The sequence below is a fragment of the Glycine soja genome, chromosome 2, assembly GCF_004193775.1.
Source record: "Glycine soja cultivar W05 chromosome 2, ASM419377v2, whole genome shotgun sequence".
In the NCBI taxonomy this organism is placed as follows: Eukaryota; Viridiplantae; Streptophyta; class Magnoliopsida; order Fabales; family Fabaceae; genus Glycine; species Glycine soja.
Genome location: NC_041003.1, coordinates 6,959,358 through 7,023,428, shown reverse-complemented (window position 1 = coordinate 7,023,428; position 64,071 = coordinate 6,959,358). Strand labels below are relative to the sequence as shown.

Below are 64,071 nucleotides of genomic sequence, written 5' to 3'. Positions count from 1 at the left end.
TAAATGTGTATAAATTAATCTGGGTTACTCAACATTATAGATAAATCTGAATACTTTTTTGACAGAATGTTTATCAAATTTTTTACGATGCTAATAATTGCAACACAAACAATAATTTCAATACTATTATTCTATTAGAGTTAGGTCTCCGAGAAAGCAAAACGGTGCTCTCATATAAATTGCTATGACTCCTCTTTATGCTTTTTTTTTTTATTTGGTTAAATTTATTTGTTTGTAACGTAATCATTGTCTTGAGAAATGCATATGCGGCAAAGGGTTGAACAAATGGTCCTTACAAGGAGAATTTAAGAAATGGTTAATCACACTGGCAAGAAAGGAAATGTCTACTTGTGTAACTGTGAGCTAGTTTAATTAATTTACAACTTAGTTCAATTAATAATTGGAATGTTAAACGTTGTTTAGCCTCCGCTAACCTCTTGTGCCTAAAAAATGTAGTTTAATTAATTTACTCTCGAATACTTATCATTTTTCATGAGAGTCAAAACTCATTCATAATGTGTTATCTCACATTATAAAATATGATTAGTGTTTTGAGAAGTACTAACAACATACTTTTACATAATCATCTTAAAACACATTTGGTTGTTGAAATTTATTAGAAATTATAAAATGATTAAATAAGATGTGGGATTCAATTTTTTTTTTTTTTTTGGTAATTTCCAACAATTTTTAACCAATAAAAAAATTATGTTCAAAAGAGTATATAATTAGCATTTCTCACGTGTTTATATATATTCGTGCGGTATATGATATGCATCACAATTCTTTAATTTAGTTCTTTAACTATAATATCTATCTATCATTAATCATTATATATATATATATATATATATATATATATATAATAAAATTTCTTACTAAAACTATCACACAATTTTTTTTGTTTTTTATTTTTAAAATTCTTCCAATTTCACTCTCTTTATTTTTTAATATCTGATCATTTTATTTGAAGTGGCTAGCTGGTTCCTCGATTTTTTTGTAATTTCTACTTTTCCAAATTTTCATTTCTTTCATTAATTTATCAACTTAGAATTTTTTTAAACTAAGAAGTAAAGGGGAAATTCAAATATCCATTTATAAATGAGTGGAAAATAATAAATAATGAGTATTAATTGAATAAGTATCGTTTGTTTTTTCTTTTAAGATTAGTCTACATGAGTAAATATTTTTCTAACTTATTAAACATAATTATTTTAAATTTTATCATTTAAAAATTTAACAAATAACTAAAAATTTCAAAATTAAAATTTGAAATTAAAGATTGGAAACATGAAAGGGATAAAGAAACATATACATACAATTGACTAGTTAATAAAAAAAAAGTAATTGGATTGTAAAACATATAAAAATAAAAGTCTAATAAAATACTATAATGTAGTGTTAATTTGAGTGGAAACACTTTAATGATGTGTACATAGATTTAGATAGATAAATCGATTCCTTTCAAATTTATTCATGGTCTCGTAAATTCCTTTTCTTCGCATTAAATTTAAATTGATTAATATCAAGCTATCATTCGAAGTGGATTTTCTGGGAGAAAAAATGCACAGGACCTAGAGGTACGGGTTGTAGAGAATAGAGAAGACATTTAGCCATTTAGGTGGAACACAATTATCTTTTCTTTCATTGTCACATAGCCACAGGTCAAAATATTCGGGTGGCTCCAGAAATTCCGGGTTTAATCACTTTTTAGGAAAAAGTCAATCAACACTTGATATGTTGCCACTTGGTATGCATTAGAGATTAAGAAATTGATTAACTTTTGATGACTTAGTTATTATACATGTAAACTGTCAATTAAAGGAAAATCGACCTAACGATGACACGTAACCACACGCATGCCATTGAGTTTGACATATATATATATATATATATATATATATATATATATATATATATATATATATATTATATGAGAAAATAGTATATGCAGTGATAAATTAAATTTTGGTGGGATCTTCAATCTCCAAATCTGCATCCGGTCACCTTCCACCTTTAAATGTTCATTGTCCAACATATTCTCCATAAGGTGATGATAAGCACTACGGACTGAGTAATCTCCATTGCTGCCAAGCCTCCAAAAGATTTTATCTTGTCCAACAATGTTGACTAAAGACATTTGTTGTATCTCTTTGCTATCTTCTTCATTGAATATATGTTCGAGAATTTCACTTCTCCAGCCATTAAAATCTTGAGTTGTTGAGGCCATTTGATGGGATAATATGAAGGTCTAGAACTGATTGTAGAAGAGCAAATCCTTGGTTGATTCCAAACAGAAATTGATTCGCCATAAAGAGAAATATTATTCAATAACAAAAAGAAGAGGAAGAACTTGTGAATTTGCATGCATATAAGTTGTGTCTTGTGAAAACTGGAAATAAGCATACACATGTGTCCTTATATATAAAAGGTAGAGATAACATGCTATCCTAATATGCAACTTCAATTGGTAAAAGAGAAGGAGAAAATTATTGAGAATAACTATGAAATCATATTGACTTTCATTTCATTAGCACTTGCACATACAAGGTCATTTTAGGTTGATGAATGCTTAATTATTTTGACTTTTTATGCAACATTTACATAAATAGATAATATAGATAATATTATTGCATATTGTATAATTATATTTGTTGATTATTACTAATATAGATAATATTGTAATTATAAATATAGCTTTTCATATTATATAATTATATTTATTGATTATTAGTAATATAGATAATATTGTAATTATAAATATTGATTTTCATATTATATAATAATATTGTAAATATAAATATTGATTATTAATAAACCTAAAATTTAATTGCAGGTTATTCAATATTTAACATCGATTCTGACATAAACAATATAGAAATATTCAGCATTCAACATCGGTGCTTACGTCAACACCGATGTTGAAACACATATTTATTACATCGTTCAAAAGCTAACACTGATGTAGAAAATGCAAGTTACTACATCGTGCTTGACATCACCATCGATGTAGAAAACACGTTTTCAAAGTCGTTGCTGACATCATCCTCGTATTCGAAAGGCACCCTTCTACATTGGTGGTTTGGTTGACACTGATGTAGAAATCAGTGTAATTCTACAACGGGCGATTGTTGATCGTTGTTGAAAGTTTTTACTTTCAACTATGTTAGTATCAACAACGGTTGAGCACCAATGTAGAATACCCATTTCGACCGATGTAGAATAACAGTTTTCTAGTAGTGACTCTCTGTTACATTCCCTCTTTGACCAATACCTGGGAAGCATGGATGCTACGTCAAACAAAACTAGGATTATGGCCGCACTCCATGACCAACATTGCACCTTCACGTCATACCACTGTCATCAACGGAACCATCACGCCACATCAAATCCACAATTGCACCACATCATCCACAAATGTAATACAGATTGAATAGTCCGTAACATATTTGTGTTACAAATTACTTAATTTGTAATGTATTTTTTTGTATTATGGATTGTTGAATCCTAATACAAGTAAAATGCATTACGTGTTGTGTGGAGGTCAAGTGCGGTGACCATGGAGGTTTGGAGGAGAGGCATTGCTTGGGAGAAGAAGGGCAAGAAGGGGATTTTGGAAAATGAGGGATGAATCAAGCAAAAAAATGGCGTGCGATAAGTAATTGTCCTTTGAACGAATATATTTATACTAGCTGGATAAATGGACTGATTAAGGTGGGTGTATAGTGGCCCAAAACAATATATAAATGACCTTGTCTAAAAATTGTGCAGTCAATCTTCTTTATCGATCCACTGTAACAATAGAAAAGTCCAATATTATTTACTTTGTCCCTGGTTGTTCGTTGTGCAATAGGATGGCACGTCAACGTTTTCAACCTCCCCATCGGTGATCAATAATGAACTTATTGATCCAGAGAACTCCAATATACATAATTGCTTTGTTCAAAAGTCAACACAGATGAGCATATAGAATCTTGTAATAAAATGGCATTATTTTCTGAACATACAGCATTCCTAACAGTGGACCCAGATGGTTGCTCTTGTAAAATTGTCATTTTGGGGCTACTGGACTGGATAGCTAGGAAGAAGGGGTGATATATATATATATATATATATATATATATATATACATTTACCTAAATTTCGTGTCCCACCACTTATTGGTTTCACATGTATTATTATTATTATTATTATTTTATATTTTTTGAAAGAAAAATATTATATATTGTTAAAGTTATATTTTTTTTATAAAACTAAAATTGTAAATTTAATTACAATTGGTTAGATCGCGATATGATTAGCAACATTCGACCATTAAGCTTTAAATCATTATTTTCAATGGTGTAATAAGGAAAGATAAACTTACACCAAATTTTTTAGATTTATTTCACATTCTTATCATCTCATTTTATTATAATCTAATTATTATAATAAATAAATAAATTTAACTCCCATGTGTTATGTCACATGAGATTCATTACTCTAACCAATGAATGACATATTATATGAGAAAAATCATTTTAAAAAAATGTGACACAAAAGTAGGTAGTTTAACTACTTAGTCACTTCACTTTGATAGTCATGTGATATGAAATTTACTAGTCAAACTAACTAATTTCACTTTGATCATATAAAATGATATAGAATTAACTAATTGGCTTAAGAGTTTGACTTTAATGACTTACATGGTATGAATCTCGTTACTATGACTAATGTGTTAACATAGTTATAATAGTCCAAACAACTCCATATATATAGACATTATGTTTCACAATAACCATATTTTAATTTTTTTTTAATGACAAATTTTATCACTTATTATTATTTCACAGATTACCTCTCATGTTTCCTTTTTGCGTATTTTACATCATGTTTTTAATTTTTGCATTTTAGTTTTACCATCCAAGAAATTTTTTTTCGTGTATTTTACAACATGTTTTTCATGAATTTTCTTGCATTTTATGATTATGTTGCTAACAACAATTTCGTTTTGTAAAAATGGTGACAAAATGATATTATTTTTTAGGAGCATGTCAATACATTATAATGCATTTATCAAATCAATAAAATATTCGAAAATTAAAAAACATGATGATAAAATTTGTAAAATAATGATAGTCAAAAGATAAAATATGTAATGAAATCTTTATTATTTAGTTTTTAAGAGTGCTTAAGTTTTGTAAATTAACGGCAGACAGGAGTACCAGATTTTAGCTTCATTCTAATTCATTGTAACAATTTACTTTCATCTATAAACAACTTTGGAGTGAGTTTAGCTAAAAGACAAACAAATTTTGTGGCTCATCATAAATTTATTAGGGCATCAAGATATTATGATGACCCTCATGATTATGATTGCATTCCCTTACATGAAATGAAATAATCTTATTTCCTTAAAAAAAAGTTTGGTAAATTAACTGCCTTACTACAATTGCATACGCGCGAGATTGGTATAATATTAGATAGGACGTGGTGTGCAAAAATGTTTTGTCTTTCAGCATAATTTAGGTTAGATATTTCATGTTAGTACAATATTTTTAAATGCATGAGAAAGATAAACATTAATAAATGTTAATTATATATCATGTAAATTAAATACAGTCTCAATTATTTAAAATAATAAAAACTGTCTTAACAACATGTGAAGTCAATGGTGGAAAATTAACCAAGTTTTCCCTTGTCATAAAACAACTCTCACGCAACTAAAGCCTCCAAAAACACAGGAAAAATTGAAAGTACAACAGGGTGATTATGTGAGAGCTCCCATCGCCAGCACAGGTGTAGACATAGCAAAAGGAAAATTACAATATTAGCTTGAATGCATGCATGTGACATTAATTTTATGTATTATAGATTTCTCTCTATCATCATGGCCGTTACAATTTATATTTTACCAATAATTCATGAATAGTGCTGATTTCACTTAAACATCTCATAATTTAATATAAAATATAAAAGGATAAAAAGAGAAAAACAAAATATAAAATAAAACAAGGAATGTAATTAAAAGAGATGAAAATTGAAAAGTAGTTAAAAAAATGTGATAAACAATTATTTTGATTCTTAAAAGTGTAACTCAATATGGCTTAGGTTCTTAAAAATATTAAAATTTCAAAAAATCCCTGAAAGTCAAATTTATTTATCATTTTAGTCATTATTAAAAGATTTTTATTAAAATTAACATTTGTGTTTATTTTAAGATGTTATTTATCTACTTGACAATGTACATGTAAATAATATGTGACAATAAATAATGTATATGTGAATAACAAATAATCATTCAATTACTATCATTTTAATTTCTAAATTATATTTTCACATAACAGTGTCACTTGTCATGTATACATTAAATTATCCTATCTTAATCATGAATGTATCATCAATGCATAGATGTCTACACATAGTGTGTCATATAGATGTAAACACTAACAACTTGATCTAACAAAAAGTTTTTTTTTTAACAAGATTAAAATGATAGAAAAATAACACTTTTAAGTTTTTTTTTTTTAAATTTTAATACTTTCATAAACCTAAGTGCTAGTAAATTATATTGTTGAGTATCAAATTACAAGTTCACCCATCAAAAGTTTGTAAGAATTAAAAAAAAAAAACATTATTGGTAATTTATCAGTCCGAAACACATTGTACACCCCACTATAGCTGCTTTGCTGGCCCATGTGGCTGTTTTTGGAGTTAGGCCTCTGAATATAGTTCATGGCGGCAGAAATCTGACCCACTACCCCAATCATCACCTTTTAAGATACCCCATGCTCAGAAAAAGTCTCTCCTCAGATAGGGTATGTTATGTGCAGCCACAGAAGCCCCATACTTTTAGATAGGTCATGAATCATGATTAAAGAATTGAATTTTCTGGCGCAGGTGTTTGTGCCATGTCTTTAATGTCAACAATTTATGACAATTTTTTTTTGCAGGTGTTACAACTTACGACCCCATAAGAAAAATAAAAATTGAATGACTATACTATACCCAACAATTGTTTTCCTTAAGAAATAATCACATTTTGAAGTTTAATAAAATGATAAAAAAAATAAAGGACTATTTTTTTCCGAAATAAGTAAAAGTAAATTAAGCACACACGTAAATTTTTCTCCATTCAGAAAATTCCTTATCTTGTCTACTTCAACGGTGTCCACTGAAGCACGTTTAATTATTTGTCGCAATCTCACACGGGTTTGGTCCTGCATCTTCCACACTATCTCCATCTTCTTCAATATTATCATCATCACCACCATTTTCTTCTACTTCTTCTTCTTTTTCTTGATTATATTCTTCACTTGCATTATCCTTCCCTATACCCTCTTCCAATGATTGAGGTGGAGGCCTCCATTGTTGCTCCGGTTGCACCATCAATGGCTCCATCATCATCGTCTCATTTGGCGTCATATTCTGAAACATGCCAAAGGGGTTCTGAGATTTTCCCTTTTCTTTGTATAGAGCTTCAAGCTCGTGGAAATAGGGACATGTCTTGCTATCTTCACGCCTTTCTTTGCTACTCTCCCTAACTTTCTTGAAGTACTTGTTGATGTTCTCCCATTTTTCCTTGCATCTCTTTGCACTCCGGTTGTACCCAAGCCTTTGCATTGCAATTGATATATCTTCCCACAATGGAGCCTTTGGTCCATTCTCTTGATACTTGATTTCAAGACTTGTCCTTAACCTTATCAAATCATGAACTTCGGCCTTTGGCCACCGAGAAGAAGAAGAAGAACTCACCGGAGAAGTAGTAGTAGTAGTAGTACTTGTAGCACTGTGACCATTATTCATTTTCTTGACCTCAAAATTATTGTTTGGCATTAATATTGGAGGCTGTGATTGTGGCATTGTTTGCTTCTGTTGCTGTGGTGGCTCTACTTCAACATGTTGTGTGGGGTTTTGCTGGCCGTACATCTTTTGCAATAATGCAATGACTGCAGCATCTTTGGCTGATGCTGTTGATCTCTCTTGAACAAGAATCTCATGTTCCCTATTGATCCTTGCCATTTCTTGCATCCTCCAATTGTCTTGTTGTGCCACCCTTTCCCTCTCCCTTTGGTCCATGGCTTCCAAGAACTTCTTTTGCATCTCCTCTTGCTTCGACAAGACCTTCCTAGTGAGCCTCCTGAAGTAGTCCTTCCACTTTCTCTTCCTCCTATACCTCTCTTCCAAGTCTTCATCTGATGCTGTGGAGGAAGAGGTGGAGGTGGTGGTGGTTAAGAAAGGAGCGTTCATGTTTGGCAAAGAATGTGGGACACTATTGTTGTTGTTGTTGGTTTGTGGTGGTGATGAGTCTCTAGGGTCGGTAGTGGATGTTGTTGTTGTGGTGGTAGTGGTGTTGGTGTTGGTTTGTGGAGAAGGTGGAATGAGAGTAGGGTTTGTTGAAGGAAAAGGTGTGACATAAGAGATAACTTTGTTACCATGATCACTTGTCAATGTGTTTGTTGTAGTCAAAGTAGAAGTAGGTTGTGGTTTTGGCGGGTAAGAGACTGTGAATTGGTTCTCGAGGGCTTGTAATTGATCAAAGAATTTATAGGCTTTTCCATGTGATTTGCCACTTTTGTTCTCTTTGGTTCTCTTGTTGTACTTGTACACGTTCTCAAATTTTTCCTTGCACTTCTTTGCACTCCTTTGATATCCAAGCTCTGCCAATTTCCTGCGTGGCAAGATTTATGCATAAAATTAGAGATATTCAGATGTAGAAAGGGAGGGAGAGAGAGAAAGATCAAATTTCAACATTATCCAATAGAAAAATGAGTTGAGAAAAAAATTATAAATAAAAATGAGCTAATGCTTTCACATAACCAAGGCTAAAAAATCCCAGACAACTTAATGTACTTGCCTTGATGTACTAAATTAACAACAGAAGAGATGGTTCATATGCTTAAAAGAGTTAACAGATAAGACAAATAAAAAAAAAACAATGAAAACGATATGAAAGGCAACAAAGAAGAGAGGTTCAAAAATTAAGAGCAAATCAATAGAAAACCGAAAAACTCACGGATGATTCATTTCAAACATGGGTCCATTTTATATATGCCTTGTTTATAAACGGCTGACACTTAAATATAAAAATTTGAGTTAATTAAAATAAAGTTCGTATTGAATATGTATTATCTCAGACTGGAAGAATAAGATTCGCTGATTTCAAAAGTTGATGGTGCATGTAATTAATTAAGAAAAAAAAAACAGCTCTTAACGGCTCGAATATACATGAAGGAAAATGATTTTTAATTGTCTGAACTGGAAATTGAAAACCAATTCATAGATCTCCATGCACGATCTAGAATTGGAGCTTGAAGTTTTTATATATATATATATACTTTCTTCAAACCCACAAAAAGAAAAAGATATTGAAGTGACTCCAAAAAGAAAAAAAAATGAAAAGAGATGAGTTGAGAGATTAGATTTAGATGTATCGAAATTGAATTATATAAATTATATTTATTTATTTATATACCTTGAAACTTCTTCCCAAAGTGGACCTTTAAGACTTGAATCTCGAAAAACTGCATCCATATCCAACCTTATCTTCAAGAGAGCCAAAGTTTCTTGACGGGGCCACCGGTTCCCTCCAAAGCTCATCTTGTTACCTTCATTTCCTTCACCTGAATTTGCATCCAAATCCATCCCAATCATCTCATCACTACCACCACCACCACCACTGTTGTGGCCGCCTTCATGTGGTGCTTCTTCTGGTGGCGACACCACCGCCATCTCGGGCTCGGTATGGGAGGAGATCTCCAACACACTTGAGTCTCCTAGCTGCATATAGCTATAGAGATGTTGTTTCCCTATGCAATTACAGCTAGAGGGGGGAAAATGAATAATAGAAGACAAGGTGAATACTATATAAGGGTTTTAATGCGCAGGGTGTGCTTGAGGTTATTATATATTTTTATTTATTTATTGGGTGGAGTTTAAATTCTGTCTATTTTATCATAGAAAAAAAAGGGATGATAATAAAGAGACTTTAATGAAGCTGAAGCAGCTTTCACTCCGAGTGCTGTAAATTGTTGTTGTTTATTTTTTTATTTTATGGTGATTTTAATTTATTAAAAAATTTAAAGAGATATTACATAATATATAACTACTTTATCTTATCTATTATTATAATGTATAAAGACAAAAAAAGTTTAACTCAATTAGTTGAATAAATACTTTGAATTATTGATAACTCACTTTGATTTTTAGGAGAAAAAGAAATATATATAATGTATAAAGTAAACTCACATTAAAATGTACATGTAAAAATATTTTACATTTTTACGCATTATGATAAATAAATTAAACTCTTTCATTATTAGGGTATGAATTCTTCATTTTTTAATTGGGTTTTAATTGGGTTGAAAAAAAAACGAAGACAGAAAGTCGCTTTGGTTCTCATATCTTTGTGTCACATGTAAGTGCCGGAAAAGAAAAATGAAAGCAATAAAATATAAAATATAATATATACCACTAAAGGAAAAATAATGACAAGTGAAAATATTAGATATAAAAGATTTTTTATTTTTTATTTATGCAATTATTATTTTAGAAAAATTTCACAGTTGTAGTGGGAACAGGCCGCAGATGCGACGATGAAGATAATAACTTGTGGCCCATTTTTGTAGGTCAGCTTTTGCGTTTGGGAGTTTTGGATTTCAGTGGCCGTTTTCACAATTGGCGAAGATTGAAATTACTAATTTGACCCTAAAGATGGATATCATTGACCTCTGATAAAATCGTGATACTCATTCCGTCAAGGAAACTCATACTGTTAGGGACTTTTTCCCAATGTGTGACTGGAAAAAACGTAGATTGATCCTAACTTTTTTTTCTTTTTCTTTTATCATGAAGTACTTATTAATTTTGGGCGAATATAGAATATCATATCATTTATAGTAGAATTTCTCTTTGTAATTACTCTTATTTTATTAACAATATTTGAAACCTAAAATCTTCAAACTCAATTCTATTTAAACCAACTTAAAATCTCAAAATTCAATTCTATGTGGACCAACTTAATATTACTTAAGTAATCCTAAACTAACGCATTAAACTGATTTTAAAGTTACTGTAATATTTTTTGCATTATTACTTAATTATTTGAAAGAGAGACACGAAGTGTCTCTATCTTTATTTTAAAAAATAAACAGAAAAAAGAAAAAGAAATTAAAAAAATAGTGATAATAGATTTTTTTAGAAAAAATGACAATAGTTATATTTTAAAAGTTTATAAAAGAAATAAAAGTATATATATATATTAAATGTTAGTTTAAGAATAAGAAATATGTACACCAAAACAGTAATTATCTTTATTAATAGTTATAGATTATTTGTACTATATTGTTAAAAACAAATTTTAATTCAATATCAATGCTTCAAAAATACATTTGGAACAAATTTTATCATTTTAAATACTTTTGACATAAATTAATTCTTTAAAACTTCAAAAGTTTCATTAAATTAATTTTTGTAAGATTTATATTACAAAAAGTTATGCATTTTTGTGTTAATTGGAATTTTGGAAGACTAATTTAATGTTTAAATGTTTGGAAAGCTAAAGTTTATATTTGGATTACTAATATATTAGTTTAGTACTAAAAATATATAAAAATTAATTATATTTGGATTATCTAGAATATACAAAAGTTGCCATAATATAATGGTTAAATGTTTCTAATATAAACTGAAATTAGATCCCTTACTTTCATAATAAATTGAAGGAAATTTAGGTGATCATGCGGCCACGTGGGCAGGTGTAGATCACCGTGGTTTGACAAAGTTTAGTTTGAAGCTTGGTTAAGAAAAATAATAATTTTAACCTAATTTGTTGATAATGATGAATTAATGGTTTTTTGGTTAGATATAGGTCACTGTGTAAAGGCAAAGTCTATTTATGAAATGGAAGTAACCGGTGACAAATTCAGTTATATTCGACCTAACATAATAAATAGAATGAATATTTTGATGGCTAACAACCTTCTAACGCTTTATGATCACCAATTATTTGAATTTTTATTAGGGACCATTTGCAACAGTGTGGGTAATGAAGCGTCTTGCCGATGAATAATACATTAGTATTGGTTAATTCAAAAGATTGATGTAATAGTATAAGTTTTATTATGTATATATGTGTGAAAATCATCAACAGAATAATTTATATTCAATTTTCATTATGTATAAAATTTCTTAGACAAATAACTGTCACATATTATAAGTAAAATTAGTCTAAATAAATTAAAAGTCACTCATAATCTCTTAACTATCAAAAAAAAAAATACTATTACTAGTTAGATAGAGTTATTGAGTCAGTTTTTCTGTTTTTATTTCTCATTGTAAATAATAAATAGTTTTCCAATTATATGTGAAAGAGGAAAAAGTGATAAAGTTGGCTTTCATTTTTCTTATTTTGTACTCTGAATTCAATAAATCCATTAATTTGTAGTGACCCCACAACGTGCTTCAACGTGCTGGACTTTATCAACCAATAATATTGAATATGGCCTTTACCAGAGAAAAAGGATACAATATATGGCTTTGAGAATTTTGATCCGAGTTTAATTTATAGATTTTACTGTACATAATTCACAACCTTTCATCACTGATATTTCTTTTTTATTTTATATACTTTTTTCTTTTCATTTTATCCATTTTATTTGGCATCAATAATGACCAAGGTGCTTCACTTGAGTTATGTTTTACATTCCAATTATTTCTCATTTGAACTGAAATCTTAGAGACTATTTTGTAGTTATCTATTCTGACAATAAAAAGACTTAGGTTAATTTCTTGCAAAATGAATTTATTTAGAAGCAAATTAACCAAGCACAAGATGTGCCTCATTTGGAAGCAAATTAAACAAGTACATAAATCTTTCCCAAATACAATCAGCAAACCCAGACCCAAGAATAAAACACTTCGAAACGTTTATATATATATATATATATATATATATATATTGAAAACATTTCAAAACTTTCAAAGATTGTTTTCAGTCTAGAAGAGAGTTCAACGGCTGGCTCCTGCTAGTTCATTTGCTCCATCCCATTTTTCTATAAGAAAAGGACAAAATAATAATAATAAATACAGTTTTTTCAGTGTGTTTTTTATATTATTTATTAATTAAAATTTGTTGTTGTTATGGACAATGACCAAGTCGACCCACTTATACTCAAGTCACTTGGTGCTTAGTTGTTTGAGGCTCTAGACTGAATTTCATATTATTATCTCTCCTCCACTTATCAGGTCCCTATTGGAGTTAATCAAGACATGAAAATATTCATCTTATTCTACTCAAGTCATATATATATATATATATAAAAATATAAAAAACTTCGTACCCCATTGCCCAGAGGCATGTTGTACGCAGCCTTACCTTTGCATATGCAAAGAGGCTGTTTCTGGATTCGAACCCATGACCAACAAGTCACCAAGGCACAACTTTACCGCTGCACCAGGGCTCTAACACAATAAAATTTGTGTTAAAGATCAATATAAATTACTATAATAAAATTTTAATGCCAAATATAAATTACATTTAAGTTTTATCCATATGAAAAAAGTATAAACTTGAACTTATAGAATTGGAATGCAGGTGCAGTGAGTACAATTATGTGATACATGTCAAACTCTAATGTCATCCTAACAAATTAGCAATCTGGTATAGGATTTGCCAAGAATATTCTGAAAAGAAACATAGGATGTGAGGATGTGACATCACTGGGTGGACCTTTAGATTCGATCACACCCATGACAAATAACTTGGGATAATTTTGACCTTGGTGTAAATGGCTAAACTTGGCCCAACGAGGTTAAGCTTTTGTTGGGTTTCTCGTTATTAGATCCGGAACAATAGCCATGTAGTGCATATGAAATGATTTTTTATTTTTATTTTTATATAGCTATGGAATGAAATATTATATAATTGATAGTAAGAGGGAAAAAAGGCCATCAAGCTTTCTGTTGTTTATGTGTATTTTGGGCCTCTCCGAAGCATCTTATTTGCTGGTTTGTTCCAAATTGTCGACACTAGCTCTCGTGCGTTTGCTTGCCCAATCCTCATAATTTTAACTTCAAAAACTGCAAAAACGATATGTCTTTGCTTCTCCTCTTTTCTCGCGCATATACCAATCATGAATTGCTTTCCATCCCAAAGTTCTTTTTATTCTTTTATTCAAAGTAAATTCATTATTTACATTGCTTGCGTAATGTGCATGCAAATGGATCAAACGAGGATAACATATTAATATTGTAAAGCTTGTCAGCCAATTAAAATTATGCATAATGAACCCACCGAAATAAGTAAGAATTTGGATAGACAAGTTTCAGTCGCATGTTTCATAACATTTAATTAGCATCTATTTCAAATACTTACATGAAACCTCACAGGTATTGCTGTAATTTACTCGTTTTTCTTTTACAGCTTTCTAGCATCATTGATGAGATCAAATTGCTTTAAGCTTCGATCTAGTTTAAAAGTGAGATTAAATTCCAGTTCTTTAATTAATTACTATGTGCTGACAAGGACAATTTTTTAGTTGCATGGCTATTTTTTTAGTTGATTTAGAGTATTTTTTTGTTCTCATCATTATGTTTTTTATAATCTCCACGGTTTCATATCATTACTAGACATTTATATATAATTTTACTCCAACTGTAAGAAGAAATTTTAAGAAACTTACTTTTTATATATTTTTTAATTTTTACTTAATTATAATTTAATAATAGTGTTGTTATGTATTAGATAAATATTATTTTTTATTATTAAGAAATAGTTTCTTGTAATTTTTTTTACAGAAGATATAAATTTTATTTTTAAAAAATTCTTCCTATCATAGATTTACTCCAATAAAAAAAAAATTGTAAGAAACACTTAAGAAACTCATTAGAGATCCTCATATTACAGTTGGATGGCTAATATCAGTTAAGCGAATATAATTATATCATTTAGCCACGTTATGAATTATATTAGCTAGCTATAATTGATGCTTCCCTTCAATAACAAAAAGAAGCTATAAATGATGCTATTAAATTTTTCGAGTATGAAGTAGAAATTTTTCCACGTTATGGTTTTAAGAAGGGTGGACATAATTTAAACATCAACAGCGACAACATAGAATGAAACCAGCCACTTGTATAAAAGAACCGTATCGTTTAATATAAAAATATTAAAAATTAATTGTAATCGTTTAATTTTATGTAAATGATTAACATTAATCTAAGTAAATTTTTTTTATAATTTATGTATATTTATATCATCTATATTTTCACACTTCTCTCCTGTACGTATATATAGCTAGAGAGAGATGAAGTGTATCATGTATAAACTTGAAACTGTATAATTCAAATATATGGTTAAAATTAAAACTAACTAAAATAATTTTAATCATATATATGATTATATGTATAGAATTAACACTTTTTTTACTTCTCACTGACCCCACTCTCAACCGTCCTAGATATATCTCATATATGAAGGAAACATTTAAAGCGAGAATTCTTGATTATTATGAAAAACGAAGAACAATAAATATAAAGTACAAAATTATATTTAAATGATCATAATTTAGAAAGTCGGACATTATTTATTTAAGTTATTATATAAACACTAACTAGTTTTTGTAAATAGATAGATACATGTAACAGAGAGACAAGGAATCAAATTACATGTCATTTTTAAAATTACACTAAATTCTGACCGTTCATTCTATTATCATCTGACATTGGTAACGTGCTTATGACTGTAATTGTCTGTATTGCCCCTTAGAAGATCATGTAACAGCACAAATCCCTCCATTATATAGAATTCGTGCAAATTATTTTTTTAAGAAATCATGCGCTGCAACTATATAGAATTCCTCCATTATCTGTTCAAATCATAGAATACCCAAAAAATACCCATCGCTGCAATTAGCGATTGAAACCTGTGATTTCAATTGTTCCCAAAATCTTGAAATCACTGGACTTTTAATCCATTACATGGGTATTCGGTGATTGAATTGAAGGATGGACTTAAACGATTTTTTTTTTAAAAAGAAAATTAAGAAAAAAACAAAGAAAATCCAACCTGAATTTGTGTGAATGCAACACTGCAATTTTAATTCACCCAAAAAGTATGAATCTAGAAGTTTTGATCTTCTTAAGGGCAATATAGAAAATTTCAATCATAAGTTATGTGTTAATAATAGATAATATAGAAAATTTCAATCATAAGTTATGTGTTAATAATAGATACGTGTTTGGTTTTAGTAATTTTATTAGAGGGGTCGGGTGATAACAGAATGAACGATCACAATTTGGTGTAATATTTATTAAAAATATATCAATATAATTTGATTCATCCTATAAGCGCTCAAAGGGGTGTTGGTCCAGAAAAAAACAGAAAATTAAATTATTGTTATGGTGCAAATGCGTTCTCTCGCAAGTTGCATGCATCCACCAAATGTCATGAACATGTGAATATATATATGCATGCAATGTATACCTTGTAAATTACAGAGAACACACAAATTAACCCTGTATCATTTATTATTTTCACCTTCAATAGCGTGCTTGTGCTGATTTTTTCCCATTAATTTGTAAGACAACCATCAGCACCTCTTTTGCTGGTTTTGGTTTGTTATAATTAAATCAATAATATCTCTTGACTTTGAAAAAGAATAGCATGCTTATGTAGATGCTAAGATTTTTTTTAAGACATTTTTTAATAAGAAATAATTTACTTGAGTAAAAAAATTAGTTTTTCTTTTGACTATTTAATACAATTGTATCTTTAAAATTCAAATTCTAAATTAATAATTTAAATAGAACAATCATACACCAATTGATTTACACGTTTTTATTGATATACCCTTGTCATTCTACCTAGGGGTTACATAACCTCTTTCGCATGTTGCCCATTTCCTTCACTCAAAAATCACACAAGGATCACATTCATATAGCTAGTGGAATTGAATGTATATGGGTAGATCATGGGCAGCTTCAAGCACAATCATGAAAAGCTTGAAGGGACCATATATATGTTACTGTGCCTGGTTACCATTTGAAGGCAAGCCTGGGATATAGGTCATAGATAGGACCATCCGCATGATGAGGTTCGGTGGCTTATATTGTGTTGATGTGCCTCTTGAGTTGTCATATACCGAAATTGCATCTCTATTTGAGGAAGTAGTTTTCAACACCCCATGTGTGTTTTGCGCCATGGCACGTTGAGTATGCACAAACACCGCACATATATTCACTCGCGGATATACGGAAATTTAAAGCTTTTATCATGTGACAAAAGAGAAAATGTCACATTCCATCCTCGTTATAATATTTTTGATTGTGGACTTGTTAACCATACGCACCATACAATACTTCACATGATGAGACACTTAATAGTAAAATTCTTAAGTGATAAGTTATCAAAATATATATATATATATATATATATATATATATATATATATATATATATATGATTGTTATAAATAGTGTCAATTAATTTTTTAAGTCATTTTTAATTATATAGTTTCATATTTCTATAACCTTTTGATCTTTCTCATTCTAGTGTGATCATCTGAGGTATTACATTGATCTTGGTTCTATTTTTGAGTTAACTCTCACTAGGTCATGAAAATAAAGTTTTTTACATTATCTTGTTCAAGATGGTATAAAATAAATCATGCTAAAAAAGAAATACTTATATTGTGTGCGCTTATGGTCTATGATAGATATTAGTCAATATTTCTCATAATGAATATTTTGTATCAATATTATTGTTAGCAAAAAAAAAGATAAACCCATAAACTGAAATATTAATTTTGGGATCAACAAAAAATTCAAGTTTAATATGTACTCAAGTTCGAGGGTTTATGAGAGTATGAACTCGGGACTAGGTCAAAAAAATGAATCCCATTTATTCAATATTCTTGCCTAACCAAGTTCATCCTTGTCGTTTAATTTGTTGTCATCACCCTCCATTTCCAGTTTCTCTGTTCTAATATGTTTTAGTCTATGTCCCTATGTCATTTGCTATTGATTGTTAGCTATTGGATTACAATATGTGAACTTTTAAGTTTGGATGAAATTTATTTTGCAAATTGAATTTGCAAAAGAAAATCCTTCCTTTATTTCTATTTCAAATCGAGTTTCAAAACAAAATTGAAATAAAACTTGATTTAGAAAAAGGCTCAACTAAAAATCAAACAAAATTATTTTTCAGTCTTACTTTTTGAGCATACTTTTAGACTTCCAAATTGAAAACTAAACGATTTAATTACAAATTTAGTGGCCACTCATATTTATCTCAGCTCATCAATTTGATCGCCTGTAATTTAATTTATCAATTAAGTCTTTATTTTTCCACCAATTGAGTTCTTTATTTTTTTTCCAGTTATTTTAGTTTTCAACCCTAAAATTAAACGATGCTCGTTAATGGCTTATGTTCACCTTCAGATTTCTCAGTTTTATTGGACGTTATTTTTTTTTTATGTTCTCATCCTATCTCTTTCGTTTCCTCCTTTTTTTTTTCTTTTTCAGATCTGAATCCTTCGGTAACACCCACCCCACCATGCCAACGACCTTCCCTTTGCCATAATCAACCATGCCTTCCACCCCCGCTGTCCTTGCTCCACTTCACCCGCATCAAAACCCTCCCAACCTCATCTGCCATGCGAAATGGAGCATAAAAAAAGAGATCTTATGTTATATTTTTAGCGACAACGTGCGAAAGGGAGAAGAAATGTCATTTTTTTACATAAAAAACAGTGACCTTGGTTCTATGTTTGAATCGCATTTGGTTATCGACGTGTGAAAGGGAGGAAAAAATTGAGATCTTATGTTGTGGTTGGTTGATTTGTGTTTTATGTGAAAGGGAGAAATAAAATGAGATCTTGTTGGTGAAGATAGGTAATAAAAAAAGCCTTTGCTGTTTGATGTTGGTGTTTGTGTTGTTGGAGAAGGAAGGAGAAATAGGGGATAGTAGTGGCTGGGCTGCAACACGAAGCAAATAAAAAATAAAAACACAACAGGTGACGGTTAACATAATTAATTAACACTCAACTTTATTTTTAGGGTTACAGAAATCAAATTTATGAGTTAAAATAAATAGAGAAACTAAATTTACAAGTCAAAACTAAACATGCACTAAGTATTCATAACGAGAGCACACGTCGCATTCATGGAAGTTTAATTGATCATAGGGTCTTTTTTAATCGTTGAATATTTGGATGCATGTTTTGTCGTAGTATTTTACTGTTTTTTTTTCCATTAAATATTGATTACATGTGTAATACATATTAATTTCATGATAGGTTTTGTGCTCTCTTCCAGGGTTGAAATAAAAGTTGTGGACACTTTTTTATTATTATTTGGATTCATATTGAATAAAGAAATTTACATGTCATCCGTACGAGTAATATTCAACTCTAATACTAAAGATAATCAGTTAAATTTTTATCAAAAATTAATTATCAATAAAATTAGTAAATATTCATTGTAACAAAAAAAATATGAATAAAAAAACAAAATTATTATCCGTACCGATAATTCATGACATTTTGATTTGTTTGATATCTTTTATCTGGTCCAAATTTGACATATACACTTGTATATAAATGTAATGGATATTTAATAATAAGGCATATCAAAAGAATGATCACGCTTAACCCATCCATTCTGGCGTGACAAATTGTACACTTTAGGGCCGGGGAAAAAGAAATTATGAAAGTAGCATCACTCCATGCTTAATGGGTGCCAAAGCTAGGGGATGATTTTTTTTTTTCAATGAGTGACAGTAACACTGACGTAAATAGATAAGTTGACATTTGAATATATAATTGAGGTTAAATCTATTTTAAACTAAAATCGCAGATAAATTATTTATAAATTACAGCCTGACAATATATCGATAACTCGAAAGGATGAGGCTCAATAAGAAAAGGACTAAATAGGAATTGCATAAACCCAACGGAAGGTTGAAATGGGCATGAGCCTTGGACTGTAAAAGAGATTAGTGACAACATGATCCAATCAACATATTGTGGGCCTCGGTTGCTATTCCTACGCTATTTATTTGCTAAGTTCATTCCCAATATTTCCAAAATTTTAACAAAATAAACCTTCTCAGAAATGTGTTTCAATTGTTATAAGAGTGTGACTTTGCAATATACAAAAAGAAACACATTTTATTTGTGTATTGTGTCACAAAGCACAATGGAAATACATTTTCATTGTGTTAATTTTTTACAGAAAAATTAACACGATGAAAATATACAATAAAATCTTATTTACATTGTGTATTAATGATAGGCTCAAATTCTAAAGCTAATTTAATAGGCCAGAGCCTTCAGAATAGAGGAAGAAGGAGAAGAAGATAAGGAAGGAAGGAAAAGATAAGTATCGAAATTTTTCATTGCTTGCTTTCTTATTACATTGTTTATTTATAGTGCTTCCTAGTAACATAATTGTACTAATTGATTCCCTAGGAATATTACACTAATGGAATTTGTTAGGCTGTCCCCTGATAGTAGACAACACTAAGGCAAGCAAGGATCCTGAGCTTTTGTCCGTTTCTTCATACGTAGTCACTGAGGTATGCTGGTTTTGTGAGCTTCCTTTTGGGCTTGTCCTCTATTTGCACCTCCCTTTTTGTCTTTGTGGCTGTTGAGTCTGGTTCTGTATCAATTAAATTATAAGCTTAAATAAGCTTTAGGTCCCTATAAAATTAACGAAATTTTTTTGGGTCCTTAATAACTTTTTTATAGTGAGTTGAATTTGAAAACTTAATAGTTGTTGTGAGTTGAATTTCTAGTGATTCATTCCATGACAACTTTTAAAGTTTGTCAAGTTTAACGTTTGATTATTTTTAAGATTGATTATTGTTCCCACAAATGAGCACAAGGCCTTTTAACGTATTATGACCTCACTCACTCTCTTCTTATGAAACTTTTCAAGAAATCACTCATCTTATAATTATTTCAAGTCAAACATGCTTAATTGCAAAATTGTTAAGTGATGGACAGTCAAAAACTAGATACATCTTGTTGGTATATGTCATATTAATTAATTTTATTAAATCATTTTTAATTATACAATCTCATACATTTATAACCTTTAAATATCTCTCATTCTAGTGTGTATTTAATCCATTCAAGTGTCTCTTCCGATGAAAGCTAGATAGGAGTTGCTCCTTGTTTGTTCTCTTTTGCACCAGAGAGATCGCTCCTCGCCTCCATCAGGGCCGAGGATGTTACACCAAGAATGTTAATTTTGAAGATAGATCTATGCAGGATGCTTCTTGTATTTTTTTTTTTTGTTATTGTAGTACTTGTGCAACAATCTTTTCATCTTCCAGTTGCTTTGTTTACATCATTACCTAATGGTCCAAATCAGTTCTACTTTTGAACACTTGTCAATTTAGTTTTAAGCATGATACTTTTGATGTTGTAGCTTTTGAATACTATAAATTCAATATCCCATTCTTTATTCATTTCAGTATCTTTTAATAATTTCTTTTTATCATGTGTAGCTTCTTATATTATTATCCCTTGATAGAAGTTATCTTCCAATTGTATTTCTGATCATATACAACTTTTGATTTTGTGACACTTTGATCTTTTAAAAACAAGTTCACTTTGGTATGCTTTTGATCAATTTTCCTTTTGATAAAGCTATTTCTGATAAGCACACTTTATTTCTAAAGGATGACATGCTTTATATTCACTACTTAAAAATATACATTTTACTACACCCATTTTGCATCGGTTAAAAAAAACAATGTAAAAAAATATTATACAATGACAATTTTGCAAATAATTTGTATTAGTTGTTCATAAGCTTTATGCACACTTGTATTATTTGAGCATGTTAGATTTCTGTAGGCATAGATACAACTAAGCAATTAAGTAGTTTTTTTCTACTGCAATTTGCAAATGGAATTCATCAAAAGTAGTCGATGAATTCTTGGCTAAAGGAATTAAGTAGAAACATTAGAGAATGTAACTTAGAGAAGATAGTAACTTTGTAATTCTATATTAAGTAAAAAGGAGTCTATATGCAATGGACTTGGCGCTTGACATTTAGGCTCAGATCCAACAAGTGATCACTTGGTGGCAGGATTTATTTACAGCTGATAAGTTAGTCCACGACAATAAAATGAGTCTATCATAATGATATAAAATTTAAAATTTCAGAAATTAAAGTTAAAAACATCTGTCCACTGAAGGCATAACATTCAAAGTGATTCTATAAACTTATTTTTGAATATAATATATAATATAATAACTTTATGAATAGCTATTTCAATATTTCATATCATGAATGGTGATGAACATTAATAAGATTCCAGTCCAGGGGCATCCTTTGCCCTCACGAATGCTGTTTTTGTTCGTCAAACTTTGAGAAAGAATGGCATCTATTCTTTGACTGTAAACATGATCGTAACATTTGGCAAACAGAGGGAGTTATTTCATGTCTTTAGAACTTATTTCATCGAAAAGTTGAAGCAGCTAGGTTCATGATCTTCTTTTTTATTTGCTTAAGGATATACTAATGCATGTAACGATAAAAATATGTAATACAAATCTGTTACTTGCTTCATTTAAAATATTGTTTTTCGATTTTTTAAAAACACGAAATTATATATGATTGAACTATTAAAAGAAGGCTTTTGAATTATCGAGAATGACTTAATAACACGAGTCAATAGTTTTAATTTTAAAGAGCATTTCAAGTCTAAATATAATACATTTCATTTTAAATAATATATTTTATAGTCTGAACATGTTATATTTGAATTACCTTGTTTATGAAACTAGGTTCCTTATTGAATTACTCATTCATCCATGTACTCATGATTTGCATATGTTATGCAGGAAACGGCTTTTCAACATGATCAATGAACTGAAACAATTTTTTAAGTTGTTACTGATACAGCAAGAAGCAAGTTAAGGAGAAGTCTTCAGTTTAAAACCACAGTGGCAACAGGTCTAAGTCCAGTTCTAAGGGTTAGTAATAATACCTTCACACATGTCCCCCTGCATGACATATAAATATATTTTTCATTCATAAGACTTCCATTTTATAGGCTAATGCTTCACACATTTCTTGATGCTTCTAAATCAAGTCATGCCTTAGATATAAAACACATCTCAAAAGTTAAGTTCAAATAACTTATAATTTGTTTCTTGTTATTAAAAAATTGTTTTATGTTTTATGTTTTCAAAAAATATAAATAAATAATTCAACATAAAAAAATTAAATAAATGGATTTATATTAAAAAATGATATAGTAAATGGTCTAAATTTGTTTGTGTTAAGTCTATTTATAATCAATATAATTTTTTTATATAATTTACTTATTATTTTCACTCTTTTTTCCACTCATCTAAATAAATAAATAAATAATTTTATTTTTCTTTATTATTTTTATTCATCCAAATAATATAATACAAGTTTTCAATTTTCTTATATATATTTTTTGCACACTATTTCACTAATTCAAACTAGCAATCATTTTCGCTTCTCTTTGAGGGAGCGTATCAATATTTGGTACATGAGTTCTGCTAACAAAAGATAGAGCAGACTGACCCCGAAAACCTCAAAATGATTTTTTTTATTCATATAGCCCATGTACATTTTTTTATAGAATCATATTTTTGAGATATTCCACGCGACTCCATTTTCTGTCTAAGTGTCTAACATTTTTTATTTATTGATCGATGGAGATTTTTCCATGTCTAAATTGAAAGTAAAGGTTTACCTAAAGTGAGGACTGCACTTGAATTGAAAACTTGTGTATCTCAAGTTTTAATAGGAAACTTAAAGAGGCATATTTAATATCTTCACGATTTATTACACATGCATGTCTATCACTAACTATAACGGATAAATTCTGATTTTTGTAACGGTGCTTGACAAATTTTTTGGTTACTTTAAAACTTGATATATCAAAATTTTTGTTGAGTTCCTATAATTAATTAAATGATAATGTGATACTTTATAAATAGATGAAAGATCCAATGCAACAATTTTTTTTTTATTAGGGGCTTAAAACAAAAATTGGTCATTTATGAAATACCTAAAACATATTTTAACAAAATTTATAATAAATGTTTTAAATAGTATCCATTCACATTCTTCTAAAAAAAAGTAGCAATTCACATACATAAATTTTTATTTGCTTAAAATATTTTAAAAATTAAATTTTTTAAAAAGTTAATAAAAAGGTATTTTTTTCTGATATCTCATACAAACCAATTTTTTACTTCATTTTAACCAACATTTTGGTCCTTCAATTTCTTAAGTTTTCTAAGTCAGTTACTTTACCGATTTTTTTTATTTAACTAATCTGACTGACCAATCCAATTCAATTAGCACGTGTGTGTAGATAGAGAGGGGATATTCTCTCAAATTTAATAATTGCTTTTGAGAAATTGTATTTATACATTAAATATTTGAGGAGTATCCAAGTTTTGTATCATAACGAGATTTAATGAAAGACTGAAATAAGGAAAAAGAAAAGTGAGATATGAATATAAATGCTTAAATTCAAGAAAAAAAATAGTGTAAAAATTATTGTATAAACTAATTATATCAATAATATAATTTATTATTTTTTTCTACCAAACATTATAATTTGAGATTTTTACTCTCTAAATATACTGTTTCCTTTATATGAGTGAAATTCGAAAGGAAAACACAGTTTTAGTGCATATCGACTCAACTATCATAGTGCTTACTTAATAGTGCCAAAATTGATGGGATGGGTTTGTCCTTGCGAAGAAGAGTAATGCAACTCCTATTGGCATGCGATGCGGGAATTCGCCACTTAAAATCAAACATTTACTATAATCATTAATGGTAAGCACTACACCAAATTAAAATCTTTAGAATAAATAATAAATGCATGAAAGAATACATATAAAGATTTTCCTAAACAGTTATCTGATCACAGATGAAGATATATAATGGCAGTAAGATTCAGCATATATATAGTTAATAGATTGTTGAATTTTTCCAAATATATTATTAGGGAATATTTGATTTATCGTGTGTATGAAAAAAAAATTGTAATTAAAAAGAGACAAAACTCACGGTAGTTTAACATTCCGAACATCAATTAGCTAGGTTAGGGAGCGATCAATAGTGCAAAAGATATGAGACAAAAATAAGGAATAATTTCTAGTAGACTTTCAACAAGAGGGACATAATGAATGAAATATACACCATAATAAGATTTAAAGAATGTGCAAGTATAAATAAGATTATATCCGGTTAAAAATGACTTAAAAAAATTAATTAATATTATATTTTATTATTAGAATAAAATCACATAATTTAATAGTTTAATAAATTTTAATTTCACTAAATATTTTTTTTACTGATTTCACTAAATATGTTATGAAACGTGTTACTTTAGAAAATTTCACATTTAATATAAATTAATTTATCCTATTCCTGTATTTGTATAAAGTAAAACAAAAAAAAACATTTTTTTACAGAAAAAAATAACATTTTTTTAATCCCAATAAATTTTTTATTCACAATTTATTCAGAAATTTAATTACACTTTTAGTCATTTTAGTTTAGACTTTGTATGATTATAGTCTCCCAATTTTTTTCAAAGACATTAAATCTTTTTATTTTTAAAATCATACTGTACAATCTAGTTAATTATCTTCATTTCTCTCTTTTTTTTGTGTAAAATTAACCCTCAAAATCTTATATCTATTCAAATAGTTGGAATTTTTTTGTTAGTTTGGGATATAAAATAATTTAAGTAAAATATTTAGTGAAAAATATATGAATACCTTGTTATGAATAAATGAAAGTTTGAAATAATTTTGATATAAAATAATTTTTTTTTGCAATAATAAAAAATATATTTAAGTCTATTAATTTTATAATTTTGAAATAATGAATACCTTGTTAATTAGATAAAATGAGTAAGGGCAAAGGGAGGTAACCAGAACAGAGGGTGGAGAACATTAGATGGAAATCACCTATGCCTGGTTTTATTAAGATTAATACTGATGCTGCTGTTTGTTCTGTGGATGGCAAGGAAGCTAGTGGAGGTTTGGTGAGAGCTAGAGATCATAATTCTCAGTTAATTGTGAGATTCTCTGCAAATATTGTTTGCTCTGTGGTTGCTGCAGAATTATGAGTTCATAATGGCTTAACAATTGCTTGAGATAGAGGATTTATACGGATGGAAATTGCTGAGTTTTTTAACTTGGTGTGGCGTCTGATATTAAAGCTTTAGTTAGGATCAGGTCTCTATTAATTTTAAGCATATTTACAGAGAAGCTAATTAAGTAGCGGATGTCTTAGAGAGGTACGTATGTTCTTTCTACTTCAGTTGCCATGAGGTTATCTATTCTTTAGCCTGGTTTTATCTCTTTGTACTTGCTAGTAGATTCTGCGGGTTTAAGTTTTAATTGAGGTTTTTGAGTGGCCTTTAAGCCCTTTTGCGCATAAAAAAAATTGTTTTTTGTTTTCTTAAATAATTACTTCAGTACATTAGTTAATATTTTTGATCGATTAAATTTAGATTTAAATATATTTTTAATTCACAAAAATATGAAAGTTTTTATTTTAATTCCTACATTTAATATAAAGTACTACTAATATAATTTTAATTAGTCTCTTATGAAAGCTTATTGTGCCTATATGGTCGAGAACCCCTAGACCATATCCTAGGGAACCTTAGCTTGGCATTGGACTGAGCAGGTGTCGGTTCCCCGAATACTCTAAGGACACAACCTAAGATAGAGAATTTGGTTTATCTTAATTAAATTGTTACTAAGATATCACCTGCAGGTAAATATTAAGATAAGGTAAGATCCATGCACCATATATGTGATGATTTATTAGAACGTGTATAGAAAAGATTAAATTCTGGAGGTAAAGATATTGTACATTCTTATTTATTATTTGTCTCTCATATATTATTTGGAGTGATATCTTATTTGAGAATGTCAGAATGTCTTTACATGTATTCATCCTTTTGGTTTTGACAAAGAACAACATTGATTGACGAAACTTATCGTGAAGGATACACAAAGGAAAATTATCATCATATTTTTTAACAGGTACACTTATAAATTTTTGTAATTTTTAAAGAAGAAAAAATCATAAAGTAAAATTAAAAAAGTCATATTTTGGAGAAAATAAAAATATATTTAAACGTTAACTTTATGTGGGAGAAAAGTTAACTAATATTAAAAACTTAATAACTTCAACTGTTTTGGAACAGTTTATTCCTTACAATAAAGCCTGTTTAAGGATAAGATTCTCCCTTAATTAAACTTAATTTCAGCACAAACTAACATGGCTTTGTTCACGCTTTAAGCTCACATAACATGGTTTTGAGGGTCCTGTTAAGGATAAAAACAAATTATCGATCAAAGTACTCATAATAGTGAATGCATGATTGGTTTCATTAATATCTCTTTGTGGCATAGTACTAGTGCTTGCAAAAAGCTTCCTCTTAATTCTGCAAATAGTAAAAATAACAGTAACCGTGTTGCTTTCTTTGCTATGCAAAGGTACAATAATAATCTTAGCATGCGCCAGTGTGAGCCTTGCCCTTCTGCTGAAAACGATGCTAGTGCCTAGTGATATAACTTTTCAAATGTGTGGGCCTAATTCTTGCCACTTTGATATCAAAATATATAAAGCGCAAAGCCAATAAAGAAAAGCATAAAGCCAACAAGCCATATATTGAGTCCAAAATCTCTATATATTGAACAAGTTTCCTTGCTAGGGGGCCATTCAGAGGTAGCACACAAAAATGAAGAGTTTTTTGTTGGGGTGTGTGGCCACTGTGGAGAAAAATAGACCCTATTTTGCAATGTTGCTTATTCAGTTTATGTATGCTGGAATGGCCTTGTTGTCCAAGGCTGCAATTTCAAAGGGAATGAGCCCTTATGTGTTTGTTGTTTATAGACAAGCCTTTGCATCTGTTGCTCTATCTCCATTTGCTTTCTTTGACAGGTTCTAAAGAGTTATATTTTACACTTTACACTCAGCCCCTCTTAATTCTTACCATAAGTATGCTTAAAAAATATTAATATGTATGTTAATTTTGCAGCAAGCAATCAGCTCCTTTGTCATGCAGCTTGTTGTGCAAATTGTTTCTAGTTTCCCTTGTTGGGTATGATATGTCTCTTTCCTGACCCCATTACTTTGTTTAAAATTGTCAATTCAAAGATTTAAGTTGAAAATTCTAAATTATATACTCCTTGATAGTGACATGATGATATCCTAAGTTTTTTGTTTTTGTATGTGCTTTGATGTATAGGTTAACGGCGAGTTCAAACCTTTACTGTGTTTCAATCAACTACACCTCTGCAACATTTGCTGCAGCCGCCACAAACACTGTCCCTGCCATTACTTTCATCATGGCTGCTTTAATTAGGTAACATTAAAAATAACCATCCATTTTTCTGAAGCAGGGTCAAATCCTAGAGAGAGAAATCAAAATTTTGATATGGTGAAATTGGTTTTGGAAATTTCAGGGTGGAAAGCATTTCCATAAAACGTGTGCATGGATTGGCCAAGATTTTGGGGTCTGTTCTAAGCCTTGCTGGGGCAATTACATTTGCTTTAGTCAAAGGACCTTCCCTGGGTTTTATGAAATGGTATCCAGAAAATCAAAACCATAGTTCTCACCTATTAACAACGGTTCACTCCAAAGTCGATATAGTTAGAGGCTCTCTTATGATGCTCTCAGCAAACACTGCATGGTCCTTGTGGCTTATCTTGCAGGTAAGGTACCTTATTGCCCTTTCCCTCATTATATTAGTATCCAGTAAATTACAGTAATTACTCTTAAGATTTTGTGAAATTAGACAATTTTTTCCGGCTTTTATCTACTTTGACTTTAATTTTCTTTAATTTTTTAAAAATATACACTGACATTTTCTTATACATTACACTACTTTTCCTGATCGTTTAATAAACATTATACGAAACTCCTCTATAAGAGAGGTTACCATAAATGTTTAAAAAATTGTGAAAGTTTAAGTGATTTTATGAAACTTCAAGGGTAACTAATTAATGTAATTTACTTATTACAATAAAATAGTAGATTTATGATATGATTTATTTTCAAGTTACTATATTATTCTTACATGTACTCTTTAAAACATTTATTTTCCTTTTTTGATCACATCTCTCTTCTCTTGTTATGTCTCTTACTAATTATAAAAATAGTTGCACAATAAAAGATGTAGAAATATAATTTCTCTTCTTTTTTAATACGATAAGCATTTTGCTTCATCTAAATTTTTTCACTAATATATATACTTTTTTCAGGGATTTGTTGTGAAGCAGTACCCAGCAAAATTTCGCCTCACTGCTATACAATGCTTGTTTAGCTTCATGCAGTCTACTGTTGTGGCTGTAGCAGTAGAGAGGAATAATCCTTCAGCATGGAGGCTTGGATGGGATATTCATCTTCTTTCTGTGGCTTACTGTGTACGCGTTTATAATCTAATATTGCATGCATAGACTACACAGCAAATTAAATAGTAAGATTACAAATATTAAAATGTTTTGAAATATAAATTAAAATCCTAGTGATTAGTGAATAGGTAAAAGTCCAAAAGTTGTAAATATGCCCCTACAAATGAATAACTTTTCTTAAGGGAAAAAAATACCATGTTTGACATCAACTACTTTGTCCCCTTATTTAGGCATATGTATATAGAAGAAAGATTTTGATGTTTTCCCTTTGTTTTTGCAAAGTTATGTTTTCCACATCTTGGAGGGATTTTTGTACACCTTTAGAAAAAAAGAAGAACAGAAGAATCGAGAGAGACAAAGTGATTAATATAATTAATAATATCACGAGAATGGAAGAAAAATATAAAATATATATCAGGCCATAAAAATTTAAATGGTTTTTACTAGTTGATGTAAGGTGATGTTTGGTTCAATTTTTCTATAAACTCTAAAACATAATGAATCAAACACATTTCATAAGTTGAAAATACATAAGCCTGTGTTTAGTTACACGGTAAAATGCATGAAGTTTATCGAATCATACCTAACATTTTATATGAAGATAAATAAAAGATGCAGAAAATAATAATATAAATGAATCACAAATCGGATTATAGTACTTGGTCAACAAAAGTTTGATGCCCTAAAGAAAATTAAAACTTTGTGCTCTTTTGCGTACGATAAAGTTGTGTTAATTTCTTTATAGAAATTGAGTTGTTTTTGTAGTCTTGATATCCGAAGGAACCAAGAAAGTTGGTATATATTGATCTGTACACATAGACCTTGATAATCATAGAATTTTGGACTGCTATAGTTATTCCCCTCAATGAATTTCCAAGTGCTCCATTTTTAAGAAATAGAGCGTAGTGGAAGTCTTCGTCCAAATGTGGTTGCATTTCTCTTTTAGGGAATAGGAGAATGTCATATTCACAGCCATCATGTGTTTATAATCATGTTATAGACATTATGACCGGAAAATGTTGCCCCCATCACATCATATGAGAACACCGTTGACGTATAAGGTATAAGATTTATATGGACCACACTTTGATTGCAACCCATTCCTGTTTTAGCTTAGATCTTATTACCAATTCTTATAGGAAAGATAGAACCAAATCTTACTTATATAATGAAAAATAATTTAAAGATGCTTAATACTACTTTATAGTTAGAGAGGGAAAAAAGAGAGAAAGAAAAGAAAAATGTATGAATAATGGATAATATCATATGATAAGCAAAGAGATAAAAGAGAAATAATAAATATTGACAAAATTTATATTATATATATATATATATTCACTTTACATTTTTTGGTTTAAAGTTAGGTAAATTTGATTTTAATAAAATTCGTTCTGAATTATTAGAAATTGAGATATATTTCTAAATTAATTTAAAACTTGTGTTTATATTGAAACGTATACTTTTTATTAATATGAAAGTCATTTTCTAACATTAAAATGAATAAGACAAAAACAGTGAGATGATTATGATATGAATTAAATGTATTTGGCTTTCGTATCTTTTAACTTTATGCAACGTCTTTCAGTATATTTGCTCTCATCATTATCCTTTAAGCTTCTAAAATTTATCTTTAAAAAAAAGCTCCTAAAATTTTAAATATATTTTAAAAGTGAAATACAGATATACAAGCATTTTATTGTTTAATTCATTATCTCCTCTTTTTGTATAAATAGTTATTTTTCCATCACATCAACTATTTTAATTTATACTTTCCTTTATAAAAGTACAATACTTTTTTAAAGGTTCAAATTTCTCTCCGTGAGAACTTTCAATAAAAGGTAATGTAAAAAATGTTAATTATAATTTTTTTATCTTTTTATAATATTTTTTATCATTGAAGAAAATTACATTTATTTCATTAATAAATATAACAGTGGTCTAAATCATTCAGTAAATTTGAGAAGAAATCTTATCCAATATTAAAGTTCGTCTTTTTGTTAGACTTCTTCAAACAGATAAATTACCTTTTTTTCTTCTTCCTTTTCCAGTTTATATTTTGTCTTTTTCGTTATCTCTAACCGTGTTTGTTGGCAGGGTGTAATTGTAACAGGCATTTGTTATTGGCTGCAAGTATGCACAATAGAGACGAAAGGCCCAGTTTTCACAGCAATGTTCACCCCTCTAGCTCTTGTAATCACAGCAATATTCTCAGCAATTTTGTGGAAAGAAACACTTTACTTGGGAAGGTTCAAATTCACAACTTGAGAGAGAAAAACATTAATTAATATGATAAATTATGTGATGTAATAAAAAGAAAAAAAAATTGTTAATTGGTTGTTTAAAATAAAAGATTGTCAAAATATACCATCCTTAACAAAATAACAATAAGGCTCATTGTTTTTCATTTCATTAATTATGGCAGTGTTGCTGGCACTATTTTACTAGTGGTTGGACTCTACAGTGTTCTGTGGGGGAAGAGCAAGGATGGTGTAAAAGGAGAAAACCTAGAAGCTGAACAAACAAAAGAGGAAACCAGATTGGAGTGCCTTGTACAACATTGATTAGACTAAAACTCTGCATAAGATTGTATGACCGCACTTAAAATTTAGCAAAAGATGTCCTTGAATGTTGAATGTCTTTTTTCTTATGCATCTTTGCATTATGTGTATATCTTGTTATCTTTTAATCGGATACTCTTTTTTTCTTAGAGAATATTGGTAAATATCTTATTACATATAATGCTTTATTTTGTCGTTATATTAAACTGTTTTTAGTTTATCTTTTGTACAAGTATATCAGTCATATAAATGATAAATCGTTCGAGTCGATAAATAGGGATATGATATTATCATTTTTAACGACTGATAGACAATTACTGACTTGTACAATTTGTTACTATTTGGATTATCCGATGTATGTAATGCAACATGAAATAAAAATCAACAATTAAGATTAAATGATACTTAATTGTATTTTATGATTTTTGAATTGATTGTAGAACGAGGAGTGAAACTCACAGGTCAGGCTTTTTTAACTTAGTTTATATTTCTGTTGTCTGATCTTATTTGCCAAAACTTATTTTGTCACCTATTGTAGTCATTTTTATGCATTAAAGTAAAGATGATGTTTAAATTAATTAGGGACACTACTAGAAGAAATCAAAACAAGGGGAAGAAATTTAAGCGGAGTTTTTCTCCCTTACCCGTAATAATACGCATTACTTTAGATGAAGCTGAATCCTAAAAAAATTCAACATCCAGGCCAAACAATTCTAGAGCATTTCGGTTAAAATGGCTTTGAACTAGTTTAACACAAGTAAACTTTTTTTTTAACTAGTTCAAGGATTAAAAAAAAAGTTTCAGATGCAGTAATGTCACACCAGAGAGTAGAGATCAAGCAACAATGCCACACTAGATGGGAAGAATAATACTAGAGAAGAATCAATAACAAGCTTTTCAAAATTAATAACAAGCTTTGCATAACCAATTCTCCTTCATCCCATCATTTCTTCAAAAGGTCGGGTTCTCACATAGTTGTAGTTGTTCAACAAGTTGGAATTTCTTGCAAAATATGAGATTACAAGGTGTAGGTAGGTAAGAATGAAACAAGAGCAGAAACACTAATGATCCATATGAGATTATAAACATTCTTGCATGATCATGAACTACTAACAGGGTCGTGTTTAGGTATTTGCGGGTCAAATGTGAATTTTTTTAGAAAAATTTAAAATTATATTAATTATCAATTTTATACTATATTTCTACATTTTTAAGTTAAAAATGTTTTTATGTGTGTTTGTTGCGATCTTAATCTTACATCTTTAAATATCACAATTAATTAATTATTTCTCTCACCAATTAATTATTAAAATATTAAAACATAACACAACTATTACTATTGCCATGTATATTTATACTTAAATTCTCAATGGCCTAAGACAAATATGTTGATGACCTTGTTACCTACACCACCATGCTACTAAAAGACTCATTCCTTGCAACTGTACAATACTGTACCTGCCTAATTCTCACACCAAGTTAAGCATGTGAGCATCATCAGATTGAGGTTGATTCAAATTCAAAAATCAAAATTTGTGCTTCAGCTTAATTGGTGATTATTAGTTACCTTATTAAGATGAACATGTACTAACTTGGCTAAGAGAAACATTTTTTTTTTCATGATATATCCTAATACATGTTCTTCAAATCATGTTACATGTTGATGCTAACTAAATGTTTGACCATCCCATTCTTTGTATTTTTTATATTAAACCTGATAAGTTTAGCGGAGATTATAACTATTTAATGCATGATCATATTTAGAGACATAATTCTTCTAACATTGTGAAATGTAAATATTACACCAATTCACAGTTTGAAGAATGGTTAAGAACTAGTTTAACAAGTTAAAAACAAAGGTTTTAACCAAGTTCAAAGATAAAAATATAGGTTCAGAAGAAGCAATGCCTCTAGAGAGTAAAGATCAAGAGCAACAAGAGAGAGGAAGAATAATACATATATAATTCTTTTATGGACTTGTTAGTTTTCTTAACCAGTGATATCACGCAATAGAAATGTTGAAACAAAATAAGTCAAAAGTGAATTAGTATTGAACTTTCATCATACAAATTAAACATAATCACCATAATTAGTTACAACATTCTCATTGTCCATTCATACCACATAATTATATAGATGAACCAGAGCCTCGACCACAAATTGAAATGTGACAGATGAAATTATTCAGGCTTCACTACATCTATCTAACTATCCGTTAAATTCTGAATTCAAAAGTTGAGTGACAATCAGCATCAACGTACAGTTTTCTATGGAACCTTGCATCTTGAGAAATGAAATCTCTTATATTTACATGCCTGGACAAAGAAAAATTGGATTAAGAAACAAAGCACATTCTGATAACAGAGTAACCAAAGCTTCGATCGTAAACTCATCAAGTACCACAAGATGAACTTGCTCATAATCAATTAGTCAACATGATAACACTTGATTATTCTGAAAATGTAAGAACAATAATAAAAATTATTATATTACATTTGAATAATTAAAATTAAATATATGTATGTACACGCATAATTTTTTTAAGTAAATATAATTAGTTAACTTATAATAGTCATAACTGAAAGGCCCGCCAAAATTTATATTTAATGAGAATTGTTATGCGAGGTAAAAAGTAATTAATTCCCCCTCATAAATCTTTATTAATGCAACCACTTGTAGATTATAACCTACTTAAGCAAAAAGCAAGTATGTTTTTAAGTAATCATTTAACTTCAGAACTAAAAAGTTGATGAAGCACAATTCTAAGAAACATATTACATATACAGTACTACTACAATTCTCTTTTAATAGACACATTAAGTGCATGTCTCTTGGAGTTAGAGGTTGTGTCACAATCTCACAAGACAACGGAAAAAGAAAGAAAACACAGAGAAACAAAAGAAGTTAAATCCTTGCTATAATGCAATAATCTATGTTAAGAGTCCCACATTGGATGATTCATAAAAATGATAAGTGTTTATATAGTTGGGTAGGTCATCCCCTTATGAATTGGTTTTTAAAGGGACCTTTCGGATGTCTTTGCTGCACTATAAAATTTAATATGGTATCAGAGCCATATTTTACCCGTTAATTTAGAACGTACCCATATGTAGACCATGTAATTAGAAGTATTTAGGTTCATAAATCTTTATTAATGTAACCACTTGTGATAAAAACCTAGTTGAGCAAGAAGCAAATATGATTTTAGGTGATCCTTTAACTTCACAACAAAAGAGCTGATTGACCAAGATTTTAAGAAACATATGACCTTCAATAGATTACCTTGAATGGGGTTTTTTGATATTCTATCTCTAAAAAGGTTTGCTTCAGCTCTTTTAGTTCCACAAAATTATCTTTGTAGAAACCAATATCGAACTTCCAAACCATAACCTCTACAAACCCTTGCACATCTAGAAGTAACCCATATGAAACATATACTTGTACGATGTATATATGTGGATCCCACCATGGCCAAGGAGGGTTAACATGACTCGGTGAGTTGCAAGAGAATTGTGCACAAAGAATAATTCTCAAATCAAAATTGAAAATATAATCCTTGACTTCACTCCCTTCGGACCAAAGAATATTGAGCTTACCTAATAAGATGTTCTTCGTCATCGGATTATGACACTCTTGAACCACCATTAGAGCCACTACTAGTGTGATTCCCCATTCAAATTAGCGATCTATAATTGAATTGAGGTGTCAATCTATATAAACCTCATTTTCATGTTCTTAGCAATTCTTGTGATTTCAAAATCCATGAGACCAACTTTCTCTTTTAAGCAAACAAAATGTGTCTCCTTTGTCATGATTAATGAAAGCACCAAATCATAGGAAGTGGAGAGAAATAATGAAAGAGTGAAAGAGAGAGAAAGAGTGAAAACATGTTTTGTGTTATTACTCACCTTCTTTGTTGCATGCATCGCAAAATCATGCTATAATTGGAATAATTGTCTAACAGTTGTGCCATTCAATTTCTAACTATCCCAATTACTCCCTTTGTTTTAGTTTATATGATGTTTTTAAAAATATTATTTCAAAATAAATGTTATTTTATAAAATCAATGTTGCATTAATTTTTTTTAAAATTATCCTTAATCAATACTTATAAATTAATTAGAGAGATAAAAGTTATATTAAGAAGTTAGCTAATTTTTTTATAGAAAATTTAATAATTTAATTGTATTTCATAATGTCTATGTCAAAACCTTAAATCCTTAAATGTTGTATAAATGGAACTGGAGGAGTAACTCATTACACTTTTTATCTCTACACTACAAATACATGTATCTTGGTGCATTCTATTTTACTAGTATTTTTTTTTATCAATTTCCATATAATTAATTTGCTTAGAAAATATTAACTTCCTTTTTTTTTCTTCTTGTTCCTTATTTTGGTTTACTAATTAAACTGCTTTTCAATAATCACTTTTTATTAGAATGAAACTATTATCACTTAAAAGTATTATATAATTACTTTTTATAACTTTTGAAATATTAGTCTTTCTTGAATCAGAGACCACGAATATTAATTCTCAATTCACTAGGTCAGAGACTAATCATGTTTACAGTGCATGACTATCGTTGATCAAAAATAATTTTGCACACAATAACCAAACCCTAATAATCCCAAACTTGGATCAAGATTTTTAATTTTAAACTAACAAAACAAATTAAAATTAATCAAACCAAGTCGCGTCAAATTAGTTGGACCAAAATGTTTTTCACCTTGATTTTATAAATCCAACTTGCATTTAATTTATCAAACTTAAATTTATCCTTTCACCTTAACTTATGTGACATTTCATTTTTCTTTTATTTATAGGAGTTAAACATGATATCAAATGATTTATAATACTTACACACTTTATTCAACTAACTAAACTAGAACTTCCTAATTTATGTGACATCCCATTAAATTTAAAAGAGTAAACCTTTGCGTGTGCAACCTATGCACCAAATCAAAGAGCTGCAATACTTTTGTCATAAATTTTTCTAGAATAATATTAAACTCTCATTTTACTCATTTGTACTTATCAAATAAGTCTTAAATACTTCTATCATTTAAAAAATAATAAACATATTTACTTTTTATTTAATACTTTATATAATAAATTAAGAAAACTAATAAAAAAACATTGTACAAGATTATTTCAACATTACTCTTATTTTTATAGCTAAATTATACTAAATAGGTATTCGACTACGCTATTTGACTAACCTAATACTCACTCGACTAGATGAAGAATACCATATATCAATCATAAAATAATAAAAAAGTATGGTTAGATAACATAATTATGATTAAAACAAATTACTTAAAATGATAATCAAACATAAAGGCCCATAAGGATCCTATATCCACCAATATATGTATAAATATACATGAGAATCTTAAAATAAAATTACTATTCATTCACATTTATTATTCTTGCCAAAACCTTACTTGACTGTCATAATATATTTTTCTTCCTTTTTTAGGACAAATCAATCAAATATTAGACAAGTGCACCTGTCAAAAGAGTGCATAACAAAGAATATAATCTTCTTTAAGCAGGAACATAAACTAATCATGATACTAAAAATTAATTTTATAGAGAACCCAAAGATCAAACTTCACTGGAATATTTCAAGATTTTTTTTCACTGAAACCAAATATTCTAATTAAAAATAAATAAAAAAGACATATTTTAATCGCGTCCATATCGTAACTTCCCTGCGTCTCTCCGCGTTGTATTCCATTTCCTCTAAACACACCGTTACTCGGGTAACGTAGTTTGGACTTCGGTCGGAGTCGGATACCACTAGATAAAAGTCAACTGTCAAGGGTTAAACCGTAATTTCATGTCCACAGCAAAAAAACGTCTCCACCAAGTAGGTGCTAACTTTAATTAGCTTATTTAATTTAATTCAGGTTTATTTCAATTTTAAAATTCCCGATTGGGTAATTAATAACTAATTAAGCCAGCTTTTATGGTTATGTTATCTATAACAATTAATAATATAATTAATGTAATTCATAATAATTATTAATAATAGTTGAAGTAGTTTGTTTCTTGGTGGGATTTAATAAATGCAGTGAGTGCGTGTCTTTCGGAGTTAGATGTTTGTGTCACAGACACAGAAAGGGAACGAGAAAACACAGAGAGAAACAAAACATTGCTTCTTTGAACTTGATGGTGAGTTTCTTCTTCTTCTCTGATCATCCCTCTTTTTTTTTCTTGAATGCTAAATTTCTAGTCTTTTGCAATTGATGCCCCTTTTTGTTATTGCAGTCCTTGTTGTTTGCTTCTTCTTCTTTTTCTTTGCCTTTTCCATTTCTTTTTCTTAACTTTAATTGGAGTGTTGACCTGTAATTTTCTTGGTCTACTGAACAGTTTCTCAAGTTTGCTCTTCTGGGTTCTCTTATTAGCTTCTGAAAGTTTCCATTTCTCCTTTTATAAGTCTTGAGTTTCAGTCGAATTTTCATTTGGGGTTTAATTTGGTATCTTTTGTGAGTTTTTTTTACATGACTTATCAATTCTGTGGTACATGAATTGATTTTCTTTATGAAAATTTGTTTTCTGGTTTTACTATTATTATTATTATTATGTTCTGCACAGATCTCTTGTAATTAGGGTGGACAGAAAGCCTTATTTCTCACTGAAGTTTGGTAATTGAGGTTTGTTATGTGAACTACTAGCTATTTAATGTCTTGTTTTCTGCTTTGTGTGGTTGTGTTTGCTCCTGTGCGTGTGAGAGGCTTTCTTAGAGGTTCAGGAATTTTTCTTTACATGTTTTATAACATAAATAGATATGTTAGGCTTATTACTTTATGACTAATGATGCTCTAGTTTCACTTTTGACTTCTTTTTTCTTAAATTTTTGTATCCCTTTGTGGGGGAAAGGTAGGCTGGTTTATAGAAGCATAAATTTTTTGTAAGATACTAAGATTTTCTGATTAAAATTTGTTGCTCTCTTGAGAAGTTAGATTTAGGGAGTTCAACTGTTGGAGTCTTGGAGATAATGTTTTAAAATGATTCTGACAAAAGTCTGTAATTTTAGGCCGCTTTAGACTTTAGGTTCATGTGAGGCTTTCTTTTATGAGAATCTCTCTGTTTTGTGTTTTTTTTTTTCCTTTTCCCTGTTTGTGCTTTTCCCTATCTATGTTCTGATACTTTTATTTCTTAATAACTAAGCATTGAAGCTGGATTTAAATTAAAGTTTTGTTGATTTGCAGCTCTTTGCACTGCTAATACTTGTGAGTTGTGATATCTTGATTAGAGGAATGTTTTCCATTAAGTGGAGTTATTCACATTAAACTCTTGGGCTGTTAGTGCATTGTAGCAAATGTCCTTCCGCAGTATTGTTCGTGATGTAAGGGATGGGTTTGGAAGCTTATCAAGGAGGAGTTTTGATGTAAGGATTTCTGGTGGGGGCAAGTTGAATAGTTTGGTCCATGAGGCGCACGAACGCCAGCTAGTTATACAGAACAGCAGGTGGGCTAGCCTTCCGCCTGAGCTTCTTTGTGATGTTATTAAAAGATTGGAAGAAAGTGAGAGTACATGGCCTGCTCGTAAGCATGTGGTTGCATGTGCTGCTGTGTGCAAGTCCTGGAGAGAAATGTGCAAAGAAATTGTTACCAGTCCTGAGTTCTGTGGGAAGATTACTTTCCCTGTCTCCCTGAAGCAGGTGAGACTTTCATTATCTTCTATCCTGTGTTCAAGATATATTTTAGAGAACTGGTCCATGCATGAGAGATATAAATTTTGTACTAGAATGCATGATCATGTTTTGATTTTTTATTGACTCTTGTTTTACAGCCTGGTTCAAGGGATGGAACCATCCAGTGTTTCATCAAGAGAGACAAATCTAATCTGACATACCACCTATTCCTTTGTCTTAGTCCTGGTAAGCACAGTTTTTTTGACACCCACATGAGTTGTTGCCTTTTTCGTGATTGATTTGAATTTATTTTTTATGTAATTTAATAGCTGATGGCATGTAATGTATGATCTGATTTACTTATTTCCATAATTACCTAATCTGATTTGTCATTCAATGTGGAAGATTTTGTGCTCCCTTGATTTGTTATTTTACTTAATAGCACATGACCCTTCATGTACTTTTGGGGAAATGGAGAGCTCAATGGTATTATCTTATGCTTGAAAACTTTATTCTCATTCAAGATTTGTGAACCAACCAAATCTGTTTTTCAATCTAAGGTTAGCTCATCCTGCAAACTTTGGTGGCATCATTCTAGATTACAAGATCACGAGATTATTAGTTTATTAATGTAAATGTTGATGAATGCAAATCTACTAAAAATATATGATTTTGTGCCCCCACAAACTAGATCTTGCCAAGACTTTCCTTGTCATACTGATAATTTTTTATTCTATTTCATCTAAACTGAATTATTGTTTGTACAATTGAGCTACCTAGAGATTGTTTTCTACACTTTACAATGGCCAAGTTCTTTGCTATGGCCTACTTCTGTATTTACTTTGTTCATTTATTAAAATTAGCAAGCTATGGGATTGCAAGTTTAAGCCCCTTCTTACTTCCTACTTACAAGCTGTTTTATCTTCCTTTTTAACTACATTAAGACAGTAATAAGTGTTAACATGCTGATTAAGATGCTTACTCCTTTCTTGGAAATGATTTGGTTGTGCATGCTTGAGTCAGCTTTGTTGAGTTGAGGTTAACTGGAAACCAAGAATCATGAGCAAATAGTTTGTGATCCTTTTTTCTATCCTACTTCAACAATAAATAGATTACCTTCTTTTTTCTTCTAATTTTTAGTGAATTGATTTAATTATTTACTATATTGACTACTAAAACAACACAGTTCTATTTTTTGAACCTACAAATTGCATTGTTGTTACCTTCTATAGCCTATAAATGTACATTGAGAATTTTTTTGGACTTAGTTGTCATTGTCTCTGGGACATGTTCTGAATTCATGACTGTTCATGCAGCATTGCTAGTTGAAAATGGAAAGTTTCTTCTTTCTGCAAAACGGACCAGAAGAACTACATGCACAGAGTATATTATATCAATGGATGCAGATAACATATCAAGATCTAATAGCACTTACATTGGAAAACTGAGGTATATTCCCTTTGGATTCTAGTTTATCACAGCGTGCATTTTGTGTGATCAATCATGGTTTTACTGATATCTGTTCTAAATGATGTGGAGAACTATATGTTTTAATGTATTTTTTCTGAAAAGTTTATTCTTGAAAATGAAAATCTAACCCCCCCCCCCCCCCCCCCCTTCCAAAAAAACAAATAAGTTATGCTCCCACATTACATTGCCCTTCAACGAGCTTGATATTTTGATATATATTTAAATTTATCCAATTGTGTCATGTCTGCATCTCCTCTATGATCTCAACATATGTAACATATATGCAGCTCCAACAAAAGGTCTAAGTTGGTGTTTTGTTTACAAGTTACTAGAACTAAGCAGCAGCATTTAACTTTAACAAAGTTTGGTATGTTAAGTAAAAGCTATTATTTGCTAAGCCTCTCTCTTGACTGCATCTATGATCTATAATTACTGTAATTGAAAATTTCTATTGTTGTATTTCCACTTTGAAAACACATCAATGATTTTCAAGTATTAATGCCCTTGGTTATTTCTTGACTTTTCTCCAATTATGTCTAATGTCTGTTCTTCGTTTAATTCTGAAATGATAATAGTTTTCATCCATGTCTTTCCTTTTTACTTTTCTGGATGTGTGTATGGTTTGTAATTTCTAATACCATTATTTCCCCCTATTAATGTTCAAGAAATCACTGTCTGCATTTTTCTGGCAATATAAACTTATTCTGTATCAATCTCCCCTCATTTCAGGTCAAATTTTCTTGGCACCAAGTTTATAATTTATGATACACAGCCTCCCTATAACAATGCTCAGCTGTCTCCTCCAGGCCGAAGCCGTAGGTTTTATTCAAAAAAAGTTTCTCCAAAGGTCCCTAGTGGCAGCTACAATATTGCCCAGATCACCTATGAGTTGAATGTCCTTGGTACTAGGGGCCCGCGCAGAATGAACTGCACCATGCACTCGATCCCTATGTCAGCCCTTGAGCCTGGTTGCACTGTCCCGGGCCAGCCAGAGCTCCTTCCCCGCTCCCTCGAAGATTCCTTCCGGAGCATATCCTTTGCTAGATCGATTGACAACTCAACCGAGTTCAGCAGCTCCAGGTTCTCGGACATATTTGTGGCGGGCAACGAAGAGGAGCAGGGAAAGGGTAGGCCTTTAGTTCTCAAGAACAAATCTCCAAGATGGCATGAGCAGCTGCAGTGTTGGTGCCTGAACTTTAGAGGAAGGGTGACTGTTGCCTCCGTCAAGAATTTCCAGCTGATTGCTGCGACGCAGCCACCTGCAGCCGGTGCTCCTACACCGTCATCGCAGCCAGCGCAGTCTGATCATGACAAGATTATTCTTCAGTTTGGCAAGGTTGGCAAGGATATATTTACTATGGACTATAGATATCCCCTATCTGCATTTCAGGCTTTTGCCATTTGCTTGACTAGTTTTGACACAAAACTAGCTTGTGAATAGTGACAATGAGAGGTGTGGTACAAAGACAATAGGATTCTATCTCCATTTATTTATTCACTGGGAGGTGAAGCTGCATGGAGTCATTTTACACCAGAGTATAACTGTAAAGGACAGAACAACCTGTGCTCAATGTAATTTTTCTTATATGCTTTTCCTTTTCTTCTCTGCAGCAAACTATCTATGTGTTGCTTCCCTGCAGTGTAATGGGCTTCTTCCTATGGTAGGCTCTCCTGAACCAAAAAACACATTAGTATATTTTGGTACTTCATTATTTTAATTCATGAATATAAATTTCTCATTAAGATTTAAGCATGCAGCAGTTATTTACAAATTCATAACTTTCATGGTAAAGTTTGGAGTAGATAATTCAAATTATAATTCGAGGAGTTGATCCAGGAAAATTGCGGTGACTGCAATGAATAATATAGTTAGGGAGTAAAATGACTGATTTGAATGAATTTCGAGTTAGATTATAAAGTATATAGATTTTTAAAAATTATTAATCTATTTATGTTTCACCATTCTCTCTATATAGTTAGAATCCAGCTAAAGCTATCCAGAATCTCACTAAATCCTGCTTCATAGATTGCACGGAGCCGAGCCATTTTAACCAATGGATTTTTTTATTTTTATATATATAAAAAAGTAGTTCATTTTGAACCATCCTACAATTAAAATAATCCAGCTAGCCAATAATGGATGATCTTTTACACAATGTGTGGAGGAGGAGCAATAACATAGTGGTGTATTTGATTTCTCATTTTGTTTCTCGTTCTATATATAGGACAAAGTATTCTGTGAATGGAAAAGGCAGGGGTGGGCTAGCCTATCTTTTAGGGGGCTAAATATTAAGATCAAAATGTATTTTTAAAATTGACATGTTAAACTTAATCACCAAAAGGTTTATAATGATTAATACTAAACTAAAACAAAATAAATAAATAAATAAATAAATAACTACAATAGTAATTCTGGATAATTGAATTCGACAATGCTTTGTGCTGTCAATAATTGACCTTGTTTTAAAACCATTAGTAATGACAACTGAATTATTTATTTGTAAGAAATTTGTCATCCATTCTTGTTTCAGGGTCTTGTCATGAGAATTTTCATTGCTAAAAGTGCTCTCACACTCACTGTAGCTGTAAAAATATTAGTGGGAACGAACAAACAAATAGCAATGGGGGAGAAAAAGGAATAGGATCTAAGGGATGAATAAAAAGAAAAATGAATGAAAAGACAATGGCGTTCCTTTTCATTACAACTGAAGTTACAAGACGCAAGAAATGGGACCAACGGGATAAAAGAAAAGGAAAAAGGAGCCACTTCTTTGTGATAACTGACAGATCCCTATTTACTAGTTTCTTTCTCCTTTTAATTCATTTGTTTCCTTTGGTCAACACTAGTTTCTCCTAAGGGTGTGGTTGGATTGATGAAAGAGGAGGGAATTAAAAGGGTGGAATGGATGGGATAAATTTTTCATTGTTTGGTTTAAGCAGAGATAATGGAAGGAAATGAGACCAAATCTATTTCGTTCTATTACTTATTCTTATTTTTCTTCCTCTCCAATTAGGGTGCACACGATAGAATGAAACTTTCTAAATGGTAATTATCATATTGATCTTATAAGTAAACCATAGCCTCTCTTATCATTTTATTCTTTTTGCCTTTTCTTCTTCCTCTTCTATCTCATGTATAATTTTCTTTAATCTTTTATAAAAATTTCTTCCATCTTCTTATTCTTGTATCTTCTATAAAATTTTCTTGTATCTTCTTTTTTTCTTATAGGCCCTTCTTTCTTTTTTATCTTCATAAAACTTTCTTCTATATTATCATTCCAATAACATCACGCTTTCATTTTCTTTCACTCCTTTGTTGTTAGCATGCTTGTTCTCCCGTCAAATTACGTTTTGGGGATCATATTATTCATATATACTTGCTCATTCTTATTTTCCATAACTTTCTGCTACTAGTGTAACACTATTATGTGACGTGGCAAAATAGAAGAATGTGATTAGTTGCATGTGTAAAAATGACAGTGTTTGGGTGTTAATCTCTTTTATACACTTTGATGTAGATTGGAGCCGTGAAAAGTAGGAATTTGGATGAGGATTTGCACAAAAAAGAGCTGAAATAAATTTGATGGGAATGAGAATAGGGCCAGCGCAGTCAACTTCGGGCCACTATCATCAATATGAGGCTGGGCTTTGGACCCAGAAAAAGGCTGGGTCGGAGTAAATTCATTTTTGTTAGATTATGTGGGCCAATTCGTTGAACTTGGTTTCTATTGCTGGTTGATGTAAAAGTTTATTTTAAAATATTAATACCTCAACAAGAAAATTTAATCATTTAACGGGATAGATGAAAAAATTAGATTATTTCTTATGTATAATAAAAGATAATTAGAATGTCAGTTTTATTTGAGTAAATTTGCTAAAAAGTGGTTTAAATATGAAGTTAGTTTGGTGGAACTTATGTTCCTCGGTTTTGGAAATATGCTCATTTATTTTCTCTATATCTACTTACCTTAAAATATAGATTTTCAAATTAATAAAAAATGTTAATAAAGTATTAGAAAATAGTTTGTAATCGTGATTTTGGCTACAACATCAAAGTTTTTGAAGTGTCTATGACCATAATTGCACTCATATCAACCACATTTATATGCAATTTCTTGCAATGTCATAAAATGCAATGAAACCAAAATTACAATGACAATTTAAAACCTTACATGTTAACAATAGGTAAACTGGTTGTTCACAACTCACAATGGTGTTAGTTTAGGTTTATGGCTGCTTTGTGCATGGGACAGTCTAATCACTAATAAGTGATGCCAACAAAGACGAAGTGAATCATGCATAGTGATCATGAGCATTATAGCAATATGAGGAGAGGACTAATCTTGTTGGTCACTTTTAGTAGCAATGGTAGGTAACTGCTTTCAGATTTGGTATGGTGGTGGCTCTTTGTTCGTATAGCACAGCCATAAAATCGTGTGGAATTTGTGGTGGTATTAACTAGTTGATTTCGGAAAAATATCATGAAAGTTTATACTAAATAAATATTTTTTAAACCCATTACTTTTAACATTAACTTAAAAGTAGTTTTTAAAATGAAAATAAATAGATAAAATCTAGCAACATAAGATAAGTTCCCTTAAGATCTGTATGTTTTTCATAATATTGTAAAGGGTTTACTGTGTTTTTTCATGTCTGATTTTTTTCAGATTTATGCTTTTAGTTGCTAATCTAATAACTGAAAACTTTTTCTATTACCACTTTTAGTTCATGTTATATAATAACGTTAACTATTATGACTAACAATGATGTTGATAGCTCGGTAACATATTATGTCATCAAGAAATTATGTAGTTTTTTTAATTGTTTTTTTAATATTTTATCATTTAATCTGTTGTTAACTGTTACCAGCATATAAGAGATTTAAAATACAGTTTACCTCAAACAAATTACATGTGACACTTGCACTATATTTCTTAATAACATGACAAGATTCAAGATTCTAAAGTGATGATTACGTCATTAATTAATATTGTTATTTACTAAGACTAAAAGTAATAACACGAGAAAAAATTGAGAAACCTTAATGAGCTAACATTTAGATTGTAGACTAAAAGTATAAATTCAAAATTAAGGATAAAAATACAGTAAATCTTTTTGTAAAAAAGTCATAAAAAATCTCATTTGATTGACTTTAAAAAATATTGTAAAACTCTTTTACTTTAATTTTTTTCAATATTTTTTCTTTAGCATTAAAAACTAAAACCAATAAAATTTCATAGAGTTGAAAAATAATGTGAAAAAAATATAAAGCTAGATATAAAATTGAATAACCCTTAAAATTTTAGCAATTAAAGTAAATGTTTACTCCTTTATGAAAAGAAAAAAAGTAGCCGGCTACTACACCACCGAACATTGGAGTCTTTTTCTTGTCACAAAATAACAGAGAACAAGGGCAATTAACAGGGATAGAGAGATATGGAGCAGGTTAACATGCAAACAATTTGTGCCAAAATAACATATATTATATTATTAGGTTAAAACAATAATAGGTACAGTATTAAAAAAATGTTATGGACTTAATTATAGTTTGTCATTTTTTAAAAAAAAAATCAATAAACACAAAACTGTGGGAGCCCTGTAGTAGAATTGTCTGAGTAAGAAAACAACAGTGAAAGTTACCATACAAAACCAGTATTTGTCAAGTTATTTGTGGAGTGTGTGGAATTGGGACCAAGGGGTCATAATTACTTCACAGATATTTTTGGTTGGGAACTTGGGATCGCTTTCGGTCACGAGACCATAAAGTTGTCGAGATTTTCCCAACATATATACGCTATTCCACACAAACAGGAAGAGGTTCACGCAAAGCACATGGCCAGATAAAAAGGCAAACTCAACTATTCAGAATCTTTAGACATAACACAAGTTATCTAATTGGAATGGATTGGTTCCATGTCAAATTTGAGGATTTTGGCCAAAAAAATTAATTAATGCTAGCTAAATCATCTTAGTTACTAACGAACTTTCTAATAAAAAATCATGGAATTTCTTCTTATGCTTCTCCCTTGTGCATAGATTTTGTTTTTCAACTCTCACTATTCTTATATTTTGAAAATTAAAGTTTACTTCTCGAGATAATGAAATCTATTTAAGAAATTGTAATATATTTTATTTTTTTTTCTTTGTGAATATAGATGAAAACAGTTTCAAACTCTATGGTGAAGAGTGGACCTCCCCAATTATAAAAATTCAGAGATAAAGCTGAAGCATATGCAACAAAGTAAGAACAGACAATTGAGAGCTAGAAAGGGGCATAGAATTTAACACATTAAAAAGTTAATTATAGCTAGACTCACTACACCAATATATATTTATAATATATAGTAGTAATTAATTTGAGTCAGTGACCTAATTATATATACTTACAATATGATATATATGTTGTGAAACATATATTGGGGTGGCAGATAGATCAAGGTATAGTTGATCCATGACAGACTTACGAGAAGTGAGCACTGCTGCTTCGTCCAACCATATGAGTGCTACTCATGGTGCCTCTTGTTGCACTTGATCTGAGTGCACAAGATTTTGGTGCCTCGCATGGTTATGGAACCTTGAAGAAGAAAATGATGAAGGGCTTCCCCCAACAACAGTTTGGTGTCAGAAAAGATGGAGAGTTGTTTGTCAGAAGTATGTTGTGGTCTACAAGGTAGTGGAGTTACAGCTAGAGGAGTCGAGGAGAAAAAGCATAATATGCACTCATTTCTTCTCTCCATCTCTCTCTATTTCTCTCTCACTAATGTGAATACTCTCTTGCATGATATTAAAATAGTTTCTTTCTTTGGACATGAAAAATAAATTATGGCAAAAATAGTTTAGCTTGTTTGGTTACAGGTTTGGAGGTGATTTTCCATGTTTTTTTATTTAATTTTTTAAGAAGTTGATAACTATAATTTTGATGTTTCAAACATGATAATTTTCTTCTCATGTATCAACTTTTTTCATCATTTGATTTCACAAAATATAATATATAATGAACATTGAAACTACACAAAGTAGTTTTTATATTGATGCCAGACTTCAAGGGAATTTTAACATGCTGTTATTTTCTATCTCTTCTTTTTTATTAATTATTTATTACTGTATCTATTACGTCTGTTTGTTTCAGTTATTTTATCTTATTATACCTGCATTTTATGCTTATCTCCTTCCTTTTTAGTTTTTATATAAGAAAAGTCATAATAAGAATTTGTTATGAACACTGTGCCTGGACACGTGCTTTGCAATTCCAGTCGTTTAAACTTTAAAGTACTACTTGGCGTGTAACAGTGGGAAACATTGATCTCTTACTTTTTTGCTTTAATAATATTAATTATAGCCTTTACTTGTTAGTAGTTTAGAAAGTAAACAAAACAAACAAAGCAGCATGTTTTTTAAAAGAAAAATGCTAGAGTAAAACCATAGAATCTTTTGCAAGGTGATGAAGCGTTCGGCCTAATAAATGATGACGTTGTTCCTAAGTATATTAATATTATTGTTAAGTATGAACTTTGCACCACTTGGAACAACTTCAAAAAAAAATTATCATTTATGTATCATAGTCCTGAAAATACATTTTTGAAATAGACATATGCTATTTCAGAAAGAAATTTTCTAAATAAAAAAAAGGAATTCTAAGGGGTGTATCCCTTTAAGGAAAAAAAATGATATAGTGAGTAATTAAAATATAAAAAAGACGGATGATGGTGTACTTAGCAACAATAGGTATGTAAATAGTAAGTAATCTATTATTTTAATAAGCCACACAAGAACTACTTGACCGGCCCAAAGATATATTAAAGCCCACGCTAGCAAAATAGAGGTCCAAATCAGCAAATTCCTTAGTTTTTTTTTTCCCCACTACGCATGCTCAGTTCCTTACATTCACACCAAACCAGATCAATTGTCTAATGCAGTTTCTTCTTCCCCTCGCAGTCGCAGTATTCGAATCCCAAACCCTATTTTCCCTTCCGTTTTTCCATTCACACTTTTTTTATTTATGCTCATCTACTTATCTCTTCTTCTTCTTTGTGTTTATACTCGTTTACTGATTATTGTATAATTTGAGCTTTTTTTTTTCTTATTGCATTATCATCAATATCTTCGTTATTCCTTGGTGAATTGTATTCGCGTTTCTCGTTCTTTTGACAAATGTGTGCGATCTAAATGTTTGGCCCTCTGTGTAGTGTCATGTTTTGAGCAACTTGCATTTGCTTTGTATTCTATTCATTGTCATGTTTTTTTATATATATATTTATTTATTGAAGGGACTCTAATATGCATTTTCCCTTTGTATTCAACTGCAAAAATTATAAGCTAGAATTAGAAAGATTTACTCTGAAAATAAAGTTCAATGGTGATAGTTGTAGCAAATTGCTCGTTATGTTGCCCAATGATGTACAAATAGATTGTTGAACTGCTTAACAGGGTTTCGTTCATAACTCCATCTGAATCTCTCTCTCTCTCTCTCTCTCTCTCTATATATATATATATATATATATATCTGTGTGTGTGTGTGTGTATTTACCTATCTATCTATATCTTTTTCTTTGCGTGTCTGAGCAATGCTAGCTAGACTTTCTTATCTGGAAGATGCATGATGGTTGTGAATGAAACCAGTGGCCAAAGCCGTAGATGATTTTGTATTAAGCTATGAGATCTGAGGGCTCTGTATTTTGTTGTATTTAAATTTTAAATTCTCTACTTCAATCTTTCTTTCTTTTTTTTAAATTTTATTTTTTGGCTTTGCTGGTTTTTTTTCTTCATATTTATTGAATTATGATGCTTGCACTTGGCTCTGAGCAGTTTTAACTTTTAACTACACTTTTGATGGAAATGCACAGCCTATAAAGCTATGTCTGACTACCCACAACATAAAAAGAGGGACTGATTGGTAAATTCGTTGGTTCTCATTGCATATTGTGCAATTCCCTCCAAATCGCAATTTGTTATTCTTTGCTGTTGATTAAAAATCTCTAATTTTCTCATTTTCTTCTATCCACTGTGCTGCCTTTTTAACTTTTTGTCTCACTTTGTTGTCTTTTATATATATTGTTTTGGGAATTGTTTTCTGATAGATATGGTACTAATGGGCTTTCTTGCTTAATTAGTCTTTGGTGTGGTTTCTTTTAGCATCTGTTTTGTGATTAAATTTTATGTCCTTTGTGTGACATGATGCTCTCAGATTCGTTTAAGCGTCTTTTTATTCAGGAGATCATTTATGTATAGTATATAGCCCTTCCTTGTTCACAACTTTAAATTGATTTCTGAGAATCGTGACTCAGAAAAAAATTTATCTGAAAATAAGCATTGATAATGATAGTTGGAGCTATTTGTCTGCAATCCTGCCCAATGATCAATTTCTTTATTGTGATCTTATCCCCATGACGCTTGCTTTGATTTGTTAAGGTGGGATTGCATTGGACAAGGTTATGAAATCCTAGTCTTTATTGCTCGTATAATTGGAAATTTGGAAATCCTGGAATAAAAGAATCTCTTGAACTATATTGTATTCACCGTTAAGGATTATGTTGTTTGGAAATTACAATGCTATGTGCAGTTGAGTTTTGCTCTAAATATGTAATTTATGAATGCTTAATAACTAATGTTGTGATTTTCACATTTTTCTTTAAATAGATGGTCAATTTTTGCTCATTGAAGTGTATATAGGAAAAATTACAGTAAGCTGTCCTTGTGCTATCTGTTGCTGCCCAATGATGGATTTATAGACTATTGAGTGAGTGGCTACCTAGTTTTCTTTATAACCGGACCTGTATCATTGCATCTCTCTCTCTCTCTGTCTCAATTTGTGTGTGCCTGTGTGTGGGTGTGCGCGTGTGCATATGTATGTATATATAGATGGTTCAAGAAGACTGTAAAAGAAATCAGTGTCAATAGCTGCAGATGATTTGATTCATATTTAGCTATGAGATCTGAGGGCTCTGCAATTTTCTTAGGGCAGTATAAGTTGATTCACTGATCTTTGCATTTTAGTTTGTATTTTCTTGCCTTTGTAGTGAGTGTATGAGGAATAGTGGGAAGCAACAGTTACAGAGTTATGCTCTCTGCATGAATTAACTTTAATTTTGGATAATTAAATATCTCATAATCTTTCTAACTTGTTAAAGGAGTAATCTGTTTTATAAAATAATTTTAAAATGTTTTTGAAAAGAAAAGGAAAAATGTTTGTTTGAATTATCGTAAGACTATTTAACTTTCTCACATGTATTTCTCTTATATATATATATATATATATATATATATATATATATATATATAAATTGTTAACGGGATTAATAGATGAATAGTGTTGGAGAATTCACTATTGTTAACTTTGGATGTGGGCCTTTGAGGAAGTTGCTATGGTGAACATAATCTTCAGGTTGTTTCTGGCGTAAAGGTTTTATTTAAGGCATTAACTGTGCTTTTTTTTTTCTGTAGAATAAATTGTTTAATTTTTATAAAGTCTTATAAAGTCCCACCTAAATGCTAAATACATAATATTAATGTAAATTATAGAAACCAATTTTTTTAGATACAATTAAAAAAACCAATATAAAAGCACGACGATATGAGTAAATAATGAAAAAAATCAACGTATTCAAGAATTATAAAAACGTAAATATTTGTCTGGATTAAGTTAGTGACTATTATATGAATATTTAAAAGAATTATGTGCGTGTATCTTTTAATTTTTATTATTCAAATTATATGAATATTTAAAGAATTATGTGCGTGTATCTTTTAATTTTTATTATTCAAGTTTGGTTTAATAGTTTATATTTAATTAATTAATTATTTTTAACAATGAGTAAAGGTCCTAGGCTACTTGATCGGCCCAAAGATAAAAGCCCATCGGTGAGTACATTGGTTTGCACTGAAACACACTATATATGCTCACCTCTCACCGAACCAAGTCAAACCCTAACGCCATTTCTTTTTATCTGTTTACTTCTTTTTTGTATTCTTTGTGTTGAACCTTGTTTTCTGTTTGTTGCGGATTTTCTGTATCTTGCATCCTTTCAAATGGTCTTAGTAACTTGTAATGTTCGATTCTTTTTTATTTTATTTAATTTCAATGGAGTAAATCTTATATCTGAAAGAAATTTTACTCTGCAAAATGAAATTTAGTATTTGATAATTAAAGCAAACTGCTTGTATTTTACCCAGTGATGCACAATTATATTGTTGAGCAGCTACACGGTTTCGTTCACAACCCGATCTGCTCTCTCTCTCTCTCTACTTTGTGTGTGTGTGTGTGTGTAGGAATGCTAGGCATCACACTTTCAATTGGAGGGTGCGTGAAGGTTATGAATGAAACCAGTGACATCAGCTTTTTATGATTTCATTTAAGCTATGAGATCTGAGGGATTTCTATTTTCTTGTCTTTGAATTCCGTACTTCAATTTTTCTTTCTTTTTTATGTTGATTTGTTTATTGTTGGATCTGTTGATTTTTTCTCATGTTAATTGAAAAACCTTAATGAGCTAACATTTAGATTGTAGACTAAAAGTATAAATTCAAAATTAAGGATAAAAATACAGTAAATCTTTTTGTAAAAAGTCATAAAAAATCTCAATTTGATTGACTTTAAAAAATATTGTAAAACTCTTTTACTTTAATTTTTTTCAATATTTTTCTTTAGCATTAAAAACTAAAACCAATAAAATTTCATAGAGTTGAAAATAATGTGAAAAAAATATAAAGCTAGATATAAAATTGAATAACCCTTAAAATTTTAGCAATAAAGTAAATGTTTACTCCTTTATGAAAAGAAAAAAAGTAGCCGGCTACTACACCACCGAACATTGGAGTCTTTTTCTTGTCACAAAATAACAGAGAACAAGGGCAATTAACAGGGATAGAGAGATATGGAGCAGGTTAACATGCAAACAATTTGTGCCAAAATAACATATATTATATTATTAGGTTAAAACAATAATAGGTACAGTATTAAAAAAATGTTATGGACTTAATTATAGTTTGTCATTTTTAAAAAAAAAATCAATAACACAAAAACTGTGGGAGCCCTGTAGTAGAATTGTCTGAGTAAGAAAACAACAGTGAAAGTTACCATACAAAACCAGATATTTGTCAAGTTATTTGTGGATGTGTGGAATTGGGACCAAGGGTCATAATTACTTCACAGATTTTTTGGTTGGAACTTGGGATCGCTTTCGGTCACGAGACCATAAAGTTGTCGAGATTTCCCAACATATATACGCTATTCCACACAAACAGGAAGAGGTTCACGCAAAGCACATGGCCAGATAAAAAGGCAAACTCAACTATTCAGAATCTTTAGACATAACACAAGTTATCTAATTGGAATGGATTGGTTCCATGTCAAATTTGAGGATTTTGGCCAAAAAAATTAATTAATGCTAGCTAAATCATCTTAGTTATAACTAGAACTTTCTAATAAAAAAATCATGGAATTTCTTCTTATGCTTCTCCCTTGTGCATAGATTTTGTTTTTCAACTCTCACTATTCTTATATTTTGAAAATTAAAGTTTACTTCTCGAGATAATGAAATCTATTTAAGAAATTGTAATATATTTTATTTTTTTTTCTTTGTGAATATAGATGAAAACAGTTTCAAACTCTATGGTGAAGAGTGGACCTCCCCAATTATAAAAATTCAGAGATAAAGCTGAAGCATATGCAACAAAGTAAGAACAGACAATTGAGAGCTAGAAAGAAGGCATAGAATTTAACACATTAAAAAGTTAATTATAGCTAGACTCACTACACCAATATATATTTATAATATATTAGTAGTAATTAATTTGAGTCAGATGACCTAATTATATATACTTACAATATGATATATATGTTGTGAAACATATATTGGTGGCAGATAGATCAAGGTATAGTTGATCCATGACAGACTTACAGAAAGTGAGCACTGCTGCTTCGTCCAACCATATGAGTGCTACTCATGGTGCTCTTGTTGCACTTGATCTGAGTGCACAAGATTTTGGTGCTCGCATGGTTATGAACCTTGAAGAAGAAAATGATGAAGGGCCCCCAACAACAGTTTGGTGTCAGAAAAGATGGAGAGTTGTTGTCAGAAGTATGTTGTGGTCTACAAGGTAGTGGAGTTACAGCTAGAGGAGTCGAGGAGAAAAAGCATAATATTGCACTCATTCTTCTCTCCATCTCTCTCTATTCTTTCTCTCACTAATGTGAATACTCTCTTGCATGATATTAAATAGTTCTTTCTTTGGACATGAAAAATAAATTATGGCAAAAATAGTTTAGCTTGTTTGGTTACAGGTTTGGAGGTGATTTTCCATGTTTTTTTATTAATTTTTTAAGAAGTTGATAACTATAATTTTGATGTTCAAACATGATAATTTTCTTCTCATGTATCAACTTTTTCATTCATTTGATTCACAAATATAATATATAATGAACATTGAAACTACACAAAGTAGTTTTTATATTGATGCCAGACTTCAAGGAATTTTAACATGCTGTTATTTCTATCTCTTCTTTTTTATAATTATTTATTACTGTATCTATTACGTCTGTTTGTTTCAGTTATTTTATCTTATTATACCTGCATTTTATGCTTATCTCCTTCCTTTTAGTTTATATAAGAAAAGTCATAATAAGAATTTGTTATGAACACTGTGCCTGGACACGTGCTTTGCAATTCCAGTCGTTTAAACTTTAAAGTACTACTTGGCGTAACAGTGGGAAACATTGATCTCTTACTTTTTGCTTTATAATATTAATTATAGCCTTTACTTGTTAGTAGTTTAGAAAGTAAACAAAACAAACAGAAAGCAGCATGTTTTTTAAAGAAAAATGCTAGAGTAAAACCATAGAATCTTTTGCAAGGTGATGAAGCGTTCGGCCTAATAAATGATGACGTTGTTCCTAAGTATATTAATATTATTGTTAAGTATGAACTTTGCACCACTTGGACAAACTTCAAAAAAAAATTATCATTTATGTATCATAGTCCTGAAAATACATTTTGAAATAGACATATGCTATTCAGAAAGAAATTTTCTAAATAAAAAAAGGAATTCTAAGGGTGTATCCCTTTAAGGAAAAAAAAATGATATAGTGAGTAATTAAAATATAAAAAGACGGATGATGTGTACTTAGCAACAATAGGTATGTAAATAGTAAGTAATCTATTATTTTAATAAGCCACACAAGAACTACTTGACCGGCCCAAAGATATATAAAGCCCACGCTAGCAAAATAGAGGTCCAAATCAGCAAATTCCTTAGTTTTTTTTCCCCACTACGCATGCTCAGTTCCTTACATTCACACCAAACCAGATCAATTGTCAATGCAGTTTCTTCTTCCCCTCGCAGTCGCAGTATTCGAATCCCAAACCCTATTTTCCCTCCGTTTTTCCATTCACACTTTTTTTATTTATGCTCATCTACTTATCTTTCTTCTTCTTTGTGTTTATACTCGTTTACTGATTATTGTATAATTTGAGCTTTTTTTTTCTTATTGCATTATCATCAATATCTTCGTTATTCCTTGGTGAATTGTATTCGCGTTTCTCGTTTCTTTGACAAATGTGTGCGATCTAAATGTTTGGCCCTCTGTGTAGTGTCATGTTTTGAGCAACTTGCATTTGCTTTGTATTCTATTCATTGTCATGTTTTTTTATATATATATTTATTTATTGAAGGGACTCTAATATGCATTTTCCCTTGTATTCAACTGCAAAAATTATAAGCTAGAATTAGAAAGATTTACTCTGAAAATAAAGTTCAATGTGATAGTTGTAGCAAATTGCTCGTTATTTGCCCAATGATGTACAAATAGATTGTTGAACTGCTTAACAGGGTTTCGTTCATAACTCCATCTGAATCTCTTCTCTCTCTTCTCTCTCTCTATATAATATATATATATATATATCTGTGTGTGTGTGTGTATTTACCTATCTATCTATATCTTTTTCTTTGCGTGTCTGAGCAATGCTAGCTAGACTTTTTATCTGGAAGTGCATGATGGTTGTGAATGAAACCAGTGGCCAAAGCCGTAGATGATTTTGTATTAAGCTATGAGATCTGAGGCTCTGTATTTGTGTATTTAAATTTTAAATTCTCTACTTCAATCTTTCTTTCTTTTTTTTAAATTTTATTTTTTGGCTTTGCTGGTTTTTTTCTTCATATTATTGAATTATGATGCTTGCACTTGGCTCTGAGCAGTTTTAACTTTTAACTACACTTTTGATGGAAATGCACAGCCTATAAAGCTATGTCTGACTACCCACAACATAAAAAGAGGACTGATTGGTAAATTCGTGGTTCTCATTGCATATTTGTGCAATTCCCTCCAAATCGCAATTTGTTTATTCTTTGCTGTTGATAAAAAATCTCTAATTGAATTATTTATTTGTAAGAAATTTGTCAATCCATTCTTGTTTCAGGGTCTTCATGAGAATTTTCATTGCTAAAAGTGCTCTCACACTCACTGTAGCTGTAAAAATATTAGTGGAACGAACAAACAAATAGCAATGGGGAGAAAAAGGAATAGGATCTAAGGGATGAATAAAAAGAAAAATGAATGAAAAGACAATGGCGTTCCTTTTCATTACAACTGAAGTTACAAGACGCAAGAAATGGGACCAACGGGATAAAAGAAAAGGAAAAGGAGCCACTTCTTTGTGATAACTGACAGATCCTATTTACTAGTTTCTTTCTCCTTTTAATTCATTTGTTCCTTTGGTCACACTAGTTTCTCCTAAGGGTGTGGTTGGATTGATGAAAGAGGAGGGAATTAAAAGGGTGGAATGGATGGGATAAATTTTTCATTGTTTGGTTTAAGCAGAGATAATGGAAGGAAATGAGACCAAATCTATTTCGTTCTATTACTTATTCTTATTTTTTCTTCCTCTCCAATTAGGGTGCACACGATAGAATGAAACTTTCTAAATGGTAATTATCATATTGATCTTATAAGTAAACCATAGCCTCTCTTATCATTTTATTCTTTTTGCCTTTTCTTCTTCCTCTTCTATCTCATGTATAATTTTCTTTAATCTTTTATAAAAATTTTCTTCCATCTTCTTATTCTTGTATCTTCTATAAATTTTCTTGTATCTTCTTTTTTTCTATAGGCCCTTCTTTCTTTTTTATCTTCATAAACTTTTTCTTATTATCATTCCAATAACATCACGCTTTCATTTTCTTTCACTCCTTTGTTGTTAGCATGCTTGTTCTCCCGTCAAATTACGTTTTGGGGATCATATTATTCATATATACTTGCTCATTCTTATTTCCATAACTTTCTGCTACTAGTGTAACACTATTATGTGACGTGGAAAAATAGAGAATGTGATTAGTTGCATGTGTAAAAATGACAGTGTTTGGGTGTTAATCTCTTTTATACACTTTGATGTAGATTGGAGCCGTGAAAAGTAGGAATTTGGATGAGGATTTGCACAAAAAGAGCTGAAATAAATTTGATGGGAATGAGAATAGGGCCAGCGCAGTCAACTTCGGCCACTATCATCAATATGAGGCTGGGCTTTGGACCCAGAAAAAGGCTGGGTCGGAGTAAATTCATTTTTGTTAGATTATGTGGGCCAATTCGTTGAACTTGGTTTCTATTGCTGGTTGATGTAAAAGTTTATTTTAAAATATTAATACCTCAACAAGAAAATTTATCATTTAACGGGATAGATGAAAAAATTAGATTATTTCTTATGTATAATAAAAGATAATTAGAATGTCAGTTTTATTTGAGTAAATTTGCTAAAAAGTGGTTAAATATGAAGTTAGTTTGGTGGAACTTATGTCCTCGGTTTTGGAAATATGCTCATTTATTTTCTCTATATCTACTTACCTTAAAATATAGATTTTCAAATTAATAAAAAATGTTAATAAAGTATTAGAAAATAGTTTGTAATCGTGATTTGGCTACAACATCAAAGTTTTTGAAGTGTCTATGACCATAATTGCACTCATATCAACCACATTTATATGCAATTTCTTGCAATGTCATAAAATGCAATGAAACCAAAATTACAATGACAATTTAAAACCTTACATGTTAACAATAGGTAAACTGGTTGTTCACAACTCACAATGGTGTTAGTTTAGGTTTATGGCTGCTTTGTGCATGGGACAGTCTAATCACTAATAAGTGATGCCAACAAAGACGAGTGAATCATGCATAGTGATCATGAGCATTATAGCAATATGAGGAGAGGACTAATCTTGTTGGTCACTTTTAGTAGCAATGGTAGGTAACTGCTTTCAGATTTGGTATGGTGGTGGCTCTTTGTTCGTATAGCACAGCCATAAAATCGTGTGGAATTTGTGGTGGTATTAACTAGTTGATTCGGAAAAATATCATGAAAGTTTATACTAAATAAATATTTTAAACCCATTACTTTTAACATTAACTTAAAAGTAGTTTTAAAATGAAAAATAATAGATAAAATCTAGCAACATAAGATAAGTTCCCTTAAGATCTGTATGTTTTTCATAATATTGTAAAGGGTTTACTGTGTTTTTTCATGTCTGATTTTTTTCAGATTTATGCTTTTAGTTGCTAATCTAATAACTGAAAACTTTTTCTATTACCACTTTTAGTTCATGTTATATAATAACGTTAACTATTATGACTAACAATGATGTGATAGCTCGGTAACATATTATGTCATCAAGAAATTATGTAGTTTTTTTAATTGTTTTTTTAATATTTTATCATTTAATCTGTTGTTAACTGTTACCAGCATATAAGAGATTTAAAATACAGTTTACCTCAAACAAATTACATGTGACACTTGCACTATATTTCTTAATAACATGACAAGATTCAAGATTCTAAAGTGATGATTACGTCATTAATTAATATTGTTATTTACTAAGACTAAAAGTAATAACACGAGAAAAATTGAGAAACCTTAATGAGCTAACATTTAGATTGTAGACTAAAAGTATAAATTCAAAATTAAGGATAAAAATACAGTAAATCTTTTTGTAAAAAAGTCATAAAAAATCTCATTTGATTGACTTTAAAAAATATTGTAAAAACTCTTTTACTTTAATTTTTTTCAATATTTTTTCTTTAGCATTAAAAACTAAAACCAATAAAATTTCATAGAGTTGAAAAATAATGTGAAAAAAATATAAAGCTAGATATAAAATTGAATAACCCTTAAAATTTTAGCAATAAAGTAAATGTTTACTCCTTTATGAAAAGAAAAAAAGTAGCCGGCTACTACACCACCGAACATTGGAGTCTTTTTCTTGTCACAAAATAACAGAGAACAAGGGCAATTAACAGGGATAGAGAGATATGGAGCAGGTTAACATGCAAACAATTTGTGCCAAAATAACATATATTATATTATTAGGTTAAAACAATAATAGGTACAGTATTAAAAAAATGTTATGGACTTAATTATAGTTTGTCATTTTTTAAAAAAAAAATCAATAAACACAAAACTGTGGGAGCCCTGTAGTAGAATTGTCTGAGTAAGAAAAACAACAGTGAAAGTTACCATACAAAACCAGTATTGTCAAGTTATTTGTGGAGTGTGTGGAATTGGGACCAAGGGTCATAATTACTTCACAGATATTTTTGGTTGGGAACTTGGGATCGCTTTCGGTCACGAGACCATAAAGTTGTCGAGATTTCCCAACATATATACGCTATTCCACACAAACAGGAAGAGGTTCACGCCAAAGCACATGGCCAGATAAAAAGGCCAAACTCAACTATTCAGAATCTTTAGACATAACACAAGTTATCTAATTGGAATGGATTGGTTCCATGTCAAATTTGAGGATTTTGGCCAAAAAAATTAATTAATGCTAGCTAAATCATCTTAGTTACTAACGAACTTTCTAATAAAAAATCATGGAATTTCTTCTTATGCTTCTCCCTTGTGCATAGATTTTGTTTTTCAACTCTCACTATTCTTATATTTTGAAATTAAAGTTTACTTCTCGAGATAATGAAATCTATTTAAGAAATTGTAATATATTTTATTTTTTTTTCTTTGTGAATATAGATGAAAACAGTTTCAAACTCTATGGTGAAGAGTGGACCTCCCCAATTATAAAAATTCAGAGATAAAGCTGAAGCATATGCAACAAAGTAAGAACAGACAATTGAGAGCTAGAAAGGGCATAGAATTTAACACATTAAAAAGTTAATTATAGCTAGACTCACTACACCAATATATATTTATAATATATAGTAGTAATTAATTTGAGTCAGTGACCTAATTATATATACTTACAATATGATATATATGTTGTGAAACATATATTGGGGTGGCAGATAGATCAAGGTATAGTTGATCCATGACAGACTTACGAGAAGTGAGCACTGCTGCTTCGTCCAACCATATGAGTGCTACTCATGGTGCCTCTTGTTGCACTTGATCTGAGTGCACAAGATTTTGGTGCCTCGCATGGTTATGGAACCTTGAAGAAGAAAATGATGAAGGGCTTCCCCCAACAACAGTTTGGTGTCAGAAAAGATGGAGAGTTGTTTGTCAGAAGTATGTTGTGGTCTACAAGGTAGTGGAGTTACAGCTAGAGGAGTCGAGGAGAAAAAGCATAATATGCACTCATTTCTTCTCTCCATCTCTCTCTATTTCTCTCTCACTAATGTGAATACTCTCTTGCATGATATTAAAATAGTTTCTTTCTTTGGACATGAAAAATAAATTATGGCAAAAATAGTTTAGCTTGTTTGGTTACAGGTTTGGAGGTGATTTTCCATGTTTTTTTATTTAATTTTTTAAGAAGTTGATAACTATAATTTTGATGTTTCAAACATGATAATTTTCTTCTCATGTATCAACTTTTTTCATCATTTGATTTCACAAAATATAATATATAATGAACATTGAAACTACACAAAGTAGTTTTTATATTGATGCCAGACTTCAAGGGAATTTTAACATGCTGTTATTTTCTATCTCTTCTTTTTTATTAATTATTTATTACTGTATCTATTACGTCTGTTTGTTTCAGTTATTTTATCTTATTATACCTGCATTTTATGCTTATCTCCTTCCTTTTAGTTTTTATATAAGAAAAGTCATAATAAGAATTTGTTATGAACACTGTGCCTGGACACGTGCTTTGCAATTCCAGTCGTTTAAACTTTAAAGTACTACTTGGCGTGTAACAGTGGGAAACATTGATCTCTTACTTTTTTGCTTTAATAATATTAATTATAGCCTTTACTTGTTAGTAGTTTAGAAAGTAAACAAAACAAACAAAGCAGCATGTTTTTTAAAAGAAAAATGCTAGAGTAAAACCATAGAATCTTTTGCAAGGTGATGAAGCGTTCGGCCTAATAAATGATGACGTTGTTCCTAAGTATATTAATATTATTGTTAAGTATGAACTTTGCACCACTTGGAACAACTTCAAAAAAAAATTATCATTTATGTATCATAGTCCTGAAAATACATTTTTGAAATAGACATATGCTATTTCAGAAAGAAATTTTCTAAATAAAAAAAAGGAATTCTAAGGGTGTATCCCTTTAAGGAAAAAAAATGATATAGTGAGTAATTAAAATATAAAAAAGACGGATGATGGTGTACTTAGCAACAATAGGTATGTAAATAGTAAGTAATCTATTATTTTAATAAGCCACACAAGAACTACTTGACCGGCCCAAAGATATATTAAAGCCCACGCTAGCAAAATAGAGGTCCAAATCAGCAAATTCCTTAGTTTTTTTTTTCCCCACTACGCATGCTCAGTTCCTTACATTCACACCAAACCAGATCAATTGTCTAATGCAGTTTCTTCTTCCCCTCGCAGTCGCAGTATTCGAATCCCAAACCCTATTTTCCCTTCCGTTTTTCCATTCACACTTTTTTTATTTATGCTCATCTACTTATCTCTTCTTCTTCTTTGTGTTTATACTCGTTTACTGATTATTGTATAATTTGAGCTTTTTTTTTTCTTATTGCATTATCATCAATATCTTCGTTATTCCTTGGTGAATTGTATTCGCGTTTCTCGTTCTTTTGACAAATGTGTGCGATCTAAATGTTTGGCCCTCTGTGTAGTGTCATGTTTTGAGCAACTTGCATTTGCTTTGTATTCTATTCATTGTCATGTTTTTTTATATATATATTTATTTATTGAAGGGACTCTAATATGCATTTTCCCTTTGTATTCAACTGCAAAAATTATAAGCTAGAATTAGAAAGATTTACTCTGAAAATAAAGTTCAATGGTGATAGTTGTAGCAAATTGCTCGTTATGTTGCCCAATGATGTACAAATAGATTGTTGAACTGCTTAACAGGGTTTCGTTCATAACTCCATCTGAATCTCTCTCTCTCTCTCTCTCTCTCTCTATATATATATATATATATATATATCTGTGTGTGTGTGTGTGTATTTACCTATCTATCTATATCTTTTTCTTTGCGTGTCTGAGCAATGCTAGCTAGACTTTCTTATCTGGAAGATGCATGATGGTTGTGAATGAAACCAGTGGCCAAAGCCGTAGATGATTTTGTATTAAGCTATGAGATCTGAGGGCTCTGTATTTTGTTGTATTTAAATTTTAAATTCTCTACTTCAATCTTTCTTTCTTTTTTTAAATTTTATTTTTTGGCTTTGCTGGTTTTTTTTCTTCATATTTATTGAATTATGATGCTTGCACTTGGCTCTGAGCAGTTTTAACTTTTAACTACACTTTTGATGGAAATGCACAGCCTATAAAGCTATGTCTGACTACCCACAACATAAAAAGAGGGACTGATTGGTAAATTCGTTGGTTCTCATTGCATATTGTGCAATTCCCTCCAAATCGCAATTTGTTATTCTTTGCTGTTGATTAAAAATCTCTAATTTTCTCATTTTCTTCTATCCACTGTGCTGCCTTTTTAACTTTTTGTCTCACTTTGTTGTCTTTTATATATATTGTTTTGGGAATTGTTTTCTGATAGATATGGTACTAATGGGCTTTCTTGCTTAATTAGTCTTTGGTGTGGTTTCTTTTAGCATCTGTTTTGTGATTAAATTTTATGTCCTTTGTGTGACATGATGCTCTCAGATTCGTTTAAGCGTCTTTTTATTCAGGAGATCATTTATGTATAGTATATAGCCCTTCCTTGTTCACAACTTTAAATTGATTTCTGAGAATCGTGACTCAGAAAAAAATTTATCTGAAAATAAGCATTGATAATGATAGTTGGAGCTATTTGTCTGCAATCCTGCCCAATGATCAATTTCTTTATTGTGATCTTATCCCCATGACGCTTGCTTTGATTTGTTAAGGTGGGATTGCATTGGACAAGGTTATGAAATCCTAGTCTTTATTGCTCGTATAATTGGAAATTTGGAAATCCTGGAATAAAAGAATCTCTTGAACTATATTGTATTCACCGTTAAGGATTATGTTGTTTGGAAATTACAATGCTATGTGCAGTTGAGTTTTGCTCTAAATATGTAATTTATGAATGCTTAATAACTAATGTTGTGATTTTCACATTTTTCTTTAAATAGATGGTCAATTTTTGCTCATTGAAGTGTATATAGGAAAAATTACAGTAAGCTGTCCTTGTGCTATCTGTTGCTGCCCAATGATGGATTTATAGACTATTGAGTGAGTGGCTACCTAGTTTTCTTTATAACCGGACCTGTATCATTGCATCTCTCTCTCTCTCTGTCTCAATTTGTGTGTGCCTGTGTGTGGGTGTGCGCGTGTGCATATGTATGTATATATAGATGGTTCAAGAAGACTGTAAAAGAAATCAGTGTCAATAGCTGCAGATGATTTGATTCATATTTAGCTATGAGATCTGAGGGCTCTGCAATTTTCTTAGGGCAGTATAAGTTGATTCACTGATCTTTGCATTTTAGTTTGTATTTTCTTGCCTTTGTAGTGAGTGTATGAGGAATAGTGGGAAGCAACAGTTACAGAGTTATGCTCTCTGCATGAATTAACTTTAATTTTGGATAATTAAATATCTCATAATCTTTCTAACT

The 64,071-nt window shown here is 30.3% G+C and overlaps 3 protein-coding genes and 3 non-coding genes across 10 annotated transcripts; 5 read left to right on the top strand and 1 right to left on the bottom strand.

The window, feature by feature from the left end:
* Nucleotides 1–6,853: 6,853 nt before the first annotated feature.
* On the bottom strand, nucleotides 6,854–9,850 carry LOC114384286 (trihelix transcription factor GT-2-like). Its single transcript, XM_028343951.1, has 2 exons — nucleotides 9,455–9,850; nucleotides 6,854–8,650 (listed from the first exon to the last, which is right to left on the bottom strand). Exons 1-2 carry the CDS (start codon nucleotides 9,763–9,765, stop codon nucleotides 7,165–7,167), a joined length of 1,797 nt encoding a protein of 598 aa, XP_028199752.1. The 5' UTR covers nucleotides 9,766–9,850; the 3' UTR covers nucleotides 6,854–7,164.
* A 17,826-nt stretch (nucleotides 9,851–27,676) lies between these two features.
* On the top strand, nucleotides 27,677–32,142 carry LOC114384266 (WAT1-related protein At1g43650-like). Of its 3 annotated transcripts, none has more exons than XM_028343935.1 (7): nucleotides 27,678–27,957; nucleotides 28,055–28,117; nucleotides 28,265–28,381; nucleotides 28,482–28,731; nucleotides 29,281–29,442; nucleotides 31,525–31,620; nucleotides 31,853–32,142. In XM_028343935.1, exons 1-7 carry the CDS (start codon nucleotides 27,755–27,757, stop codon nucleotides 31,943–31,945), a joined length of 984 nt encoding a protein of 327 aa, XP_028199736.1. In that variant the 5' UTR covers nucleotides 27,678–27,754; the 3' UTR covers nucleotides 31,946–32,142. The 3 variants fall into 3 exon arrangements, with proteins under 3 accessions (XP_028199742.1, XP_028199736.1, XP_028199728.1); XM_028343927.1 differs by having other exon boundaries at nucleotides 27,683–27,957; nucleotides 31,525–31,676; XM_028343941.1 differs by lacking the exon at nucleotides 31,853–32,142 and having other exon boundaries at nucleotides 27,677–27,957; nucleotides 29,281–29,495; nucleotides 31,525–31,631.
* Nucleotides 32,143–38,047: 5,905 nt separating this feature from the next.
* LOC114384248 (tubby-like F-box protein 8) lies at nucleotides 38,048–42,854 on the top strand. 3 transcript variants are annotated; one of them, XM_028343907.1, is made up of 5 exons: nucleotides 38,048–38,169; nucleotides 39,210–39,661; nucleotides 39,793–39,880; nucleotides 40,951–41,083; nucleotides 41,834–42,854. In XM_028343907.1, exons 2-5 carry the CDS (start codon nucleotides 39,320–39,322, stop codon nucleotides 42,543–42,545), a joined length of 1,275 nt encoding a protein of 424 aa, XP_028199708.1. In that variant the 5' UTR covers nucleotides 38,048–38,169; nucleotides 39,210–39,319; the 3' UTR covers nucleotides 42,546–42,854. The 3 variants fall into 3 exon arrangements, with proteins under 3 accessions (XP_028199708.1, XP_028199719.1, XP_028199713.1); XM_028343918.1 differs by having other exon boundaries at nucleotides 38,053–38,169; nucleotides 39,307–39,661; XM_028343912.1 differs by lacking the exon at nucleotides 38,048–38,169 and adding an exon at nucleotides 38,593–38,651.
* A 7,024-nt stretch (nucleotides 42,855–49,878) lies between these two features.
* Nucleotides 49,879–49,969, top strand: LOC114404498. The gene has a single exon (XR_003665013.1). It is a non-coding gene; the product is annotated as a small nucleolar RNA snoR118 (small nucleolar RNA).
* A 6,293-nt stretch (nucleotides 49,970–56,262) lies between these two features.
* Nucleotides 56,263–56,353, top strand: LOC114404492. The gene has a single exon (XR_003665007.1). It is a non-coding gene; the product is annotated as a small nucleolar RNA snoR118 (small nucleolar RNA).
* A 6,373-nt stretch (nucleotides 56,354–62,726) lies between these two features.
* On the top strand, nucleotides 62,727–62,817 carry LOC114404484. The gene has a single exon (XR_003664999.1). It is a non-coding gene; the product is annotated as a small nucleolar RNA snoR118 (small nucleolar RNA).
* The last annotated feature ends 1,254 nt before the right edge of the window (nucleotides 62,818–64,071 follow it).

Excerpts from the sequence above, each read along its gene's own strand:
- LOC114384286 (XM_028343951.1), bottom strand. The coding sequence starts at position 9,765 with ATGCAGCTAGGAGACTCAAGTGTGTTGGAGATCTCCTCCCATACCGAG. Across the intron at positions 8,651-9,454 it reads CTTTGGGAAGAAGTTTCAAG|GAAATTGGCAGAGCTTGGAT; the intron begins GTATATAAATAA and ends CTTGCCACGCAG.
- LOC114384266 (XM_028343927.1), top strand. The coding sequence starts at position 27,755 with ATGAAGAGTTTTTTGTTGGGGTGTGTGGCCACTGTGGAGAAAAATAGA. Across the intron at positions 28,382-28,481 it reads ATCATGGCTGCTTTAATTAG|GGTGGAAAGCATTTCCATAA; the intron begins GTAACATTAAAA and ends TGGAAATTTCAG. Across the intron at positions 29,443-31,524 it reads TTCTTTCTGTGGCTTACTGT|GGTGTAATTGTAACAGGCAT; the intron begins GTACGCGTTTAT and ends GTTTGTTGGCAG.
- LOC114384248 (XM_028343907.1), top strand. The coding sequence starts at position 39,320 with ATGTCCTTCCGCAGTATTGTTCGTGATGTAAGGGATGGGTTTGGAAGC. Across the intron at positions 39,662-39,792 it reads TCCCTGTCTCCCTGAAGCAG|CCTGGTTCAAGGGATGGAAC; the intron begins GTGAGACTTTCA and ends CTTGTTTTACAG. Across the intron at positions 41,084-41,833 it reads ACTTACATTGGAAAACTGAG|GTCAAATTTTCTTGGCACCA; the intron begins GTATATTCCCTT and ends CCCTCATTTCAG.